The sequence below is a fragment of the Tasmannia lanceolata genome, unplaced genomic scaffold (assembly GCF_043159265.1).
Source record: "Tasmannia lanceolata isolate RefF3 unplaced genomic scaffold, GAP_Taslan_0.1 ptg000016l, whole genome shotgun sequence".
Taxonomy (NCBI): domain Eukaryota; kingdom Viridiplantae; phylum Streptophyta; class Magnoliopsida; order Canellales; family Winteraceae; genus Tasmannia; species Tasmannia lanceolata.
Genome location: NW_027518693.1, coordinates 15,212,977 through 15,281,016, shown reverse-complemented (window position 1 = coordinate 15,281,016; position 68,040 = coordinate 15,212,977). Strand labels below are relative to the sequence as shown.

The 68,040-nt window shown below is 38.5% G+C and overlaps 5 protein-coding genes and 1 pseudogene across 14 annotated transcripts in view; 1 reads left to right on the top strand and 5 right to left on the bottom strand.

Moving 5' to 3' along the window:
• Positions 1-9,833: 9,833 nt before the first annotated feature.
• LOC143848114 (uncharacterized) lies at positions 9,834-22,542 on the bottom strand. 9 transcript variants are annotated; one of them, XR_013235314.1, is made up of 7 exons: positions 22,389-22,542; positions 12,888-13,409; positions 12,639-12,777; positions 11,439-11,524; positions 10,581-10,707; positions 10,245-10,447; positions 9,834-10,162 (listed from the first exon to the last, which is right to left on the bottom strand). XR_013235314.1 is itself a non-coding variant. In XM_077356941.1 (6 exons), exons 2-5 carry the CDS (start codon positions 13,152-13,154, stop codon positions 10,588-10,590), a joined length of 612 nt encoding a protein of 203 aa, XP_077213056.1. In that variant the 5' UTR covers positions 13,155-13,409; positions 22,389-22,542; the 3' UTR covers positions 9,834-10,447; positions 10,546-10,587. The 9 variants fall into 9 exon arrangements, 4 of the variants coding, with proteins under 4 accessions (XP_077213056.1, XP_077213057.1, XP_077213053.1 ...); XR_013235316.1 differs by having other exon boundaries at positions 9,834-10,120; XR_013235313.1 differs by having other exon boundaries at positions 10,249-10,447.
• Positions 22,543-26,711: 4,169 nt separating this feature from the next.
• On the top strand, positions 26,712-30,404 carry LOC143848285 (uncharacterized). Its single transcript, XM_077357188.1, has 3 exons — positions 26,712-27,274; positions 27,737-28,820; positions 29,940-30,404. The coding sequence occupies exons 1-3, from the start codon at positions 26,898-26,900 to the stop codon at positions 30,222-30,224; spliced, it is 1,746 nt and encodes a 581-aa protein (XP_077213303.1). The 5' UTR covers positions 26,712-26,897; the 3' UTR covers positions 30,225-30,404.
• Positions 30,405-34,411: 4,007 nt separating this feature from the next.
• LOC143848244 (Peptide-N4-(N-acetyl-beta-glucosaminyl)asparagine amidase A protein) lies at positions 34,412-36,884 on the bottom strand. The gene is made up of 2 exons (XM_077357142.1): positions 35,460-36,884; positions 34,412-35,058 (listed from the first exon to the last, which is right to left on the bottom strand). Exons 1-2 carry the CDS (start codon positions 36,825-36,827, stop codon positions 34,522-34,524), a joined length of 1,905 nt encoding a protein of 634 aa, XP_077213257.1. The 5' UTR covers positions 36,828-36,884; the 3' UTR covers positions 34,412-34,521.
• A 14,981-nt stretch (positions 36,885-51,865) lies between these two features.
• On the bottom strand, positions 51,866-52,454 carry LOC143847918 (uncharacterized). Its single transcript, XM_077356703.1, has 2 exons — positions 52,060-52,454; positions 51,866-51,884 (listed from the first exon to the last, which is right to left on the bottom strand). Exons 1-2 carry the CDS (start codon positions 52,452-52,454, stop codon positions 51,866-51,868), a joined length of 414 nt encoding a protein of 137 aa, XP_077212818.1.
• An 8,628-nt stretch (positions 52,455-61,082) lies between these two features.
• Positions 61,083-61,915, bottom strand: LOC143848983 (zinc finger protein ZAT3-like). The gene has a single exon (XM_077358025.1). It carries the CDS (start codon positions 61,834-61,836, stop codon positions 61,216-61,218), a length of 621 nt encoding a protein of 206 aa, XP_077214140.1. The 5' UTR covers positions 61,837-61,915; the 3' UTR covers positions 61,083-61,215.
• A 2,282-nt stretch (positions 61,916-64,197) lies between these two features.
• The window catches only part of LOC143849062 (E3 ubiquitin-protein ligase CSU1-like), an 11,318-nt pseudogene continuing 7,475 nt past the window's right edge, over positions 64,198-68,040 (bottom strand). Inside the window, exon 2 of the transcript XR_013235533.1 lies at positions 64,198-64,909. The product of XR_013235533.1 is annotated as an E3 ubiquitin-protein ligase CSU1-like (transcript). The remainder of the gene's footprint in view (positions 64,910-68,040) is intronic.

The window sequence follows — 68,040 nt, the reverse complement described above, 5'->3', positions numbered from 1 at the left end:
TTGCACGCACAAAAATAATTAAATTCTAAGTACCAACCATCAAAATAAGAAAGCCCAGACGCACGACTCGACTCATATGTGTCTTATTTTTTCGAGTCGACTCCCAGCGACTCGTTCAAGTCACCGTATGACTCGGGTGAGTCTTCAACAGAGACGAGTCACTCATGCGACTCGCCTCGAAAGCCCAGCTACTCGACGCGACTCTGGAGTTGACTCTTATGTTGTCATTCCTTTTCATTCGTAGAAAAAATTAATTGGAAAACTTTTTCATAGAATTTTTTTGGGAATTTTTTCTAATGGAATTTTTTTACAACTCATGCGTAGCATAGGTAGATCTCACCATTTTACGCCTCATGCTTTGATGTGGCATGGCCCAGCATCTCTACGCAAAACCTTGCATATGGTGTGTCCACAATTTCACACCATATTTTGATAGGATGGGCCCACCAACTCCACTCAAACTCAACATTTGGAGCCCATCAATATACGCCATGTTTTGATAGGTGGGTTCCATGCACGATCTCCACCCAGGGTCCCAAGCCCATGTTTTGATGGGTGGAGCCCATTATTTTACACCCATGCATATCATGGGCCAAGAATGCTATATACATACATCTGCATCTCATAATGAAAAGTATTAAAAGGATGATTACATACCTCTCTTCATATAATTTTCCTTTAAAAGTTATAATTTGAAAACGGAATCCCGTTCTCAAAGTATTTTCCTAATTTGAAAGTTGTCAAACAAGAAGAGGACGATAGGATGTAATAAAAGAGGGACATGAATGTTAATTTTCCCTGTATTTTACTCTTCATTTCCCTTATTAGGCATGCATCACATGCTCTTTTACCAAATCCTTGAAAGAGATGCATTATTTATGGCAACATGCACTAATTGATGGCTGGAATCATCCGATCAAGAGTTCATGCACAGTAACGCTCGTCAAATGAACGATTTTGAGAGGGTCATTAATGTAGGGAGAATGATATATTTGCCCCCTTATCTTCCCCAGTCCACGCCTTGTAGTGTAAAAAAAGAGTAGTCACTAGACAGAGGTGACCCAAGGAAGAAAATGGGGCAAATATATATTGTTGGTTAAATGGCAAAATAGGAAGGCTATTAGGAAGGTCCCTGACACAGCCGTGTCTTCTTAGTATGACTCTATTTATTTATGCTGACTTCAATTGCTCGAATAAAAAGCTATGGAAAATGATATTCCCACCTTTTTTTTAACCATTTCCACCCCTTTTTGTTTGTCTTTCCTGTAAAATAACTGCATTTTCAATTTTTCATGAAAATATAGCCATTCCAAGTAAAGACAACAAAAGGGGGTGAATATTAAAAAAATAAAGAAAAACTATCTCATGGAAAAGGGAAATGATACATCCAACCCTTATTCCATTATTTCTTTTTCTTTTTTCTTTTTTGAAGTGACAAATATTATAAAAGAATCAGAAGGGACACCCGAAAGAGAGTTCCCAAAGTTACAGAACAAAAAATAAAAAACTAATTACACAATGAATAGGACATCAAATAGGAAATTGATCAGACCAATTCATCGAGTTACATATCACCCCTCTTCTAGCCAACGCATCCGCCTTCTCGTTAGCAGACCTTCTAACATGGATCAACTCAATATCTGAATCTGCCAATATATCTTCCATTTCGTCAAAAAGATCCAAAAACCTCCAAGGCGGAGCCACCCCACCCCTCAGCCACCGGATAACATTAAACGAGTCCCCTTCAACAATTACACTCTTCAGACAGTCTCTACTCGCCTTTTTTATGCCATTGAAAGCCATTTGGACTTCTGCCTCCGTAGCATCAGTCACACCTAAAGGGCCCCAAAAAATCCAAAGAACCTTGCCGACATCATCACGACATAAACCTCCCACCCCGGTTGGACCAGGGTTCCTTTATTTTTAACACTTCTTGAGGCGGTGGTTCTCATCTCTGCACAACTTTATTAGCCCACTCATTACTCAAACACACCACACCCCATCCTTCCCAAAGATCAAAAGCTGGGACAAACTGGAAAGATGGATGGCGTCTCGCCCAATTTATAACCAATGCAATTATCTGTATATAAAGATAATGAGGAGCCTTGGACATTCCCTCAAACACCCGCGCAATTCTCTCCTTCCAAACCACCCACCAAGTGGCAAGCAAGCATGCTTCCCACAAAATTTCCCCTTTCTTCTTCCGAGGCACGAAGCTCCATTGTTGCAACAACCACTCAATAGATCTAGGGAAAATCCAACTAATCCCAAATCTCAGAAATATGCGACCCCATATAGACCGGGTGAACGAACAATGCATAAATAGATGATCCGTAGATTCCCCATCCGCAAGATATAGGGGCAATAATAAACAAGCCACATACCACGGTTTCTCAGAAAATTAATGGTTTGTATCATGTCGCGACATGCGGCCCAACCAAAGATACTTACACACGACAGACAATGAAATTTCCACACCTTTGCTGAAAAAGAGGGAGTCGGACAGGGCATCAGGCTCGTATAGAAAGATCTGACAGAAAAAAATCCAGAAGAATCCCATATTCTCTTATCCATCACATTTCTTTTAATGTAGCCATTATCCAAAAGCCTTCTAAGTCTAGCCGCAGAATCTAACTCCCAAGCAAAGAACTTCTTCTATAAGTTGGGCACCATTCCCAAACACCATCCCTACTAACCATACACTCACTCACCAAAGCTTCTTTATTCACCGCAACCCGGAAAATTTCTGGGAACAACAACTTGAGCGGGCTATCACCACACCATAATTCACTCCAAAACTTAACTCTATCCCCTCCATAAACCCTAAATCTAATCTTCAGGTTGAACAGGAAGGACATTTTTAAAATATCTCTCCACACAGTTAGACCATTTTTCTTAAAATTATAGAAAGACTTCCCCCACCCTTCGGGTTGACAACCATACTTATTACAAATAACCCTAACCCACAAATGAGATCTTTCTTCGCGAAATCTCCATAACCACTTTCCTAGTAAAGTGTGGTTAAACTCCCTAAATCTTCTAATACCCAAACCACCCACCTTGATGGGCCCACAAACATCCTTCCAACTCACAAGAGAGATACCTTTTTTGTCCTCATTACCTCCCCACAAAAATCTACGGTGGATCATTGCAATCCTCAACGAGACACTGACAGGACACTTGAAAAGAGACATAAAATATACAGGAATATTTGCTAAGACTGCCTTGATTAAAACCAATCTTCCACCTCTAGATACTAAATTTCTTTTCCAAGTATCCAACCTACGCCCAATCCTTTCTAAAATCGGCTCACAAAATACCTTATTTGGTCTTCTAACCCCCAAGGGCAAACCCAAATACGAGGCCGGGAGATTATCCATCTCGCAACCTAATAACCTCGCCAACTCCAAAGCCTCATCCAAGGGGACATTCAGCGCAAACATTCTAGACTTACGGAAATTAGATCTTTGAACCGTTATCATTTCATAACATCTCAAAGCGGACTTCAAATTTAACACTTGGGATCTCTCCGGAACACAGAAGAAGAGCGTATCGTCCGCGAACTGGAGGTGAGAGACCTCCACACAATCTCTCCCAATACTGAAGCCTTTGAACAACCCTACATCGCATCCTTTAGCTAACAATCTACTCAGAGTTTCCGCCACGATGACAAACAAGAAGGGAGATAAGGGGTCCCCTTGCCAAAGCCCACGGGAAGACTTAAAAAAGCCTTTAGGAGACCCATTTAACATCACTGAAAACCACGCCGAGGACACATGACATAATCCATTTGCGCCATCTACTCCCAAAACCCATTTTAGCAAACATGAAATCTAAACAGTCCCACTCCACTATTTGTTTGTCTTTTCGGCTTTTCGTAAAATTCGCTGCATTTCCAACCTCTATTTGTTTGTCTTTCAGTAATTTCGAGACGAAAACAAACAAAAGAGCTTTAAAAAGTTAGAAAAGAAGGCAGAAATATCATGTCCCATGGAAAAATGTAGTCTCTAACTCTGTATTGCAATATATTATTGTTGCTTGTGTCAAAACAAATTTTTTTGCCATAAAATAGGAAAATGTTATCAGCACATCCCTATTTTGATATTTGCACAAACCCAATTGTCTTTTCTTCTTTAATTGGCTCGTGAGAAATTTTTGACAAATGTACCAACCTTTTAATAGCTCTTTAAATACTAAAAGACGGTATAGGTTAGCGAAAATATCAAAATATTGTTGTTCTGATATCATTTCCCTAAAAATACTTTTCTTATACATTCAACCCTGGCAATATTTTGAAGTAAAATGATTTCAGCACAACTATGTTTTGATACATGCGCCTCATGTATCTTGTCTTTTAGCATTTAATGGTCCCATAAGTACTTTCTGGGAATGGTAAAAACCCTTTTACATGTCTTTAAATACTAAAAGACAAGGAACATGAGCGTCATGTATCAAAACATGTTTGTGTGGAATATCATTTCCCTTCTCATATTACAAGGATTTCTCACCCACTCCAAATTAAGAAGCCTATTATTTCTCCGGAAAAATCATGTTTCCACAAAAGTTATTTATATATGAGAAATAGACAGAAATGATCCTTGACGTAATGAAAAGATCGCCAAATCCGTCTACTTTGAAATACTGCGGAAAGAGGGGGAGTAAAGGCACTCATATAAATAGTTTTTGCACTCAATTATTTTGTCGTATATGTGGAAAACTAAAGCAAATCAAAATAAAACCATCTGACATGGTACAAACTGCATAAATTGATGGTTTGCCTTTGCCATTTTACCTCCTCCCCCTTCCCTTTGTCTCTAAGTTTTGTCCTTTTCATTATTCTTCTACCACCGCTCTTTCACAATCATTTAATGCAATGTATGTTGGTAAAATGGTATTTTCACTCCTTTTGTTTGTCTTTTCCTGAGAATGACTTTATTGTTAACAAAGGACATAGAAAAGAGGAGCAAATGCTCCCATTTTTAGAAAAAGAGGGTGCAAATACCATTTCCCTATATGTGGTAAGAATTTTTGGGTTCTTACCATTGAAAAAATAATTCAAGACTTTTAGTTGTTTAGAGTCTTTAGACTATGTAATTTGTTTGATAGTGAAGTATATAATATACAAGTAGCTCCAATCAAAGGGTTAGTTGAGTTCATCTTCTCAATTAGTTTTTCAAGCCATAGGCTAATCTGTTAAATCCTTACGAAAATGTAAGCTGAAAACCAGAGAAATCAGCAATAAATGGGTAATTTCCACTCTCTTTTTTTATGGTGTAGGGTATGCCACGCCAATTTTTAGGGTGGGACTATTGCCTACGGATGCACGCTACCAGCCGTAAACCATGCGCATCATGCTTATCCGGGGGGTGGGACCTGAACTCACGTCAATGGTAGCATACCCATGACTTTAAGCCAAAGAGCCACACCCGTACGGGTTAAATGGGTAATTTCCTTCGCGGTTGGTAATTTATTCAATGTTGGTAATCATCGTCAATGTATGAATTTATCACATCTGTCAGATCATATTGTTAAAGTATAAAAGATTAAATAACTGCTCCTCCAACTGCTTAAGCTTTGGTTGTTTCACATGGTATCAGAGCAAAGGTCATGGGTTCAAAACTCTTTAATGTTAAAAATCCATATCTAATGACCAACAAAAAGAGGGGGCCATGTGCCACGTGTAGGCCAAGCCTAAAAAGAGGGGCCACACGTGGAAAATCAAATAACGCCTTCTCAAAAGGCTTAAGCTTTTGGAGTAATTAAGAGGGCCCACACGTGACCGGGAGTGTTAAGTATGAAAGATTAAATAACGCTTTCTCCAACAGCTTAAGCTTTTGGAGTAATTGATTGTTTCACAATAATCATTCCCAAGGATACGAGCGCTCTTGTTTGAGCTGTGTTTAGTCATTGGATTGCAACGATCTCGGATAAGGGATGATATGCAAGCAAATTTGTTTCTCTCAAGAGAAAAGATCAGATAAACGAAACACGCAAGCTCCTACCACTGTAGTCCAATAGAGCCATTACTGGAATAATTTCCGAGTCCTATCCTGACTTTCATCTAATACCCACATAAATTCAAAATAAGCATCAGCCTACTGTCATATAAAAAATATAACTCAATTTCTTCGTAAATTACCCAGTAATAATTAGTTGGGTTAGGAGTTTAGCACACTGTTAGCAAGATACCCAGTGAAAATGTTTGACACTCAAAATATCCAAAGAAAATGGTTTGTACCCGCGAGTGCTCTCTCTCTCTCTCTCTCTCTCTCTCTCTCTCTCAAATGACGAGTACTACTTAAGGGTCGCAAAGAGGTTTGTGGGGCCCAACCCCTCACCTCCCTTTGAAGGGTTCTGATCTCAAGGTACGGTTAAGTTGAATGGTCAAAGTTTCATGCGGCCACCGATTCAAAAGGAAAAAGAAAAAGCGTACTAGAAGGACGGCACTTTATGGGCGCCAAACGTGCCAAGAGACTTTGATCTGACCAAGGTTTTAAATTTTATTTTCGATTATAAAAATTTCTATAGAAACTGGGGAATGAATACATACTCGGATTAAATAAAAGATTAAATAAAGCATTCTCCAGGAGCTTAAGCTTTTGGTATCAGAGCAAAGGTCCTAAGTTCAAACCTCCTTATACAAAAAGTCCACATGCAATGGCCAAACCCAAAAGAGCAGCCACATGTGCCTACACGAACACATGAGGGGGTATGTTAAGCATAAAAGATTAAATAACGCCTTCTCAAACAGCTTAAGCTTTTGGAGTTACTGGTTGTTTCACACTAATCACACAAGCAAGATAATCATGCACAGTTGGATGATCAATCCCAGCTTAACTAATAAAAAAACCATCCATAATTGTCTAGCAACATTGAACACTCAGTAACATGTATTGTCCCGCATGTCTAATAATTTAGATAATTAGTTCGTACCACATTTCACATGTAATTTAGATAAGGGCGATGATATCACCCCCTCCTGCCCTCGTTAATGTGATTTGATGTCAAAAGACGTTAAACTTGCCCACTGTTCACGTTATAAGGGGTCGAATGCGTACTGCAGAGGGGGTGAAAATAATCATCTCCATTCAGATAAGATAAATATGTATATATAATACTTGCACCAAGTTTCACATGCAATTCATATAAATATAATTATACAATATATACTTACAACAACTATACTTATGGTTTAGGTTTCGGTATGCATTTTGGTGAGGATGAAAACAGAAACATTTCAAACATTTCGTATTGATATTTCATAGAAAATTTAAAACAACGACTCTGATCATTAGGTATAAGTTCCGCCCACTGTTTGATCGAATGAACCTAATCCCTGATCTATAAAAGCCTCCTTCATTGATATGCCAAAAAAGACCTATGCAAATGATTTTAGAAGCCATTCAACATGGGATCAAAACCGCTCAAGCCAAGTGGGCCTCTCTACAGCTACTAATCAGATGTCTATTTTTTTTGGAAATTGATATTTCCGCCCCCTTTTAGACCAATCCACTACAAGTTGGAGTGGATTAGTCTAAAAGTGGAGCGGAAATATCAGCTCCCTTTTTTTTTCTCATTTCATAAATCCACTCCTTTTTCAACATTTCCACCTCTCTTGTTCCTCAGTAGCACTCTTTTTCCTTAGAATAGCTCAACATTTCACCTCCTTTTGTTTGCCTTTTTCTTCACTCAGTAAAAGACTAACAAAATGAAATGTTGAGAAAAAGGAAGGTGGAAATATCATTTACTTTTATAGCATGCAATTTCTACAAGCTTAAAATAAAGGGGAGTGATAAATCGACTCTCATGTGTCTTTCTCTCTCCTCTAGATTAGAGAGAGAAAGAGGAGAGAGATAGACACATGGGGAGTCGATTTATCCATTTGGGGAGTCGATTTATCCATTTGGGGAGTCGATTTATCACTGCCCAAAATAAATAATAAAAATTGTACATTAAAAAAAAAAGAAAAAAGAAAGATGTCCATCTCATAGTGGCGGAAAGCCTTTTTATCTTAGAAGATTAAAGAAAGAAAAAAAAAATACAAAATTCAGCTTCAAAATGATAAGTTGATAACCCCACTAAAAAAGAAGAGTAGGGTAAGGGGAGATGGTGGTTTCATCATAACTCGTAAGGTTCATGCAAACTTATTTTAATATAAAAGGTAGAGAATCCAATGCTACCTTAGAAATTTGGAAACAAAAAAAAATTGTAATTTTTCACACACTATAGGGCCAATAGTCCCACTCGTCCCTACCATAATATGATTCCTTCAATCATTCAAAGGGCCAGGGAATCGAGACTAGCTAGCTAGGAAATTCTAATCCATTAAATAAAATATATAGTTTCTAATATTTTAGAGAAAAGATACATATGTAGACCATGCCCCCTGCTATAATTAATAAAATCCCCCTACTTTATTATTTACTTAATTTATTATTGTTACATTTTTATGATGATATTTTATTTGGGTGTGTGGTTGGGCCTTTGTGAAACCAATGGCTAGGATTGAACCTATGAGCTCAAGATTAATTTGAGGTCACGAGATCGAGTCGTCCCCAATCTTTAGGTCATGGGTTTTTCTCAAATTATTATGATAGATTAAACTATAGAACGAATGTTGATACGCCGAAGCTTCGGTGTATAAACCCATAACAATTATCCATCGGTGCGTCGCCTATCAATCTAGACCATCTAATGGTTAAGCCATGTCATGGATTGCCACATTTAAAATGATCCAACCCATCGAAAGCAAGCAACTTTCATGATATTTCATCTCAATCAGGAGATCCAGATGGATGGGGAGTGTGGAATTATTAGGCGATCGAGATGGGTTTTACACCAAGATCCTGAATATATTATCATGCTTCCTATATTAAAACTACGGTTGAATGTTAGTACCAATAGAAAATATTTACTTGGGAGAAATGCACCATATTAATTTAGAGGGTGAAGTGACTCATGAACTATTGAGCTTTTCTCTTTGTGATGTTTGAATATGTGTGGAATTGGTGGTGCTTAAAAAAGCATTGATGTTGAATGCTGATCTTCTATTCCTTTCTTTATTTATCACTGTCTCTCACCATTCATTTTTCGTGTTCCCACATGGATGTATACTCTACATTCGTGAGGAAATTTGTCACACAAAAAAAGATTATTTGAAATCGATCATCACCATGTTATAATATCGCTTAAATTGTTGGGGAATGATATTACCACGCCCTTTGTTTTGATTTTTTCCTAAAATTGCCAACATTTACACTAAAAAACCATGAAAGTATGTTTATAAATCATGAGACGTAGGTGACATGATAGATAAGAAAGTAAAGGCTAAACCCTTGATGAAAAGTTCCTTATTTAGAGGTATATTATCAGAAATTGAAAGTTCCTCTAAATAAAACTCGAACCTTTGGTTGAGTTTCTATTCATGTGTAATTAAACAATGGAAGAGTAAGAAATTTTGGCAAAGTTTTTTCGGCTGAAACTTTTTTAGAGAATTCAACCAATCCTAAGAAGACTTAGGAGAAGAATCACGTATTTATCATTAAGGACACTTTGCACATTGGTCACATGGGAGGGGAGCAACCTTCAAATATTCAAGAGTGAGTCTACCCAAGACAAAAAGGTCATCCTCAACGTCCTGGTCAAGTTGGCATGTGCTACAGGACTAATCTCCGTTCTCAAGTTGGCATGTGCTACAATTATTCCACCCAAGAAGTCAAGAACAACGTTTTTTTAGTTTGTTCAATCCCCATTTCCTTGTCAAGAGATTCAAAGATGGCATGGATGGATGAGTTAATCCCCCTAGTCTATGAGGTCCATGTGCTACAATTCAATTTTCTTACATGGTTAGCAACCATGAATTTTTTTTTTTTTCAAGTAATACTATCTCTAATTTTCCCCCCATGGATTCACAGAGATTACATTATCCATCTGGAATGCAAAGTTGCATGTGCTCTCCTTAATGGACTGAGACTTTCATTTTGGAACACATAGGGGACCAGAAATTACAGACAATGTTCTGAGAATTATTTGTGAGAACTATTATGTAAAAATCTTGTAGCAATAGCAATTCCAGAGGGTTGTGTTCCACCGTTGGTTACCTGAGACTTCCACCGGCGATCTCCAATGGGTTAGAAAAGCATGTGGTTGTTAGATCAAAAGCCTTCAAATGAAAAGCCAAAAATTACATGGAAGAAACAGTCCAAATTCAACTAAAGATGTTATATTTAATCAGATTATAATACCGACTGGTGTGATTTTTGGGCCATTGTAGATCGATGTAGGGCTCACCAACCAAAGCTGGGGCCCACTATGTTATTAGAGATCCAAGTGATGGGCCTAGGATTCCTTTGCTGTCGGATCATTTTGCAAACCAATAGTTTTAAACATACCAAAAAGCTGAACAATCTTCGCTCTTCAGCTCCCAAACTAAGGAGCTTCTAAGAATCTGTACAGGAAAAAAAAAAGTGGAAAGAATAAATAATTCAGCTCATTTCTGCATTAGATAAAACCAATACAAAGTGTGCTTAAAATTTGCGATATTACAAATAAGATGTGGGAAGAACCCTTTTGAGAGAGACCATGTTGCTATTGTTGCTTCTTTTGTTTTAAAGTGGAGAGACCATCTTGATTCGAAGCTCTAATTATAAACAGAACAGTCTCAAGAAGCATTGCACAGACCAATCCAAAGGTGCCCCCAGCAATATTCTGCAATAACAAATCCCTAATTTTTCAGTAAGAGCTTGAAGATGAAAGATAATACTTGAAGAGAAAGCCGCGTAAGTGCGTTGCCCTGAAATCAGCCTTCCACTCTTCCGTGAAGGGTTGTGATTAAAAAACATGCTTTTTAGTGAGATTAATCTCAGCCCTTTAGAAAAGAGTGAGAGGCTAATTTCTAGGCGATGCACTTAGGACATGTTTGGCCCCCCATGAAACATTATTTCATGGAATCTTAGCTTCACAAGTGCTGAGAGAAGGGCAACGGGGGTGAGAGAGGTAGAGAATTGAGAAGGTATGAGTGAGGAGAGGATGAGAAATGGCCGAAAAAACAGGGAAAACAAAATAGAGTTTTTGTTTTCCTTATTTCCTAGCCACTTGGCACCATCTCCTCACTCATGCACTCTTATTCCCTGTTCATTTGAGATTATGGCCAGCCCCTAAACCGATTACTGGTCTCAAAATTAATGTAATTTGAGTCCAATAATCGGTTTTTAGGCTCACCATCGGTTTTCATAAACTCAAACGAACAGGGCCTTATTCCATGAAATAAAATTTCATAGTTACCAAACATGGCCTGTTACCAAACATGGCCTTAGCTGCGACGGAGGTGAAACTTTTCTATATTTGGAACAGTTCATTTCTTCCAAAGATAGTTAGAAGACACTACAGGAATATCATAAAACCTATAGATGAAAGAAGAACAGAAGTGTCGAACATACCATAGCAGCACTGTGATCAAATAGAGCTCTGAATGTAGCATATCCAACCAAATAGCCAGTGAACATTGTCACCAAAACATGCAGACCTGTAAATGGACATATTTGGCAACCATGAACATTGTCACCAAAACAAAAGATAGAGTAATAAATGGACAAGATAAAACTTAGGAAATGTTTTGCAACCATGAATTTTTTTTTTCATGGAATATTAGCTTACAAAGTGTTGAGAGAGGGGTAGGGAAAGTGGGAGAGGGGGAGAATCGAGAGTGCATCAGTGAGGATATGATGCTAAGTGGCTGAAAAATAAACTCTATTTTGAGGGGACTTTTTCTTTCCCAGTATTTCAGCCACTTCTCACGCTCTCCTTGCTCATGTCCTCTTAATTCTCTACCTCTCGCACCCTCTTTGTCCCTCTCCCACCACTTGACAAACTGATATTCCATGGAAAAAACTTTCATGGCTGCCAAACATGGCCTCTGATCACCTTTGTCACAAAAAGTGGTGGAATATAGAATTTAGGATCCAAAATTTACAGTTACAGTTACTAAACATTATGGTAGTTGTAAACTGCAAGTGTTAAGGTCCTGTTTGTTTTGGATTTTGAGAATCGATTGTGAGTCCGAAACTGATTAAAACAAACACAGCGTAAGGGAACAGTACTCGTGAAGCAGATGTACGTGCTCATAGCACACTGACAATAAAACCAAAGGGATTGCATTGGCCCGAGCCTGTGATAGTATCATAAATACTGATCTTTTTTCATTTTGGGCTCCCAATTCATAAAAATTCTTGAACTTTTTATATCAAAAATAAAAAAATTCAGATTCAATCTGTGATCAACCATTATACTTGGATTCAAAATCATAACAGTTAAAAAAAATAAAGCACTACACTATTCAATAGGTGTTCAAATCATTCATTTGAATAAATTGAAGCCCTTCTTATTGTATGATCAATGATATGGGTTCTTTTTTTTCGTCAGTAATTTGGGGTTTGGCAGACCCCAACCTGTGTTGATATAGAAATTCTTGATGAATGGAGGAACAATATCACCAAAAAAAAAGAAAAATAATAATTAGGCATATAGAATAGAGAGGAGAGTGACTTTTCAATTCACGAAAAACTAATCAAAAGCAGCTTGATTTAAAAAAGAAAAGAAAAGAAAGAAAACATTTCCAGTTGAACAAAATAAATCCTTACCAAACCCTATCTGATCTTTGTACAATGAGAAAGGTTCCACTGTCTGCTTCCTCGGTTTGATGTCTTTCACAAGTTCCTTGTACTCATTCCTCTCCACCAATTCTGTGAGCTTTATTAACCTCTTCTTCAGCTCTTCGCTCTAAAATTTAGATCGAAACCACAAAACATCAAATCAGCCATGTCAAACAGAAACAGAAAACACATAAATTAAAAACAAGACAAATATTTCCTTTATTTCTGCACGTTTACCTTCTCTCTAGGTTTAGGACTAGAGAAAACGAAATCAGAGCCAGAGAATAGATGGAGAAGCTTAGGTCTGACAGAAGTAGGAGATTCAAACCAGAGACTCCTTAGGGATTTGTAGGGAAGCAAGTCTTGGGATAAGAGATCCGAAGCAATTCTTCGGAGCTCGTCCTTGAGATCTTGATTTTCTGCCACAGAGCGGAGAAAGAAACGAATGGTTTCGTTGTTTGCAACTACCAGACCGTTCAACTGTGAAGGCTCGTCCTTGCTCATGTTTTTTTCTTGGTGCTCTCCTGTTTTTTCTTTTCTTTTCTTTTTTGTGGGGTATTTTAGTTTTGCTTCGAGCAATATTAACACGCGCTGGTTTTCAATTCAATTACTTAATCAAATAATGGATTTGGGTCCAAATTAGTTCATAAGACAGGAAATCTCATCTAGAACAAACTTAAGGGAGGGCATATTAAATGAATCTGATAAGTTTCTTGTCCCATTAGAAGCCGATTTGATCCAATCTCCAAAACAATAATCCTGCAATGATAGTGTAACAAGTAAATGAGATTATGAAATACCCTGCAAGTATATATTAAAAGAAATTTGGTTAGTTACACAAATTCAACAAGCAAAAGTCCAACATATCATAATGAAAAAAAAAAAGTCGAAAATCCTTTATGTAATGGTTAGGATTATTCAATATCAGTGATTTTTGTATTATGGTTTTAAATTTCCACCGAAACCGATAAGAAATGACCGGAATGTTTCTGTTTCCATCCCCGTCGAAACCAAAACCGAAACGACCAAAGTGCATAAACCAAAATCGTAAGAGTAATAGTAGTATACTATATCTGTATGTATTACATAATTACACATGGGAGATGATTTTTTCGCGCCCCCACCCACGAAGGATAATGCGCCCCCTTTTAACGTGAATTGTGGGCAGATTTTAACGTTTTTTTATGTCGCATCACATTAAAAGGAGGCGCATTATCCTACAGGGGGGGTGAAAAAATCATCGCCCTTATATATTTATATTTATACGAATTGCATGCAAAATGTGGTGCATGTATAAAATATATAAATATTTACATCAATTACATGTAAAATTTGGTGTTTTTAAAGCGTTATGGATGGTTCCCTTGCTTATGTGATGGTTGTGTATTTGTGCTTATTCTAGCATTTTCTGAAGTTTCATCTTTAAATTCTATCATTTGCATATATTTCCGTGATTTTAAAATATTTCTTCTGAAATTTCCAACTGAAACCAAAAGTGTTCCGCTTTTGTGGCAACCAAAACCGAAATAGAAACCATCATTTAAAACCGTTTTCATAGTACATATGGCTGTAAAGATTGGAATTTCACTACTCCATAATTCACTGTATTATAGATGGGCCATAGTTGGGGGTACAGAGGCAGCCTAAATTCTTAAACAACTCTGGAACATCTTGGCCAAGCAGAATTCATAATAGCCATCAAAGTGGGGCCAAAGCCTGTTAAGCTTACAGTGCAGCCCAACAGGCCGAACCCATTTGCAGGCATACACTTAGAGCTACCCTAATGAAGCCCATTTGCACCTTTAGACACCATTAAAAAATACACATTGATCAAAGGATCAACGTTGTCAAATCACTGTCCTTCAAATGCATTGTTAAAAGAAAAATGCGACAAGTAATATGACAAATGGAAGCTGTTTCTTGACGAGACTTCACGTGGAATTAGGAATTCTATGTGTAATCAATAATAATAGCACATCAACTTGGGCCCGATCCTCTAGCTCAATGGTTAAGGCTTTGTTCCTAAACCTAGAGGTAAGTGGTTCGATCCCAGCTTACCTACCAAAAAAAACTTGGGCCCGAGCCTGGCTCCAACCAAACAGGTCCAACCCATTTGCATGCATACAATTCGCTACCCAAACTAAGCCCATTTACAGCTTTAGCAACAGCTCAGCTCAACTCAACTCAACTCAATAAAGCCTTTGTCCCAAACTAGTTGGGGCCGGCTAAATGAATCCTTTAGAAAAACTTCATGAAGAAGGTAAAAGGAATCTACTCGGCTCTAATCCTGGTTCTAGTTGGGTTCTTCTATGTGGGTCATTTTCTTCCATTCTATCCTATCCAAGGTCATGTTCTCTGTTATGGTCCTAGCTATCAAGTCTTTCCTCACTGTTTACCCAAGTTTTTGTCGGTCTGCCCCTACCTCTTTTTACTCCATCAATTTGGCACGAGTTGCCTCTTCTCACCGGAGCATCCAAAGGCCTACGTTGGATATGTTCCAAACCATCTTAAGCGATGCTCTCTCATCTTCTCCTCAATTGGTGCCACCCCCACCTTTTTACAAATGTCTTCATTTTTAATTCTATCTAACCTTGTGTGGCCGCACATCCATCTAAGCATTCGCATCTCCGCTACACTCATCTTACGCACATGCTGCTTCTTAGTGGCCAACATTCTGAGCCGTATAGCATGGCTGGCCTCACAGCTGTCTTGTAAAACTTTCCCTTCAACTTGGAAGGGATTTTATGGTCGCACAGAACTCCTGAGGCAAGCTTCCGCTTCAACCAACCTGCTCTCATTATATGGTTAACATCCTCTTCAATCTCTCATTCCTTATGTAGAATTGAACCAAGAGAGCGAAAGATAGCCCTCTTAGTTACCTCCTTTCCAGTCATATTTACCACATCCTCATCCCGCCTCCTTATATTACTAAAGTTGCATTCCATATATTCAGTCTTAGTCCTACTCAGTCTAAAACCTTTAGATTCCAACGTAGTTCTCCATAACTCTAATTTAGCATTTACTCGTGCTTTGGTTTCATCAATTAATACTATGCCATCTGCAAATAACATACACCACGGCACCTCATCTTGGATACCCTCTGTAAGCTCATCCATAACTAGCGTAAAAGTAAAAAGAAAGGGCTTAGAGCTAATCCTTGGAGCAGTCCTATTGTAATTGGAAACTCAATAGACGTGCCATCCGTGGTTTTGAGTCTTCTGACACTAGTTACTGCTCCATCGTACATATCCTTAATCACATCAACATATTTAGTAGGCACTTTTTTCCTTTCAAGTAGCCACCACATAATACTCCTGGGAACCCTATCATACGCTTTCTCCAAATCAATGAAAACCATATGAAGGTCCTTTTTATTTTCTCTAAATCTCTCCATTAACTGCCTAATCAAGAAGATAGCTTCCATAGTCGATCGTCCGGGCATGAAGCCAAACTAATTCTCTAACACCTTAGTCTCTTTTCTTAGTCTATGCTCAATTACCCTCTCCCAAAGCTTCATGATGTGACTCAGTAGCTTAATTCCCCAGTAATTGGTGCAACTCTGAATATCCCCTTTATTCTTATAAGTAGGTACTACTAACGTACTCTTCCTCCATTCATCAGGCATCTTCTTAGTCTTCAAAATATTGTTAAATAATCTAGTTAACCAAACCAAACCCACATCACCCAAGCATCTCCAAGTCTCAATAGGAATATCATCAGGCCCCCTAGCCTTACCTAATTTCATATTTTTCATAAGTACTCTTACCTCTGATATTCAAATTCTACGAACAAACCTCCGATTTGTATCATCAAAAGCGTTATCGAGTTCTCCCAAATTCGCTACAGGTTCTCCATTGAACAACTAATCGAAGTAACTTCTCCACCTCTCTTTAACCTCGTTTTCTTTTACTAGCAATCTTTAATTCTCGTCTTTGATGCATTTTATATGATTAAGTCCCTGCTCTTCCTTTCTCTCATCTTAGCAAGCTTGTAGACATCTTTTCACCCTCTTTCGTCCCTAACCAGTGGTACAAATCCTCATATGCCTTGCCTCTAGCTCCCCTTACTGCCTTCTTAGCTTATTTTCTAGCCAATTTATACTTCTCAATGTTCTCCTCATTTCTACACTTATGCAAACATTTATAACACTCTCTTTTAGACCTAATCGCCTTTTGGACCTCCTCATTCCACCACCGTGTGTCTCTAGACGGCGGCCCACTTCCTCTAGATTCTCCAAGTACCTCCCTAGCCACTTTCCTGATATAACTAGACATCCCATTCCACATAATATTAGTCCCCTCGTCAAGACTTCAAGATCCTTCTTTAAGCAGTCTATCCATAAACATCTTTAGTTTTTCCCCTTTGAGATCCCACCACGTAGTCCTCGGATGTCTAACATCTCTATCTTTTCTCCTCCAACGTTTGATGCATATATCCAACACCACCAGCCTATGTTGTGTGACTAAACACTCCCCGAGTATGACTTTACAATCTTTACATGCAGTTCTGTCCTCTCTCCTAGTGAGGATAAAATCTATCTGGCTACAGTTGTTGCCGCTGCTAAAAGTTATCAAGTGTGAATCTCTTTTCTTAAAATTGATCAAAGGAAAGAAAACAAAAGGGAATTCTCTTTGATTGGACTGGTAATACAATTGGACACACAAACTCTTGGAACAATTCAATGGATGATTCAAGTGATCCTCACGTTGACGTGGTATTTGCAACAAGAATGGAGCAGGGTCTGATCCTGCACTTATTCGGATAAACCAATGACGAAGGATGGATGTTGTGAAGAATTGTAGTTCAAGTAAATCACAAAATTTCTGGTAATGTTTTGCTAGTGTCTTTCTGTAACTGGAAGGGGTGCCTCAATTAAATGTGGGATGGGCTATTTATATATGAAATCTGTATTTTCAGCCGTATCTTGGAATTGATTAAAGGTCATTGGTCATCCTTTGATTGATGTATTTCACATGTAAAATTGCCATCCGATAAGCGCAGGTCTGGATTGCTCAATCAAACAGATCAAAGGCCTAGATCAAGTTGTCATTTTAAAGATTGAAATGCAGTAAAGCTAAAAATCAGCTTTGCATCAACCATATATGGGAAAACAGTTTATGAGCTCGAGCTCAGATAGCGTAAAAGCTCATGTGGGCCCACATTTTTGGGGTGATCCAAAGCATTCATTTGAACATGGTTTTAAATTCTGGCCAAAATACCGAAATTTCGAATTTCGGTTGGGACCAAAACCGAAACCACCAAAATCCGTAATTTCGACCAGTTCTGAAATTTCGGGAAAATGTGATTTTTTAAGTTTTTTTCCCCAAAATTTGGCCGAAATTACCAAAATTTCGGTACATTAATGAAATTTTCTTCTTCTTCTTTTGTTTTATAACCAAATTTTGGCCGAAATTTCGGTTTCGGTCATGTCTGAAAGCAAAACCAAAAGAGAAATGAGACTACAAAGAAAGACATGAATAAGAAAGAGGGTAATGGGAGGAAAGAATGGAAGAGGATGGTGAAATAGATGGTGGAAGGTGAAGAAGGGGCAAAAAGAGAAAGAGGGGGAAGATGTGACGAGGAGGGAAGGAGATATAAGAAAGAAGAGGGAAAAGATTAAAGAGAGATGGAGGAAAAGGGAGGGAGATAGATTGAGTGAGAAGGGAGAGAGGGGGATTGGAAGAAAGATGGAGGTCAATCAATGAGAGGTCGATTGGGAGAGAGAAGAGAGGGGAGAGAAGATCAACCAAGGGGGAGGCCGTTTTCTCTTTCACATTTTCTCAAGTATCTACTACTTTTGGTGGGGGTTCATGGATATTTATATTGAGGGGTGTTTTTAGATTAAGTCGTGGGCCCTACGATGACCAATAGAATGGGAGGAAAACAAGTATAAGGAGTTTAGGTGTTTCAGGCAATAGGATAAAGGGTAAGTGGGACATGGGTAGAAGGTTATAAATTGTGGTTTTTTTAAAGGGTAAGTGGACCATGGGTAAAAGGTTATAAATTATGGTTTTTTTAAAGGGTAAGTTGGTGATGTGGACATTCCTCAAATCTAGGTTAAAAAAAATGTTAATAAATCAAATAAAACAATACATAAAAGGAAAATGACACATGTTGAATAGTCCAATAGAAAAAAACTAAATCTAATGGCAAAAAGGATGAGAGGGGCTTTAGGAGTACTTCTGGAAAGGACGAGGACGGTCTTGGTAATTAACAAGATTGGGCTCAACAAGGCACATTCATCGAATATTGCATTTGATCGATTGAACGTAAATTTCATACCTACAGTTTGGGGTATTTCTTAATGCAATGGTTGATATGGATCCATCTATAGGTTTATAAGAGTTAACTTCATCTTTAGCTTCTCGATCATGTACGTGATTGTTTCTTTCTTTCTTTCTTTCTTTTTTGGTGGTGGTAGTGTGGGTGTGTAAGCTGGGATAGAACCTCTGGCCTCCAGGTTGAAGAACAAAGCCTTGGCCATTGAGCTAGAGGCTCACTCCCTACGTGATTGTTGTTATGATGGCCAGTAGGACAGATAAGAACATTTAATCAAAATGTAGAGATTGATAATGCATGTGTATTGTTGAACCAACAAGATTTGAAGTACTTTGACGTGATTTCACGTCTTTGTTCTCTCATAATATTTGTGTGGCCCCACAATAGCCCCACTCCCGCCAGCCTTCGCATTAGGCTTCTTTTATGTCCTTGATTTTTGTCCTTTAGAGTGCCTTTGATGTTCGACATGAACCTTTTTTCCCATCCTAAAGGGCTTCATGGTGAGCGCCACCAACCATGAGTGACTCAAACAACATTTAGTAATTTAATTTTTTAAACTTTCTTTCTTAAAAATTGGTGTTACTAAAAAGTTTAGGACTTAAGATTGGACATGGACTCACCCAGTAATCTAGATGAGGTGGAATGATCAAGTCAATGTGTCAACTTGCCAAGAACAAATTTTTCCATTAACTTCGCTTGTTTTTTCATGTTAATGATTTGAATTGGCAGGGTCAAGAATAGTTTGAGCTTTAGTGTATGGGACTGACAGTGCAAGCTTTTAAGCATTGGTTCTAAAGATATACATGACTCAATTCTTCATCATTCCATTATTTACTCCAACTTAAGATACTACATCACTTCACTTTGTCTGCTCTCAAAATACTCATCATTCAACTGTGCTCATGCATGACAGGGCATTACCGCATTAGCTCAAAAGATCTGACATGGCGGGGCCAAGAGGCCGAAGACTAGTTCGAGTGGTAGTGCATATGACTGACAGTCCGAATTTTTAAGCATCGGTTCTAAAGATCCAAGTAGCTAACTCAATTCTTCATCATTCAATTATTTGAATTGGTAGGGCCAAGACTAGTTCGAGTGATAGTGTATACGACTGACAATGCGAGTTTTTAAACGCTGATTCTAAAGATCTAAGAAGCTAACTCAATTCGTCATCTTTCAATTATTGTATACGACTGACAGTTATAAGACTAACAGTGAGAGTTGTCAAACATTGGTCCTTGAGATCTAAGTAGCCAACTCAGTTCTTTATCCTTCAATTATTTGATTTGGTAGGTCCAACTCAAAGAGTAGTTGGGTCTGCTTGCACCAATCCTCGAAACCTCAACATCTGAGGTTTAAGAAACAATCTAATACATCACAACAAAGAAGAGAATTGGTAATAAGTCTAGGACTAGTTCAAGTAGCAGTGCATAAGACTGCTGCATTCTTTCTGTCTGTCATGGCCAGATCACAGCAAAAGGATAGCATTCTGTAGACTTTTGCCACAAGATCCCAGACCTTTTAAAAATCATCCTTATCTTTAAGTGTACCTGGAAAACCCCAAGACAGCCCAAACCATTTCAGAATCATGTTCCATATACTCCTTGCTAATATGCAATGGACGAAAATGTGACCGACAGACTGAATTGATGGCAAGGATTTCTATTTAAAATTTTCTTTTTGAAAAGCATTTCTATGTAAAATATTAAACATAATAATATTTAATTTTTACAACCACCTCCACAGAAGAAAGAGGCCTTAATGCCAATGCTACTCTAGCTAGGGGGTACAGCTTGAGTAGGGTTAGGTTCTTGTTTTGCGAAACGATGAATTGATTCGACATGAACTCTGCCCCATTTATAGGTAAAATCTCAACATGAATTTCCAAGAAAATGAGCTAAATTTCCCCTTACTCTAACCCCACAAATTCCAAACATTCCCGAGAATTTGTTATTGGGTCTCTCATAAAGGGATTGGCACAAGCAAGAATACAATTGAGAGATTGATATACGCAACTCGTGTAGGAGGATGCCATAAGAAAAAAACGGATTAGAAATTAGAAACAAAGACATGTTGTCACAAAACAACTGATTTCGAAGAGCCTCCATGTGCTGCCCACCTCATACATGGCTTCTCAAACTTATAAGGGGAAAGAGTGAACAGGGTTCTTGCATAGGGATCTAGCCTCTAAATACATAACAATAATGGTTTTGCAACCTCAATTCACCTGACTTTGAACAACAATTAGCAAGATACCACTTGAGAAAATGAAATTCAACTTTAGCGAAAACTTATAAAGGAGGGGAGCTTCAATGCAATCAAGCGGGGAAGAAGAGAGAAGGTTTTAGAGAAAAGAGAAAGTTGACAAAATATCCAGCTGCTTTTATTTTTTTATTAAATAAAGGTATTCTGGTAATTTAGTTGTAATTCGGTAATTAATGGATAGTTTTTGGGAATTATTCGTGGATAACTCGCAAAGTATTCAAAATATCAACCCAAAAATCTCGACAAGGGTCCAATCATGCATGTATCACATACCAAGATCTTAGACCGAAAATGGCATAAAATTACAGCAAAAATCCAGCAAGAAAAAGGTGGATACACTCACGCTCAAGTTTGTCAACTGTGTAAAAACAGCCTAGAAATTCAATATTTCTCAGCCAGAAGATATCCATGGAATGGATTAAATACAGAACTTTTAAAACCTTCAATCATTCAATTCCATACACATGCATAATCTAACTCTTCCTGACATAATATAGTTCCTTCGTATTGCACCACATCTTAACAATAAAAAAAAATCACCTTTGTTCATCACATAATCTCCCAAAACACATCTGATCAAACCCAAAATAACCATATACAAAACAAATCAAACTCCTCAGAAATCTCAGAACACAATCAGAAAAATAGATATGGCAAGCAAACATGAATGGTGTTTTGTTAACTACATACTCAATTGTAAAGACAGTGTCTTAAAATCACAAACGAAACACACCAATAGTTCTTTGCTCACGACAAAATCTCCCAACTCACATTCAAAACACAATGAAACATAACCTCTCAAATCCAAACAAGTGGATCTAAATAAGAGAAAAGAAATAGCATTAAATACGAGTTCTTAGGTAACCCTAGTTCTTTCAATAAATCCAAACAACTAAAAACATATAAAAACGGCATCAAGAACACCACAATTCATAGATCTAGAGAGACAAAAACAAAAGAGAACACTAGATCAGATAAAAAAATGCATGCCCTAAAAGGCCATGAATGCAAAAGGAAAGAAGAAAATGAAGATTCCTTGTGCGTAAGATCTTCAAAAACAAGAGAATAAGAGGCATCAATCCAATCTATAAAACTCAAACGAGCAGAAAAATGAAACCCTAAGAACCTAAAATCAACCAAAACTACAAAAATAAAACGAGATTTATCCGATAAAACGAGAAAAATGAGACATACCGTGAAGCATCTGAAGATGAAGATGAAAAGAGAAATTCTTACAAGATTTCCTCGTGTTCTTAGTCTACCCGATGACGCGCGAGTAACGGGAGAATATATTTGACCACCGTTTTCACATTTCCACCCCTTTTGTTTGTCTTTTCTAAAAAGGGAATATTACACTTACACCCCTTGTAGTTTCTGACACATACACTTCTAACCTTGCATTTCAGAACGTGACAAGTACACCCCTGAAGTTACAATGGGTTTTTTTAACGTGACGGAGTAAACGGCAAGGTGAAAATGACTAAAATGCCCTCGTCTTCCCCCAACTGAAAATGAGATGGATATCGTGGGTATTGAATCTTGGATCTGTTGAGCCTTAATATGTGAACTGAAATCAAAATACTTTAATAAAAGTAATAAAAGAATAAAAAGAAACAAAACAGTAACTTGGATCTAAATCCAACGTAACTTGAATCACCAAAACACTTCAACGAATTGTTGAAAACCCCTATCTCAAAACCATGAAACGCATCTCATCTTCAACCTGGATACCTAAAAATATGCTCCAAATGTGCAGGCCTAAAATCCACTTTGAATCAGCTCCAAGCCCACTTCACTCATTTTCAAAACCATTTAAATCCAGATTCAATACCATATCCATCTCATTTCAATACCCATTCCAACCCAGATTCAATACCAAACCCATCTCATTTCCAAATCTATTCATGCCTAGATTCAGTGCCAAACCCATTCAAATTCAGATTCAATACCATATCCATATCATTTCTATACCCTTCCAACCCGGATTCAATACCAAACCCATCTCATTTCCAATTCTATTCATGCCTAGATTCAGTCAAACCCATTTAAACGCAGGTTCAATATCCCATCCCTCTTTGAAATACATCTCTCGGAGCCCAATTCACCCATCCAGATCGATAGCTGCTAGAACCCACCTTCGCAGCCACCCAACTTCGAAACCCATTTTGATTCCTTCACACTATCACATATCTTATTTCAGGTATATAAAAAAGCTCATTCATTTGCCTTTATCCTTGTTTCTTATTTCCTGGTTTTTTTAAAGGTTCATGACCTTTTGCTTTCAGGGTTTCTCAAAAAGTACGGTAGGCCCATTCCACACGATGATCCAAACCGTCCATTTGTTCAGCCATGCCACAACGTAAATGGGTTGTGCCGGAGATTGCGACGGCGGCCGTGATGAAGGAAAGGGCATAACCCTAATCCCTCTGCAAATGTCTTAAAACCAGTGAGGGTATTTCTGTCCTCAAAATCTTAACCCAGGTTAGTTTGGGCCATTCCGTCGGGTTAAACTAACGGACAGTTCATGGAGGGGGTATACTTATAACAAAATACAATCTCAGGGGATGTAGTTGTCACGTTTTGAAAGTCAGGGTTAGAAGTGTATGTGTCAGAAACTAGAGGGGGTGTAAATGTATTCTTCCCTTCCAAAAATTATAACATTTCACCTCCTTTTTCATATTTCCACCCCTTTTGCTTGTCTTTTCCCAAAAAAATACAGCATTTTCAAGTCTCAACCCCTTACTTTTGTCTTTTCCAGCATTTTGAGGAAAAGACAAACCAAAGGGGTTGGGAATGCTAGAAACTTGGGTGAAAATATCAATTCCTTTAGGCCCTGTTTGGATTATAAGAAAAAAATTTCTGATGGAAATTTTTTTCTTTTCATTATTTAGAGGGAAATAATATGATATTGGTTAATTTAGAAGGTTATTATCATATGTAGAAGGTCATGTCCCTCTAGGTAAAAATTGAATAAGGTTGGTTCAAGCTGTAAGTTTTTACTATTTAGTGTGTTAAAAACGTAGAAAATTTTAAAAATATTTTTCCTCTCCAAACTTTTCCAAAAATTTCATGCAATCCAAATAGGGCCCGGTGTGGATGGCAAGAGAAACATTTCCAATGGAAAACTTTTTTTCATGAGAATTTCTTTTCTTTCCAAAATGTAGAGGGAAAATGGTATGATTGTGGTTAATTTAGAGGGATATCATCATAAACTGAAGGTCCCTCTAGATAAAAATTAAATAAGGTTGGTTCAAGTTATATTTTTCCTTGTATAATAAAGCAATAAATTTAAGTAAAGTTTTTCCATTCCAAACTTTTTCATAAAATTCCTTCAATCCAATCTGGGCCTAAGGAGCTTTTTGGAAAAGTTTGGAAAGGAAAGATATCTCTAAAATTTCTAGCCTTTTTTAGAACCAATCCTATTCAAGTTTTAAGTGGAGGGACCTTCAATTTATGATGATATACCTCTAGATTAGCTATAATCATATCATTTTCCTCTAAAATCCGGAAAGAAAGAATGAAAAGTCCAGGAGAGCTTTTTTCTACAACAAAAGGTTTTTCATGCAATTCAAATAGGGGCATTAGGGCATGGTTTGTTAGCAAGAAAGTGGTGAAAATTGTGGAAAGGAAACCCTTTTCCATGTTTACACCACTTTCTTTTGTTTGGTTGCAGGAGGAAGTATTTTTCCAATATGTGAAGACATTTTCATCTAAAGAGGAAAACAGTGGCTGTATGACTAAAAGAGAAAGGTCCACACATTTATGCTAATCATTGATCTACTCGCGAAACTATTAAACTAATGAGACTTGCGTAGTCACATGGTATTTGCAAGTGTCCATCGCATCAGGCATTTCGCAGATGGTCTGCATCAGGCATTTCGCAGATGGTCTGTTGCATATGACAGCAGCCACCTCGTGAATGAAGACAGAGTCTGCTGAAAAGTGAGCCTCTGCGGCTGTTGTCACATGCACAGACCAGCCGTGAAATGCCTTTTAGGATGGACGCTAGCAAATCCCATTATAATAAGCTATATACTAATAATTTTTTATAAAAAAAGTGGGCCCTCCATGTCCGGATGGTGGTCAACATTTCTTTTCATATGGAAAGGGAAGACACATCCGAGGTTGTGACAAGCCATCTTTGCATTGCCTCACTAGTGCATAATTCATTACTCTTTATGGTTCTCATATGTTTTGGTTTTTTGTTGTTGGCCCCAACATAAGGTACTAGTAGATCAGTGATCACTATCTATGTGAGGTCCATTATTTTCTGGCCCTTATACCTCTATTTGGGGAATCACTAGTGTGTAACTCATTACCATTCACAAGCCCCAAATTAGGGAAAATAATAGATTAGGTCCTTCTACACATCGGAGAGTTAGGATCATCATATGCAGATGATTTATGGGGTACAACCTATTTATGTTGTGGCCTGACAAATGAAAATGAACGGTTCGGATCATCCTACGAAATGGGCCCCACAATACTTTTTGAAAAATAATGGGCTTCACGCGCGCAACATAAAAATCTCCTTGGACTTAAACTCATTACTTTATATGTGGGCCTAATTGATTTTCAGTTGTAAGCCTTCCATCTTAGCTACATTCTCGTAGACCATATGTATGGTTAATTACTTTTTTTTACTAATGCATAGCTCATTAACATATATGTGGGCCCTGCTAACTATACTATATTGCTGAAGTGAAATGTAGATTTTCCCTTTCTATGTAACAAGTATCAAAGAAATATTTTTGTAGGAAAATGTTTTCCTTTTCATATTTGTTGAACCAAACACCTGAAATAATTTTCTACCAAAATAATGGAGAGCGCATGAGTTTTGGGTCATAATCATTGGAGATCCAGCATAATTTCTATCACATGCAACAAAAAATAATGTCTTTTTATGTAACAGGGGAGTGAATCATGGTACTACAATGATGTTGCATCCTAGGCTTAGAAGTTTTAATCTCTTTTCTATGGACCCATCTCCTAACATGATCCAAAATGAACGTATTCAACGGCAGAGATGATGGGTACACCAGAGAGCAGTGTATAAGCTTTCCATCTTCTTGTTTCATCTCATTTGAGGAGTAAAAAATATGGATGCTGATATTGGCACTACTAAGTTTTAATAACTGCACAAACTCAGCTATAGGCTGGATTGAACCTTTGACCTCAGGGTTGAATAACACAAAGCCTTAACCAACTGAGCTATAGACACAATCCATCTGTAATTACACTTTGACAAGTGTTTAAATAATAAAAGACAACATCACTTAGTACAATTATCATAAAATGGTAGTGCTAATATCAAAATCTCAAAAAAAGAAAAGAAAGGTCTTATATATCTCCCCCCTACCTCTCTGTTGTCCTTTCCTCTCCCCTAGACTAGTAACAGACTTTCTTACAACAGTGACCTCACAAAGCACATAATCACATGTTCATAACTCCCCATCACAATCCTCCACCATCAATCAATCTTCTTTTCACTCCGCACTTTCCCCCCCCGCCCCACCCTTAAAAATCACTCCTTTCTCTCACCCATATCCCATTTCCCATTTCATCACAAATCTCACCACCAGTCCACTTCCCCCAAGCTCTCCCTGATTTTCATTCGTGAATATGAGAAAAACCCAAATAACAAAAACCCAAAACTAGTCCTCTTCTTAACCCATCTTCTTTTAAGTCCACATCTTTGGAATCATGGCAGCAGCTCTAGAGTGCTGGTCTAGCCGAGCCAGCACTGATGAGGACATGGTTGAACAAGTTCTGATGAAAACCCAGTCCAGATCGGAAGTTTCTCCAGCGATATCACCGGCGGTAGCCTCTGCTCCGGCACCGGCAACTATAATGCAGAAGAAGTGGCAGTGGCTTGGGCGTAACTTCACCGGAGCTCTTACCACTCTGAAGAACTCACTCAATCTCGATTCAGTGCGAGATCCAACGGCCAGGATTGAAATCTGCCACAATCTGGCTTGGGGTGACATTGTTCATAATCTCACCCAGCTATATCCCGGTAGCCAACTCCCGGAAAAACTCATCTCCAATATTCGCAGACATTTCGAATCCTTACCCCTCAGGTTTGTGAGAACAAAAATCTAATGAATTGGGTTTTTTTTTTGCAGAACATGAAAATTTGCTGGGTTCTTTTTTATAGTATGAAAAAAGGTTCAAGAGAAACAAAATCACATGAAATTGGGTGTTTTTGCTGACCATGAGAAATTTCTGGGTTGGTGGGTTAGTTTCCTAATTTTTCTTGCTGGGAATGAAATGAGTTTGAGAGGAACAAAATCATGTGAATTGGTTTTTTTTTTTGGTTTCTGGGTTTTTCGGTTCCACACTATGACAATTTTCTGGGTTCTTTTCCATAGTATGGAAAATTTAAAGAAGAACAAAATTAGATTAATTGGGATTTTTCTGTTTATGGATTTTTTCGCTGACCGTGAGAATTTTCTGGGTTCTTTTGCGTAGTATGAATCGAGTTTAGTTTCCTGATTTTTCTTGCTGAAAATGAAAGTTATCTGTTTTTTTTTCTATGATAGTTATGCTAGGGCGGGTTTTGACATGAAAGAGGTTTTTCATCACATGAAATTGATTGAACAATTGGCGATTGACGACCACCCTGCAATTCTCATCCAAGAGATCTCCGAAAACATCGACATGGAAGGATCTGTTTTTAGGCTTACATTCGCTTGCAACTCATCTGTTTCGTGGCCAGCAATGTCCAGCGCTTTCGATAATGCTTCAATCTGTTGCAAGAAGATCCAGATCTTCGAGAAGAAGGGTCTCACTGTGGGGATCATTCATGTTCGGGTTCAATCTGGACAAGAAAAATCCTTCAAAACCCGTATCGAGAATGTGCTGAAATTAGCCCTAAAGAAGCCAAAAAATACTTCCATGAAGCTTCCCTTTGGCCTTTGTGGGTGTCAAGAAGAGAATGCGAGAGGCCGAGAAGGAGACTGCGAGGCAGATGAATGGAACAATGAGAAAGCTACTGCCATTGACACTTCGAACCGCCCCACATTTAATCTCCCAGTCCCTCTCCCTGTGTCATCCTTTGTTGTCTCTGTTGATGAATGGCAAACAATCTGTTCGAATGGGGATGAGATCGGAAAATGGATATTGAACTCTGATCAGCTTGAGTTCACTGATCAGATCGGACCCAATTCGTTCAAGGGCGTTTATGTGGGTAAAAGGGTGGCAATTGAGAAGCTCCGAGGTTGTGAGAGGGGGAGCGCTTATGAGATTGAGCTAAGGCAGGATCTTTTGGAGCTGATGAGTTGTGGGCATAGGAACATTTTGCAATTCCATGGCATTTGCATAGATGAGAATCATGGATTGTGTGCAGTGACAAAGATGATGGAAGGTGGATCTGTTCACGACATTATACAGAGGAACAAGAAGCTTTCAGTGAAGGAAGTAATAAGGATTGCCACCGATGTTGCAGAAGGGCTCATGTTCATGAACAATCATGGAGTTGCTTATAGAGATCTCAACACACACAGGATTTTGCTAGATAGGCAAGGGAATGCTTCTCTTGGCGACATGAGTGTTGTTACTACTTGCAAGAATTCCGGCGAGGTTACTGAGTATGAAACTGCCGGCTACCGGTGGTTAGCTCCTGAGGTTAGCCCTACACTTAACCACTCTTATCTAAGCATGCTTAGCTACATATACAGTACAATGTTGTGAATTATGCATTGTTGTTCAGTGTATAATCTATCAAAGCACATCTAATTACATATAGAACACAATCAAGTCTATATGAGTTTTATTCAACGTATTGCAGATCAAAACATGCTTAATTACATACAGAACACAGGCATGCCTAGGAATTAAATGTTGATACTGTGTTAATAGTTGCTCAAAGAATGCTTAGTTACATATGCAGTGCAATCATGTGTATAAACTATAAATGATCATGTCTTGTTATAAGATACCACATACTTGGACATTTGATATCCATCCAATCTTTGCCAAGGCAATGGATAGACATCTGCATACTTTAGTAAGACAATCTGTATACTGCTACTACTATTACCAAGGTTTTAAATTTTTGATTTGGTTTCGGTTCAGTTCCAGTAGCCACAGAAGCGGAAACATATGGAAACATAGGCAAAAGGTAGAATTTTAAGATGGAGCGTTTGAAAATGCTGGAATAAGCACAAATAAACACTTAAAACCATCACATAAGCAAGACAACCATCCATAATGGTTTAACATCATCAAACACCTAGTGACATGACATGTGTCGTCACCATGTGTAATAATTTAGTATATCCCACATTTCACATGTAATTCATATCAATATTTATACATAATTTGTACACCGTATTTTATATGCAATTCGTATAAATATAATTATGTAACACATACCGATATAGTATGCCACTAATACACGTATAATTTTAGTTTCAGTATGTGTTTCGGTGGGGATAGAAACGGAAACATTTCAATTGTTTCGTGTTGGTTTAGGTGGAAACATTACTATTACTACTTGAAGATCAATGGTCTTGATTGCATATAAATCTCCCTACCTGGGAACCCAAAAGTTGATGATTATCATTGATCACAATGGTGACTATCGGGCTACACGTTCTCTAGTGATATATAGTCATACATAGTTCTATACACTTGATCATTTCTATATTGGGTTCTGTCATTTTGAATGATTGGAGGTGTTTTCAGTGAATAATGGGATTAATGAATTGGGATTTCTTTTCTTGTTTCTTCTTGTCAATGCAGATCATAGCAGGGGATCCAGAGAGCGTAACGGAGACATGGATGAGCAATGTGTACAGTTTTGGTATGGTGGTTTGGGAAATGGTGACAGCAGAGGAAGCATATGGTGCTTATTCGCCAGTTCAGGCGGCCGTTGAGATTGCCGCATGTGGGCTGAGGCCAGATATACCCAAGGATTGTCCGCCAATTCTGCGGTCTTTGATGATCAAGTGCTGGAACAGCTGCCCATCCAAGCGCCCTCAGTTCTCCGAAATCCTTTCGTTCTTGCTCCGCCCGAGCACTAAGTAAACCAACTGTTCTTGGCTTACTAAAGTAGGCTCAGTAAACCAACTAGCAAATCAAATGTTCTTGGCTTACTAAAGTAGGCTCTATCAGTGTAAAAGCATTTCATTAGTTACTGTTGCCATGCCCAAATGTAGATTTTGAGATTTGGATGTTTTTGCAAAGATCAAGCTATTTTTTACCTTCTCTTTTGGCTGTTTCTCTCTGATGGTAGCGGTAACAAGAAATGTATATGTGAGGGTATCTTTAGGCAGTAATCTTTTCTTTGAAAACGACTTGAAAAAGGGAAAGAGAAATGGAGAGTTTCATTATAAAAAAGTGGTCCTGTAATCCGGAAAGAAGGCTTTGGTCACCCTTTTTGGAGGTTAAGGGCAGGCAGCCAAAGGTGGCCTTTTATTTTTCTGTTTCGTCTAAAGATTACATGTTCCTTTGAAAGTGGGTTACTTTAAAAATTACACATCTTCTACTTATATATAGCATGAGCATAGGGAAATGATATTTCCACCCCTTTCTCAGCATCTTTTTTCTTTTGTTTGTCTTTCTTAGAGAATGAAGTCATCTAGAAAAGACAAACAAAAGGGAGTGGAGATGTCATTTTCCTATAGCATATTGTGGTGTGCCCCACAGCTATCAGGCTATCTATGCACTGTTCTAAGGTGGGGTTGGATGGGTCGGACAATCTGAACCGTCTACGATTAAAGCAAAAAATGGGCAATGGTGATAAATTCACCTAAATCCTAGAAATCCGATGGTTAGGTTCATTTCGTATGTGCATTATTTTAGTCACAGCCTACTGGCGTTTTGGCCTATTAAATGAAGAGTTCACATTATGTACACATGGCAAGGCTGAGAGCGGAGAGGGCCCACAAATCATTATTATTCCCATAGCAAATCATGTGTGTTTTCATCTTATTATTAAAGCTAACCATTAGTCAATGTTTGTATTATTCTATTCTTAAGATTCTGCTTATCTGGTTGAGAGGGCTTTGTTTTTGTTTGCTGACAGGTACGGAGACCATGAGATACCATGTTATTTGGCCTCTTTAAGTGGAAGCAATGCTACCTGCCCTTCATGGAGGGTATCCCAAACTGAACATGAGAGATCACATGGAAGCTCAGAGGCTATTAAACCCATTGTTTAAAAACTCCCCGAGTCAATCGTAGGCTTGCCCAAGTTGACTCCTATTTACCTTGGCCTGGGCCCTTGTCTTCATCCGAGTATTTCCCTTTCTAAGTACTCAACTTGCCTAGTTGACTCTCTTTTACCTTGGCCGAGTCCTTGTCTCTGAGTTTTTACCAGTTGAGTAGTTGACAAGCCCAAGTCCACACTTTTTGTCAAAGTTTTTCCCTATCAAGTTGTTAACTTGCCCAAGTTGACTGCATTTTACCTTGACCGAGTCCTCATCGTTGTCCGAATTTTTCCTATCAAGTCAATCAAAACTCCTTCGACTCTCTAGTTAATGAAAATCTGACGGTGTCAGCTCGTTAATTGAAGTTTTGTTTGAATTTTTCGGTCCGTAAGATATTGAATTTTGATAAATCTCGATTTGTTTTCAACAATTTATGATAGAGAAGAAAGTATACAAGTAATCATATAATATGTCCAGTGATTTTGATCTCTTTTACTAGATTCATGATTAGTATCTGATTCAATCAAATCTATGAAGTTCCAAAAGTCACGCCTCACTTCTTTTGAAGTTTCTTTCAATTTCCTAGTGACAATAAACAGTGGTTCCAAGTTTTGAAACACTGATTAAGCTAGATCCCATATTTGTTGGGAAATGATATCAGCACTGCAATGTTTTAATAAGATGCGCGAAGCATCTTGTCGTTTAGTATTTAAAGGCCTTGTAAGAGCTTTTTGAGAACTGTAATATCCTTTTAACAGCCCTTTAAATACAAAACAACAAGATGCTTTCGCGAATCTTATTAAAATGTTGCAGTGTTGATATCATTTCCCATTTTTTGTTGTATGGGAATTTATTGTGCTTATTTGGTTGCAAGACAAATCCGAGACAGTCTTATCTTGCATCTGATATGATTCAATCAATCTATGAAGTTCCAAAAGTCACTCCTCAGTTTCTCCCTTTCTTCTTTTGAAGTTTCTTTCAAATTCTTAGTGACAGTAAGCAATGGTTCCAAGTTTTGAAACACTGATAAAACTAGATCCCATTTTTGTTGTATAGGAATTAACTGTGCTTATTTGGTTGCAAGACAAATCGGAGGCAGTCTTATCTTGCATCTGATTCAATCAATCTATGAAGTTCCAAAACTTATTTCTCATTTCCCCCTTCTTTTGAAGTTTCTTATCTTGCATTTGTCTGACATTTTATTCGTGAATTGATCTATTTCAGACTTAATCTCATTCTCTATTTTTGAGGATAAGTATAACCCACCCAAAAGTTGTAATACCACTCAACAGCCTTCTCTTTATAGTTTCTTCATTTTCAAAATAGAAATAATATTTCCACTCCGTTTTCCAACATGTTCACCCCCTTTGATCTTTTCTTGATATTTCCTTCCATCATGTTCACCTCCTTTTGCTTATCTTCTCCTGAAAATGTCATTATTTTCATGACAAATCAAACAAAGGGGTGGAGATGTATTCATTTTTTAGAAAAGACAAACCAAAGGTGGTGGAAAGGATTGAAATATCATTTTCCTTGCAAAATACAAAAAAGGTCTTTACAAGAATACCAATTTATTTTTAAAATAATACCCACGTTTCATCCTTTGTTAACTAACACATTTTTTCACTTCAAAAATAAAATACACAAAAACTTTAAATTCACAAAAGAGTGTCTTGACCTTTTTCAAAACTTAATTTAGTAGCATTCTTCTGTAAAATACCTTTTAACAAAAAGAAAACAGTCTTGTTTCCATCAATCAAAGCAAAATCTTCATATGAAAAACAAAATTTAATCTATAAATCAAACTATTAATTATTTTTTAAGAAAATTTCTTGTTACAAACCATTTGGAAATCTAGCTTTGATTGTCTTAATTTATAATTAGAACCACTGTGTTTGCTGGATTCTACTTAGTCTTAACTTTGGGTTTGACTCCATGTGCATTAGATTGAAATGGGGATACATATATTTGATTGTCTAATTCAATTTTATTTCAATCTATCTTTGCCAGATTTCTTTCAATTAATCCATGCCTATCAATTACATTGACTAGTTTGATTTAGATCGAAAATCCAGGCTAGTCTAATCCGTTTAACAAACCACAAATAAGGATTGCACTATTTGACCTTCTCTTTGGGCATATAACTTTAAAAAGGGCGGCCCATTGCACGAGGCTCCTGCCATTGTGGGGTCTGGGGAGGGCTAGATGTACGTGCAGAGAGGCTGTTTCCATGACGAACCTGTGACCACTATGTGACAATGGAACAACCTCACCTTTGCGCCAAGGCTCACCTCTTGGGCTGATAATTACAACTAATATCATTATGTACGCAATTCTCTTAAAATTTGCCAATTAAATCGAATTTACTAGACCCATCTTGAATTGAGTAATAATAGATTTTTTTTCTTAGAAACATTTGTTTATTTTTAAATCTTCTCAATCAAAATGTTCCTTGATTTTTAATCTACCAAAGTAATATAATTGATATATCACAAACTTCCTTGACATAATTATTTAATATTTGAACAAAATAGATTATAATATATTAATTTTTAAAAATTGCATCACTAATTTTTGCAAAAATTAAACTAAACTAAAATAATATTTTGGCAGTGTCAAAAGTAATTATATTCAATTATTGGGCATCTATTAAGCACTTTAAAGAGACTTAGATTAAATATAAATATAATTAAATATAAAGATATTTGAAAATAGCTGACCCCGACTGGTATGGGGCAAAGGCTTAGTTGAGTTGAGTCGAGTATAAAAATATTTGAAATTCCACATGGAATTCTTCAACACGAATTACCACGTCACAATGAGTTTCATTGTGGGTATTTGTCACTGTTCTGTTAAGTGTTCTGTGTCTCACACCAAAGAATTCAACAGGGTGGTCAATTAAATATGTATAGACATTAGTGGTCCCATTATATTTAGCATAGATTTACATTTACAAGGTATTTAAAAGTTGACAAGACTTTACATTCATAAAGTTTAAAGTAGGCAAAGATTTCCCATATCTGTTTACTATAGATAAATAGGAATTGAATGACACAACACATAGAGAAGAACAAAATTATTGAAGGAGAGAGGAAAGGTCAGTTTAATAACTTATTTGAATACAGAATTACAGATGAGAAAAGAGAAAACAAAACTTATTTGACGAAAATAAATTACAAATTCAAGGCACAAACACTTGTGGAATTGTTTTCCACAAGTTCACCATCACTTGCCACCACAGTTCGAGAGTAGCAGCCATAATTGCTTTCATACCTGTAAGTCTGAGCCGTGGTCGCCGCACCCGAAAGAACAGAGTGATCTTGGAACAGCATCCAGCCATCAGAATCCTGGTTGTTAGAAATTGAGCTGAAGAACACCCCACTAGGCAAAACCAGAGAAGATTTTTCATTCATCGCATGGGTCAAATTCGTCGTAGATAAATGGGTACCATTATCCTTGGGTAGAGTTTCAGTAATTAAATGCAGAGGAAAATTCTTCTTGTAGATTGCTCTAGCAAGTAACAAAACCGAATACGCCTCCAGCTTCACCTCAGTCTTTGCCTTGATCTTTTGTTTAACCTCCTTATAAGTACCATTGTTCTTGAATTTGATCGAATTCTTGAGCTTCAATTCATGCAAGACATGGGTGGTAATGTTCCCGATCGACGAATTCACCCACCCAGAAAACTCAAACTTTCTCTTACCATCTACCTGTTGAAGTATAAATGATTAAATAGCACAAACTCTACCAGCTTAAGCTTTCAGAGTAATTGGTTGTTTCACATGGTATTAGAGCAATTATCAGGTTCTGGGTTCAAAACCCAACAACTCCTTCATATTAAAAATCCATATGCATGGCCAACCAACTATTTAATATCGTTGAAGTATAAATGATTAAATAACACAAACTCTAACAGCTTAAGCTTTTGGAGTAATTGGTTGTTTCACATGGTATCCCCCACGGCAGGTCCTAGGTTCGAAACCCAACTCCTCCTTGATATTAAAAATCCACGGTCAACCAAAAAGAGAGGGGCCACACATGAGGTTTGAAGTATAAATGATTAAAATGCCAACTCTAACAGCATTTGGTCTGATTGATTGTTTCACATTACCTTGAATGATCCTTCCAAGAATCTGAACTTCGAATGGCGTTTAACCGATAACGCAGGGGCTTCGTATCGAACGAGCTTTGCCTCGACACAACCAGAGCTCTGGTCTATCCAAAGGTGCAAGTTGGCATCCACAAGCCAATAAGAAATACCATCACTAACTCCAAGACTGAAAGAATGGAGCTTCCCATCTAAAAGACTACCCAAAAATGGCGTCAATTCAATGTCATAAGAAGGAAGATCAAAGGCCCCAATTCCCACCACAGGTTCCCAAAACAAAGGATTGATCCCACCAGTAAAAACAACTGGAAATGGAATTACTGATCCTACAAATTTCCCATCAATCATCGCGAAAACTTGCCTGAAAGCTCCATTACCACGACCTGTTGTGAGATTGTTTTGTTCAATGTATGAATCTGGCGGGTTAGAGTACCAGAACTCGTCGTTCCAGTGAGAAGAAATGTAAATCTCCAAAACTGCCCTGTGGGTATTGATCGGAATCTGAATTCTCTTCGAACCCAGATCAGATTCATTCTGAATCCTGAACCAGAAACCCTCACTTCCATCAGATGAAATAGGGATAATCAAATCTGCAGGCTCATACAAAACCCTAGACGGTCTCATCGAGCCATCACTCAAAAACCCTAATTTCTTCTCCCTTTTCGCAATCTGTCCTAACAAAAACCCTAATTTTCCAAGCCCTAATTTTCCAAACCCTAATTTCCTCGCCCAAATCTGCCTCAACAAAAATCCTAATTTCCTATTCTTCAATTGCAGAGCATTTTGCTCCAATCCCGAAACCCTAATTTCGTCTCCTCGGTAGAAAAAAACAGAGACATTAACGTGGTAAATCCCAGTTAGGGTTTCATCAACGATATTTTCGAGCATTACTGAGAGAGTGAGATTGGGTTTTTGGAAAAGTGAAGTGTACTTTGTGACATCTTTGCGGACGGTCCAGATGACGCCGGAATCGGTGGGCTCGGCAGTGCTGGTGCGTAGGATCTCGACGGAGTCGAGCCAGACGGCTGAGATGCGATCGTACTGATCGCCACGTGAGGAGACGCGAAATTCGAGGATGATGGTGGTCCATGGCGAGGGGCAATCGGAGGGTGGAGAGTAGTTGGTGGAGATCGGGGGAGATCCGACGGTGTTGGCGAAGTCGTGTTGGAGGAGGAGGAGGGTGCATGAGGGGGGAAGGGGGGCGGCTGGGAGAGGTTGGGTGAGTTCGAGATATTCAGTGGGAGTATTTTGGAGGAGAGAAGAATTAGCTTTGGGGTGGAGGAAAGAAAAAGGGGAGGAAGAAGCGAGGGGGGTGGCGAAGAGGAGAAGGAGGTGGGAGAAAATTAGAGAGAGGAATGGAAAATGAGGCATTTTTGGACTGCAATTTCAGAGTTTTTTCAAAGTTGGGTACGGGAGAGTGGCGAGTAGGGGTTTTGACTGTTTGGATCGTACCATTGCAGGATTTTTCTGGGGAAAGTTTGGAAAGGAAAAACATTTCTAGAATTTCTTGTTTCCCCACAAAGATGAGTTTTTATAAGGTGTAAGTCCGTATAGTCCAATATTATTATTTTTTAAATAATTGCACACCATATGATGATCCTACCGTAGAAAAGTTTATAAAAGTTTGAAAAGAAAAAACTTTTCTAAAGTTTCTTATTTCCCCACTATGCTAATCAGTGATTACACAGAAAAGGGTTTGGCTTTCTGCGAAGTTGCCTAGCCAATCCCCCTATTAGTATACACGGGTTATGAACTTATTGAGGGTTTATTGGGGACCCTTGTACAAAGTCATTTTGCGGCGTGTCTGTCGCATGTGAGGGCAGCCACCTCATATGAATTAAATGAATAAAACAAATTCCGCTTAAAACTGAGCTTGTGTGGCTGCTTCAGATGCAACAGCCACCCGCGATTGTTCCTAGCAAATCCCAACTTATGGATGGAGTTTCATATGGATGATTTTCTATCAGGATTGAGAGGCTATGAATTAACTTAAGGATGACTTACTAAACGATGCCGTCGAGATCTATGCTGATAAATAATTCTAGGGTCCTAGTCGAACATATATGTGCAATCAAGACCGTTGATCTTGTAGAACATTACGAGGCAACTCACATGGACTTGGTCCCATGGTTCACCCAAATCTCATGTATAAGGTAAAGAACTACAAAAATATACACTTTAGCTTTTGTTTGCATAAGCCTAAAAAAGGTGTGATGGATCAATGGCCTAGGATCATCCGATCAGGCCCATCGACTTTGTAGTTGCTGGTCGGACCAATGGATCCGATCACAGAAATATAGCACGAGCAGTGCCCAAAGAGTGTTCGTTAAGGAACGACCCTAACAGCCACCATCTTTTCAGCATTTTCCTATTAGCTCATCTAGTAACAACTCATAAGGTTCTAATCAATCAGTACCGAATACTATTCCACTACCAAGATCCTCTTTGGATTGCAGGAATTTTCTGGAAAAGCTTGGATAAGAAAAACTTCTCCAAAACATCGAGAAATTCAGCAGCTAAAGAAAAAACATATGTGGGAACAAAGCTAACATTCAAGTTCTCCAAGCGAATCATTAGCAATATTCAGTTGTGGGACCAAACTATCATAGATGAGTAGCTTCTCAAGCACATCTACGGTTAGGATTGGTGGAACAGAAGTTGATCGACGGTTAGGATTGGTGAATCAGAGTGACTTTCAAGCTAGAACATCTGATCGGTGAATATAAATATGTTTCTAAGATGTGTCCATGGAGACTGATAATGCGTTTGTTTCTCCTCCGTTTATTTGAATTACCACCGGAGCCGGAGCTGAAGCTCTGATTCCAACACTTGTATCCCATTAATTCCAAGTCAAATTCAAAGGAAATGAACTTGGTTTTAATGGGACTTGATACCGTATGGAGCCACTAGGGGTGCAACTTAGGCAGGCGGGAAAAAGCCGTGTTGGGTTGAGTTCGTGTCGGGTTCAGGTTGAGGGCTTGGGCAACCCGACCCGAGTGAACCCGACATTTTAAAGCTAAAAATCTCGGGTTGGGTCGGGTTCGGGTCGGCAAAAAGGGTTACTTGGGTCGGGATTGGGTTCGGGTTGGCCTCAACCCGACCCGAGTTGCACCCCTAGGAGCCACTGTCACAACGTATGGCAAATAGGCAGCAGTCGGAAGGCAAGTACCAAGTCGCTAGTTGGAAGCAGGAGTCCGGAGCCTTTGATTAGTAGGGGGTCCCAAGTTCATGTTAGAGGAAATTAGGTCAAGCAAGGTTGCTTGAAGCATTACACCCAAGGTATCTAGTTTGGAATACCAAGTTTGTTGCCTCCAGCCCCTATATATAGAGATACACTAGGGTTATAAGAGGTTAATGGGCTCCAGCCCAAATGGGCCCACTACACCTGGTCCATTACCTATTGGGCTTATATTAGAACATACATGGGTTATATTATATACCCAACAATCTCCTCCTATGTTCTACATATAGCACAATCCAATAGATAGATAATGTGATGTCCAAACAAAATTATTGAATCATCCATATCACCATATGGTCTATATCATAAAAGATCTGTAATCCAAATGAAAACATAAATCCTTTTATGAGAAACCAAGAGTTTTAGATATACAACAAGCTAAACTCAACCAAAAGGTAATTTCACATATAAGTGAACCCCACTGATCTTAGATGAATTCATTCATGAGGTATGATTCTCATCAAGATCCAAAATAAAGTTCCACAAAAAAGTGAACTCTATGCATACTGAAATGTAAGCATAGTCTTTATGACTTTAGAAGATTTACTCATCAAGTAAGTCATCTTCATCAAAGTCCAAATCAAGACAAGCTCCTCCTTTTCGCCAATCCCTGTGAATTACCAAATATGGATTTCATGAAAATGAATCCAATCATTTGTGTAAAACACTAAAGTATCTAGTTCTACCTGAAGAAGAACTTAGTACAATTCCATAATTCACGAAAGTATCTAGTTCTACCTGAAGAAGAACTTAGTACAATTCAAAATGGCTGAAAAAGTATCAGTATCACTCTCACCATAAGCATCATTGTCAAGTTTCAATAAAGAACAAGACCTTAACAGCTTCTTTTGCAAATAATCATTCCTAATTGTCAAGTTTCATTAAAGAACAAGACCAAATAGTTTCTTTTGCAAAGAACCATTTCATGTTTCTTTTTGGAATGTTACAGTCATCTTATCCATATTTGAGTTAAGCTGTATCATCAAGTTTGGAATGTACAACCTTTCCCAAAAAGGACATGTCATCAAATGTGGAATGACACACAACAACTGTAAACATCGTCGAAACATATCAAGTGCTTATCTTGGCCAAAAGGGAGATTCGAAGATTCAAAATAACATGGATGTAGGCTAAGTCCAGTCTATATAGACTTTAACCCCATCTCCCCCACAGTTTTGAATATTCGATCTTTGGTCAACCCCTATAAGAGAGCATCGGCTATATTATCCTTCGATTTCGTATCAATCAAAGTAATAATCTCGTGTTCTTGAGATAATTCAGCATGGCATGTTTCAGCCTAAGATGTCTCCTCTTACCATTAAAGAGTGAGTTCTTCACAATCGTAATTGTAGCTTGATTATCACAGAACACACTTAAGGAACTGATCCTTAACTGGGTCAGTGGAATGTCCATAACCATAATCAAAATCTTTATCTCCCCTGCTTTCATTTGCAACTGAAGCTAGAGCATAAAGTTCCAATTCGACTTCCACACGGCAGCAGTAGATTTGCTGTTCCCTGATTCTGATCCCCATGATTCATCAGAATATTCTTCCATGAGAAGTGGATGGCCACCATAGTTTTGAGCATACTCTTGAGTACACGAAAGGTATCTCATCAGCTTCATAAGGGCATCTCTATGCTCATGGCCAGGATTGCTAGTAAAAACGACTCAGCATGCCAACTATAAAGGCTATGTCTGGCCTAGTGCAACACAAACATGAGGCTACCAATTAGTTTAGAATAATCTAACTGACTCACACTGTCTCTTCCTTAGAGATCAGCTTCTTGGTATAATTAAAATGGTGTCTCAATCGGTTTGCACTCACTGTATCCTCAAAAGGAAAGAAGTTTTTCGTATAATGGGCTAGGCCAAGGGTGATTCCTTGCCTTTCAAAAACTTACTTTCATACCAAGAGTGGTGTTAACAACACCCAGGTCTTTTCATGTCGAAGTCTTTACCCAATGGTAGTTTCACATTTCTTATCACAGAAAGAGATTGGAAAGAAGAATCAACATCTACACACAAACAAATAATCACGACCTTATTCGACACAAAACGATAGTAAAGGCATTTATCCGAGTTATATGTCAGAAACCCAAAGCTCTTTACTACTTTGCCAAATTTCTGATGTCACAATTTAGATGCTTGATTAAGACCATAATAAACTTTGTATAATCGCATACAAATATCTACTTACAGCCTATAGTCTTAGCCCATTTTGGCAAATCGACTAGCTGCCAAGTTAGAGTTTCTAACAGAGAGCTCATTTCCTCATGAATGGCTTCTGCCCACAATATAGAGTCCCTAGATCTCATCACGTCCTGATAGGATGATGGATCATTCTCCAATTGGTAGGTCACAAAGTCCTCACCAAATTCTTGGGTACTCTATTACATTGAGGAGCATATAGAGATTTAGGATGTGATTTACAGTCAAAGCTGCCTCTCCCCAAATGCAACTAGGCATGCCAGCTAACATTAATATGGAGTTTAACACTGAAGTTAACGTCATGTTCTTACACTCAGCTATGCCAATTGATTGAGGCGAGAGAGAAGCAGTAGTTTCAAGGATTACGCCCTAAGAGGCACAGAATTCCTTGAACCCTGTAAATGTGTATCTTCTCCTTCTCTATCACCCCTAACTCTCACACTTGTCAAATGTAATTGACATAGATAATGGTATCTTATGAGTATTAGTAAGTTAGACCATTTTTTGATAGTGCACATGTCCTAATCGGTTGTGTAACAACTTAGGAGCAATAAACGGTGAACTAGCCTAACTAACAGTCTCATTATCTAAACTCAAATCAAACATACCATCTATCAAATATGCACAATCAAAATAGTATGAGTTAACAATCAAAGTTTCTCTACCACACATAAATGAAGTACATATGCCAGCATAGTCTAAAAGCATAGTCTAAAAGACTAATAGAAATTAAATTCTTTTGAAGAGCAAGAACTACTTTAACAATTTTTAAAGTTAGTATTTGTCCTGAAGAAATGACCAAGTTCGCAGTACCAGCGTGAGTCACCTCTACCTGTGCTCGACTGGCCACTGTAACGGTCTCTTTCGCGGCAACAACATCAATTAGTAGTTTCGTGGAGTTGCAAACATGACAAGTGGCTCATGTATCTAACCACCAGTTTGAAGAAGTACTGGCTTTACCGTTGCCCAACATAGCAACAAAACTCTTAGGCTCAGTCTTACCCACCATCATATGAGTTTCCTTCTGTGGTGTGTCAGATTTAGACTTATTAGGTAGACTACAATCTGCCGCAAAGTGATCACATTTTTCACAGTTGTGGCACTTGCCCTCCAACTTGGGAGTGTCACTTTTAGGTGACTTGGATTTTCAAGGAAATTTCTTGGAATTTGTTACCGCGTTAGCAGCAGATTGTTGCTGTCTAACCATCTCCAAATTATTCCTGGCTCGATTCTCATAATCGATTCAAATGAATCTTTTGAGATCATCCAGTCCCACTTGCACTTTTTCGATACATTTCAGTTTTAAAAGAGTGCCATGCAGATGGTAACGTATATATGATTGCACCCACAAGAAATGAGTCACAGACTACTTTTTTTTTTTTTTTTTTTTTTTCATTATACAACTTAGATCTCAAATTCTCAGTTACTTGAGGAGTGATTTCCTTGTCCTCTTGAAACTTGAAATTCATGAATTTGTCCACAAGATGGGTCTTGGACAATTCCTCCTCCTTCTTGAATTGAGCATCTAAGTTGTCACATATGTCTTTAGCAGTGTTATATTTACTATAGGTTTCTGCAAGACGGTCGGAAAGACAATTCAACAAGTAGTCTTTGCAGAAATCCTCATTTTTAAGCCATTGAGATTCATCAACTTCTTCATCCGTCTCAGCAAAGGTACTCAAAACGGGGTAAAAACAGTTCATATATTTTAGACCGAATTGAGTCTTTCGCTTCCATGAGTTAAAAGATCCTCCAAACGATTGAAGTTTGACCATCTCAAACGGCATAGCATTCTTATCCATCATAGAATTTAGATGAAATAAAAGTTGGAAAGAGTGCACCTGATTGGCGAAGCGCGAGAACCCAATCCAAGTTAAAAGCAAGATCTGAATCCAAAAATCAAGCTCCAAGAGTACGATATGGGTTTTGTACCCAAAAGAAGATTTCGTCAATGGAAGTTCCTTCCACAGAAAATCCAACTACGGGTCTTGTACCCAACAGGGGGTTCGGCCACCACCTAATTTCTACAACTCCATTGTTGGGGGTTCGGCCAAATTATAATCGGCAATTGAAATTACAAATTGCACTGATCAAAGGAGTCTGATAATCACGCCCAAAAAATTCCTCCAAAAAATTGAATTTCAGTTGAGGGGTCTGCAAATTAAAAGGCTGAAGAAGAAGGTGAAGCCACCAAGGCACCAAATATTTGGACTTCACAATTCGTCAAAGCTACAAAATTCGGCAAAATTCGTGTCAATAGTAGCCTTGAAGAGATGGACAAACAAGGGTTGCCACAACCAAGAGCCAATCACAAGCACTTGGGCAAACAAAAGAGGAAAGGGCTGCTCTGTGTGGTGTTCTCAACAAGCACATAAAAGCAGGTTGTTCGAAACCCTTTTAAGAGAGAATTTTGGTCGTGGGTTTTCATCTCGAAATTGCAATTCCAACAACCCCTGTTACTTCAACCACCAAGAATCGGATGGTGTTGTCAAAAGAAGGTGCTGCTCATATCAAAGGATAAGAGGAAGTCTGAAATAGAACCACAAGATTTCAGAACTATGAGAGAGGGCTGCCCATATCAATTGGATGAGGGGGCTACCAACGTCCTTATTCAACTCAAAACAAACCCTATGGTTTTTGGCCAGAGAAAATCGAGCTTTGTTGGTGGTCTTGCTCGGGCAAGGTAAAGAATAACTACCAAGAATAGCCCCAAAAATTGGTCTTCGCGAGAGAGAGGGCCATCCACCGATGGGATTAAACCCACTAGAGAGAAAGGGGCAGAAGTCTTCTTCTGTTGAAAGAGGCACACGTCTCCTTTTTTTCTTTCTTGGTCCACCCTCACGTCTGTAAATTAGAGGAAGACGCCAATAAAAATTGGCCTTTCCCTTTCCGCCCTCCAAGTAGTGAAGATGCAAATCAAGGGGTTGTAAATATCAACTCCCTTTCTTCAGCTTCAGATTTTAACAGTGGAAATATCTCTCCCTTCACCATGTTGAGCGTGGGAAACCAAGAGGCAGACGTGATCTTTGGTTGCGAGAGAAAGCCGATCCTAAAAAAGGTGAAACCCTAAAAATCATAATGCTTCAAGATTGTTAGAGGAAATTAGGTCAAGCAAGGTTGCTTGAAGCATTACACCCAAGGTATCTAGTTTGGAATACCAAGTTTGTTGCCTCCAGCCCCTATATATAGAGATACACTAGGGTTATAAGAGGTTAATGGGCTCCAGCCCAAATGGGCCCACTACACCTGGTCCATTACCTATTGGGCTTATATTAGAACATACATGGGTTATATTATATACCCAACAGTTCAATCATTCCATTTGCCTTAACGCACCTACTAGGTATTTTGCACTGATGAATCAGTCAGCGGTGCGTTCAGTGATCATATACGTAATATCGAGTGCAGTGAGGTCCTCGATCAGACCATGCGATGGAGGACCGGAGGGAGTAGGAAACAAACCTATCCCAATGTTCAGTAGTATGTCCGGTTCACCCTATTCTACCACTGCAGAGCTCAATCATACTCAAAAGAAGATTTTGATCCTGGCTCATAACGAACGCTAGCAATAACTTATTCTTTAGCAGCTTGAGTTATTGCTTTGTTTTGGTTATTTCCTTTAGAGTTTTCGTGGGAAATTGTATCGTCTGAGAAGAAAATCTAAAACACCAATTTAGGGTTTAGGGTTTAGGAGTTGTGTGAGAGATGGAAAGAGTGATAAAAAAATTTCGCAGGAGGAGACGCAGAATTCGAGTACGATGGTGGACCATGGGGCAGGGCAATCGGACAGTGGAGAGTAGTTGGTGGAGGTTGGGGGAGATCAGATGGTATTGGCGAAGTCGTGTTGAGGAAGCGAGGGGGTGGTGTAGGGGAGAAGGAGGGGGGAGAAAATTAGGGAGTGGAATTGAAAGTGGGACATTTTTGGAGGACTGCAATTTCAGGTGCTTTTCGAACTTTGAAGTAGGGTGCGGGAGAGTGAGACTATTTGGATTGCAAAATTTTTCTTGAAAAGTTTGGAGAGGAAAAACTTTTCTGGAATTTCTTGTTTCTACACTGTTGATTGGTTACACAAGAGACCAAAAAAAAAACTCTTGAACTAGCAGAGTTGAATTTCTATTTTAGATTGACTTATGTGGGCAGTTTGGATACATGGTATTATAATCAAGGATTTTACAAGCTAAAACCTGGATTTTATAAGGCAAAAGCCCTATTCATTTCGGATTGTGACAACCGATAGTGAGGCCCTCAACCAATTATTGGCTCAAATTTAAACAAGGCCTAAACCTGGATGTTATAAGCTAAGATCTTCCAGAAAATGTATAATCCAAATTTTAGCTTATAAAATCTAGGTTTCTTGTAAAATCCGGGATTTTTACAATCTTGAATTATAATATCTAGGCTTTTATGGTTCTGGATTATAAAATCAATGCATTCAAATGGTGTGACGATGATATGCCTCTAAATAAATCATAAACATATCATTTCCTTTCAAATAGTAGAATGGAAAAAAAAATTCTAAAGATTCTTTGCCAGAAATATTTTTCCTGCTTTCCAAATAAAGCCTAATGGTGATGTTTGTATCCCCATATCATCCAAATATACCATGAGAGAGTGAGACTTGAAAATCCTTTTGCCAAATTGCCTAGACATTGTAAATGGAAATGTTTATGTAGAGATTTTATATGCATGGGTCCGTGTTAAGTCGAGCCCATTTCATAGGATGATCCAAACTGTTAATTTTTGGGCCGCGAAGTAGATAGTCTTTATCACGTAAATAATCCCCATATGATGGACCCTAACCATCCGAGATAGAGGTTGCTAGGTTGTGGATCATACAGGTCAGAGGATTAGGATCATCCTATGGATCATCCAATGCAAGTGAGCGTCACTATGCTTTAGCCAAAAATTACGATATAAGTAGGAGAATTTATGCAGCAGAGTAAAGGGTGAAGGAATTTAATAGGGTTAAGCGAGGAAACACTCGTACACTATAATAAATTGTCAAAGTTAATACCAGGGCAGCAAGGGAATGATATTAATATGGGATTTGCTAGGGAATTTTGTAAAAAAGCTCTCTCTCTCTCTCTGAGAAATCTCTCTTTCTAATCCCATTCTCCTTTGTTTTTTGTCGATTCTTTTCTATGGCTTCTAACAATAGAGTTTTTCCTCCCCTAATCGTTCAAGAAGCTCTCCTTCAAGAACCTCTCCTTAGTTTCTTGCTCTCGTTCTCTCTCTCTCTCTCTCTCTCTCTCTCTCTCTCTCTCTCTCTTTCTCTCTCTCTCAGAAATCTCACTTTCCAATCCCATCTCTCTCTCTGAAATCTGTATCTGAGAAATCTCTCTTTCCAATCCCATCCTCGTTTGTTTTTTGTCGATTCTTTTCCATGGTCTCTAACAAGAATTCTAGAGTTGTAAGCTGGATATTCGTATTAGGAGTTGGGCTTTTTCTCCTAGCCCTCTCCCATGGCAATAAGTGGGTAATCATGTTAGCCATATCTCTAAAGATGGTGGCAGTTTATAACTTGTACCAAGAAAGAGGGAATCAGAACGGTGCAAATGGGCCTTCTGGCATCAATGGCTATCAACAAAGAGGGAATCAGAACGGAGCAAATGGGCCTTCAGGGTCCGGCAGCGCCCCAAATGGGCCCGCCTCTGGGAATCGCATCACAAATGGCACCCTAAATGGGCCCGCCTCGAATGCCATTGGATTAGGTTTAGTTTTCAGCGTTGGATTATCTTATATGTAGATTTGGCAAGTAGGTTAGATCATAGTTACCAGAAACTTCCTACTTTGATGGGAAGCCTGCTCGTGAGAGACTTGCTTCGGAGGCTAAGTTCTTTCCACTTCCTAAATTTAAGGAAAGCGAGCTTCCTGCATGTTTCCTCTAAATAAATAGTACGCTTCCTGTAAGGTGATTGCTCCTTCCTAAAAGAATATTTTCTCCTTTTGATATTGTTAACTGTGCTTATTTTCAAATATGCGCATTTAAAACTTGAAAACTCATCTTAAGTTTCAAATTAAAATTATGTTGAAAACTTAACATTAAAAATAGCTGAATAAATAGGTGAATAAATAGTGTGAAACGGTAAGTAACTAAAACTAGTATTTCTAATTAGAGATGGAGTCGGATCACGATAAAAATCCTGAATAAGCAAGAGCCTATGTATTTATTGCGGATTGGGCCTTTATCGGTCATCGATCAGAATTAAAATGGAAACTCGATGGCAGTTGAAGAAGAGTTTGAAGAGGAAATGAAGCTAGCAGAAGAAAACACCGGGCAGGAGCGCCCATGTCCTCCATTCATCCCTGGTGCTATGGGACTTGTATACAGTAGAAGGCAAGGACAAATCATTAGACGGTCAGATAGATCAAAAGGTTGAAACAGAGAACATCATACCCATCCATTCAATATTCAAATTTCCCCCAAAAAGCAAGGCCATCACAATCTGGCTAATGGGCCATTATAGCCTCATAGCGTTCGGCATGTATGAAAACCAAATTTTCCCTACAAAAGCTGCATCAAAGCCTTTTTGGTTTTTCTTACTTCTACTTCCATATGAACATTTTGTAAATTTTAACATTACTTTAATGATCCCAATGGATCTTTGGCAATGAAATCAAAGAGAAACTAAAATCTAAGTTAGATGGGTTTGTAGTACCTTGTGCCATTGATTATTCTTGAAGGCGTGAAAACCAGTCGATCCTCGTACCTTCTCCGAGCACTGAGATGGCCCAGAAACCCCCCCTTTGATGCTTCTCCTTCTTACCACACTAGTTGGTCTATGGGAAACCTTCCTTTGACCGAATTCTCTACCTTACTAATTGCTCTCAAGTTTTTGTCGTGTGTAGAAGGAGGGACCAAGGGTCTATAAATAGGCAAAGTTCCCATAGAACTTCTTTTCTTAGGCCCAATTCGTTTTGGCTCCTTACCCATGAATTAGAAAGTGTATATTGAGTTACTTTCTTCTTCAAACATTGCCAAATATAAAGGATTGCCAAAATATATTGAAAGGTTGCTTGAATGCAAAGCCACAAGCTATCTTTAGCAACTATGGAACATTCTACAATGCTCCACGATTCTATTCCAAAATAAAAGATTTCCTTAATTTTGGAAACATGCTAAAGAGGGAAAATGTCTAACAGTCTCCCACTTGGCTTGCATGGGCTTTACACCTTTCATATTAATAGCTTTATATTCTGTTCAATAAGTTATACTAACAACGGATCATGTAATCACTGGAAGTTTTAATTATCCAATGACCTGCCCATGGTCATAAAGCCAGCAAACTTATCAACATGAATATGGTCCACTTTATGTCATTTATGACATTTTGCTTTTCAAAACATCCATTTAATGTGCACTATACAAATAATGGAAAAGCATAAGACTTTATTTATCAGGATCAAAATATCAAAAGTGATCACAATACAATGTCTATAACTTAATGCAGACTCCCACTAGACAACATATTCGTGCTTACTCACCAACCCCATGCGCGCTACATGGTCATTAAAGGCCTTAGGTGGTAAGCCTTTTGTCATTGGATCTGCCAACATAAGTGCGGTATTTATGTATTCAATAGACACTAATTGATCCCTAATCCTTTCCTTAACAACAAGATACTTTAATCTAATAGGCTTCGAACCATTTGATAACTTGTTGTTCTTAGAAAAGAAAACCGCAGCGGAACTATCACAATACATCTTCAAAGGCTTCTCAATGGTATCAACTACCTGAAGCCCATAGATAAAGTTCCGCAACCATAATGCATGTGCCGAAGCTTCCCAACATGCTATAAACTCCGCTTACATTGTAGATGAAGCTCTCATTTCTTGCTTTACGCTTCTCCAGGATATTGGTCCTCTTGAAAGAATAAAGATGTAACCTGATGTGGATCTCATGGTGTCCCGACAACCAGCAAAGTCGGAGTCAGAATAGCCAATCACTTCAAGGTTATTTGTCTTTCTAAATGTGAGCATATAGTCCTTTGTTCTTTGAAGATAACGCATAACCTTCTTAATAGCTTTCCAATGATCCATTCCTGGATCACTTTGGTACCTTCCGAGCATGCCCACCACGTAGGCCAAATCTGGACGGGTACAAACTTGAGCATACATGAGACTTCCTACTGTCGATGCATAAGGAATTCTCTTCATTTCTTCCCATTCCAAATCATTCCTAAGACCCTGTGAATCACTAAATATCTCTCTCCTAACCACAGGAGCAATGCCAGCTGCGCATTTATCCATGTTGAACCTTTTCAGGACTTTCTCAACATAGGCCTTCTGAGATAATCCCAGCAATCCTTGAGTCCTATCTCGGTAAATCTCTATTCCTATAACATAGGAAGCTTCACCGAGATCCTTCATATCAAAATTCCTAGAAAGGAATTTCTTGGTTTCCATCAACATGCCCAAATTGCTACTGCAAGTAAGATGTCATCAACATACAACACTAGAATGATGAACTTGCTCCCACTGATCTTGAGATATATACATTGGTCCACATCATTTTCCTTGAATCCTAATTCTGTGATAATTGTGTGAAACTTTAAGTACCACTGCCGAGAGGCTTGTTTCAAACCATAGATGGATCGATCAAGCTTGCACACTAAATGTTCCTTGCCTTCAACCTGAAAACCTTCAGGTTGTGTCATATAGACAATCTCATGCAAATCTCCATTTAGAAAAGCAGTCTTGACATCCATCTGATGTAGCTCTAAACCATAATGGGCTACTAAAGCCATGACTATCCTCAAAGAATCTTTCTTGGAAACAGGAGAGAAAGTCTCTTTGTAGTCTATTCCTTCCTTTTGAGTGTAACAGTTTACAACCAGTCTTGCTTTATGTCTCTCAATGCCACCCTTGGAGTCACGTTTGGTCTTAAAGACCCATTTGCAGCCAACTGGCTTGACTCCATTGGGTAACTCAGTGAGTTTCCAAACTTGGTTCTTCTCCATTGAGAGTAGCTCTTCCTCCATGGTTTGAAGCCATTTAGCCAACTGATCACTTTCCATAGCGTGAGGGAAAGAGACGGGATCATCGTCCATCTCTCCTTCATATTCACACTCATTAAGATAGACCTCATAGTCATTTGGAATGGCCGATCTCTTTTCTCTCTGCGACCTGCGCAAAGGCTGATCAGTAGGAACTTCTATTGTGCCCTCATCCGTAGGGGGTGTTATGTCTGGAATGCCTTCAGGTTCGACTATGTCCTCATGAATGGGGACAGGCACCAATTTTTCTTGAAAAACTGGCAATGGAATTGTAACACGGTTTTCCTCAAAAGTGATCTTCCTAGGCACAACACTCCCACTGGAGTCGTCGTCTTCCAAAAACTCGGCGTATCTAGTCTCTATGATACTGGTATTATGACTAGGACAATGAAATCTAAAACCCTTAGACCTATCAGGATAACTAATGAAATGACAAGTAACAGTTTTAGGGTCCAATTTCCTTATTTGGGGATTGTAAATTTTAGCCTCGGCCAAGCATCCCCATATGTGCAAGTATCCTAAACTTGGTTTCCTACCAACCCATAGTTCATAAGGAGTTTTTGAAACTGCCTTTGTAGGAACCCGATTTAGTATGTGCACCGCCGTCTTTAAGGCTTCTCCTCAAAGAAACTGAGGCAAGGAAGAATTACACAACATGCTTCTTACCATATCCATAAGAGTACGGTTTCACCTCTCAGCCACGCCATTCTGCTCAGGTGTTCCTGGCATCGTGTATTGAGCAACGACACCGCTCTCTTGTAGATACACAGCAAAAGCCCCTGGATTGCGGCCCGTTTCGGAGTATTTACCATAGTATTCTCCGCCTCTATCGGACCTCACAACTTTTATTTTTAAATCAAGTTGATTTTCAACTTCGGTTTTATAAATCTTAAACATATCCAGGGCTTCTGATTTTTCATTGATAAGATATATATAGCCATAGCGAGAAAAATCATCAATAAAGGTAATAAAGTATCTTTGTCCACCAACTGTCGGAGTTGGAAAAGGTCCACAGATATCAGTGTGAATGATTTTTAGTAGACTCGTACTCCTGGTGGTCCCTTTCTTACTAGTTTTAGTGTATTTTTCTTTTATGCAATCCGTACATACAACAAAATCGGAAAAGTCAAGTGGTTCAAGAACTCCTTCCTTCACAAGTCGTTTCATTCTATCTTTCGATATATGACCCAACCGTTTATGCCATAGAAGTGAGGAGTTGTTGTCCATTCGACTTCGTTTATCACCAACATATCCAATTTTATCATTCATATGCAGAGAAAATAAATTTTGAGCATGAGAGGAATCTAATTTAATCTTATATAGATTCTCTATCAAAACACCAGATCCAACCATATGGGATTCACAGAATAGAGTAAATTGTCCATTACTAAACTTAAATTCAAAACCATAGGAATCAAGTCTTGCAACAGAAATTAAATTCCTAGTAATACTCGGAACATAAAGAGTATCTACTAAATCTAAGCAGAAGCCCGTATCCAAAATGAGACGAAATGTCCCTACGGCTTCTTCATCAATCTTTATTCCGTTCCCTACTTTAATGGTCAGTTGTCCTTTGCTCAGTTTCCGACTTTGCACGTAACCCTGTATAGAATTTGTAATGTGAACAGAAGCACCAGTATCAACCCACCAAGTATCTTTAGGTGCGACAATCAAATTGGATTCAAAATACATAAAAACTAAATTATTACCTTTGTTTTCAAGCCATGACTTGTACTTGGCACATTCAATCTTTATGTGTCATCTTTTCCTGCAAAAGTGGCATTTGATACCCAATTTGCCCTGAGGGGTAGTGCCATCTGCAGGTTTACCTTTCTTGCCTTTGTTTCCACTCTTCTTGCCCTTCTTCTTAAAATTGGTCTTTGTGGGACCCAATGCAATATAGTGAGCACTATCTTACCTTTCTGCTTTCAACCTTTCCTCTTCTTGGACACACATGGTAATTAACTCGCCCATGGTCCACTTCTCTTTTTGCGTATTATAGTTAATTTTAAAATGTCCAAATTGTATAGGAAGAGAAGTCATTATGAAGTGGACAAGGAAACTTTCAGAAATTTCCATTTCCATCTTTTTAAGCCTAGAGGCCATGTCGCTCATTTTCATTATGTGTTCACGCACACCACTCTGTCCATCATACCTGAGAGTCAGCATCCACATCATAAGGGTGCTAGCAAGTGCTTTGGAAGTCCCCTTGAATTGCTCCTCAATTGCTGCTAAGTATTCCTTGGCGGCCAATTCCTTTTTGTCTTTAGTGTCAGGAATTGCACACCTAATGGATGTACTTATGGTACTTTTCATTATCATAAGACTCATGCGATTTGATCGCTCCCACTTGGCACGAAATGCCTTAGCCTCGGATGTACTTGTAGTCGAGTCCTTAGGTGGTTCATCAATCAAAAGCGCACAATCAAGTTCCATGCAACCGAGGGCAATATACAAGTGTTCCTTCCACTTTCCATAGTTTGTCCCAGTTAAGTGTTCAATGCAAGACAAATATCCAGCAACAGCTCCAGGTGAAATAACTGTAATCATAACATCGTTATCAATTTGCTCGTTCCATAATTGAGTTTAATTAGCATTTAATCTAATTGTTTTAGATTTTGTAGCATCACTAGCAATTTCTTTAATGTGATACTTCAAGACACCTTTCGTGTCATCGTGGCCCTTCCGTTGGGCCGAGCCACAACACACAGTGGACTCTAAACATGAGACAAGCCAAAATTGAACAACTTAGCACTAGGGATTCCATCACCGTTGGGCAGAAAAGAATCCCAAGCCCGGTCATTCAATTCCAACTTTCTCACTTCGCCCAATCAAACGAGACAATGATTTTCCGTTGGGCTAATCACTTCCATGTTCAAGTGGGCGCCATTCAATTGTAATCTTATTTTTAAACAATCTATATTATTACGAGAGAGATTACAATCAATACAGAACATTCTCACTTGGTTACATAAGAGAAGATACCATCCATACCATAAACCATAACAATTGAGTCTCATACTAGAAACTCACAAACCTGCAATCAAACCATATATTCACATAAACCAATTTGGGAAAGTCACCAAACTTGAGATCTTTGTTTGTTTTTCTAATGGTAAGGATATGATTTTATAAGACTGTTTTACTCCTATTCTCCTAATACGTAAACTATTAAAATTTAAGGGCGCGCTGCAAGTTTTGCTTGGCCTTATTTCCAGTGTAACCATATGTATATGCTTGCCTTCATCGATTAATTTGCTCCTTTGTTTTCAGTAGGGCTGGCAACGGGGCGGGTTGGGGCCGGATGTTGGGGTCCCCTACCCCTTCCCCTCTGCGGGGAATTTCCCCCCTCCCCTTCCCCTCCCCTCCCCTCTGCGGGGATGGTGGCGAATCCCCCTCCCCTCCCCGCGGGGAATATCTAACCCCCTTCCCCTCTCCGAATCCTTCAGGGACAAAATCCCCGCCCCAACATCACCCCCTCTTTAGTCATTGATACACTAATGCTGGGTGTCCCTAATCAACTTGATGCAATTTCAATATATAAAAATGTTATAAACTAACAATCGATAGGCTAGCTGTTAATTAAATTAGCAAGAGATTGGTATAAGGAGTTTGTCTTCTCTTCTTTATATATTGATTGAAATGCTGGGCAGCAACGAACGTCCAGATTTCACTTGTTTGCAGTGTTTTTTTACTTGAAGATTTAATAAGAGAGGGCAAATCCATATTCGGTATTTGTGTGTGGACGATGGATGGATGGACCCATTGGACTGACAGTAGCTGTTGTTGGATGATGGGATTTCCGCACATTGCTAATTGGATTCGATCCAACTTCAATTTTAGATCAAGTGGTATCATAGCCTGCCACTTAGAGTACCCAACATCCAAACCCCATTTTGGATCATTAATTTTGGAAAATGTTATGAGCACTACTGTATTCTGATGATCACACTCCCGACTTTATTAAAAGTAAGGTATGGCCCACACCATAGGATGATCCAAACCGTCCATTAGATGGTGCACACCCTAAATAGTTTGCGCCCAAAAAATCATTTCCTTAGGTTGATCCTAACCCTCCGATCTGTAGAGGTACTGAATGATCCTATTCCTCGATAGATCGGAGGGTTAGGATCAACCTATGTAAATGATTTTTGGGGCACAACCTATTTAGGGTGTGCCCCATCTAATGGATGGTTTGGATCATCGTATGGTGCGGGCCATACCATACTTTTAATAATAAAATGCAATTTATTTTGGCTACCGATGTTGGCACTACGATTTTTTGATAATTGCATACACTCACTCACTCAGCTTGTCTTTATTATTTCAACATCTGTCAAAAGGTTATTATAGTTCCCAAAATGCTCTCAGAAGCTAATTAAAAGGAAAAGACAAGCTAAGTCTATGTTTGGGGGAATCTTGTAGCCGATCCACAGAGTTTCTAGTAGTTTTCCTAAAAAAAAACACTTAAAAAATATACAAAAAAAATGGCATTGATTAACGGGGCGGGGACAAGTCCATCCCCTTCCCCTTCCCCTCCTCGCACCGGGGAATTTTTAAAATCCCCTTCCCCTCTCAAATTGGGGAATCCCCGCCCCAAACGGGGAGGGGCGGGGTGGATCCCCGCTTTTTCGGGTGAAATTGCCCTAGTTTTCAGTTCAACTATGATAGTGCATATGGGCTCAGTGAGATCTTCAAGCGGCATTGGTTTCCTTCATCAGTCAAAGTGAAGGGATTGTCAGAAATTACATTCATAGTCTGAGATATCCTCATAGCACATTCTTATGCTACATTGTGTTCACATTGGCAAGAAAGACCATATTTGGATTGCAGGAATTTTTCTGAATAGGTTTGGAGAAGAAAAACTTTTCCAAAATTTTCTACTTTTCCATTGTTTGATTACATATGAAAAACGTGACTTGAACCATAGCAGTTCCATTTTTATTTACATATATCCCCTAAAATTTATTATTTCCCTTTTAATTGTGGAAACAAAAAGAATCCTAGGAATTTTTTTTTCTTAAGAAATGTTTTCCTTGAAATCCAAACAACTGACTTAGGGTATTAATACATTATTAATACCCTAAGTGAAATCAAGACCGTTGATCTTGTAGAAAAATTTGTTCCAATCCACATGGTCTTGGTCCCATCCACAGCGGACATCCCTTGTATAAGATAAAGGACTCCACAAATCAATGGTTTAGCTCTTCTTGGCTTGATCCTAAAAGAATCCTTATGGATCTAAGGCCTATAATCATCTGATCAAGGTGGTCTCAATGGTATTTGGCCAGACTTATAATTTCCATTCGGATGAGTAGATCTTTAGTCAAACAATGCAGAAGAGCTCCCCAAGGTCCTTTAGTAAGGAGTATAAAAGTAACTTCTTGTTTGCATTTTTTTAAATATTACTTGTTCTAATAATGTGTATGCACGGGCTGCAAAAAAAATTATAGTGGGACCCACATTATTGGACAATCTAAACCATTCGTTTATCTAGCTTGATATAGATAAGCTGTGCCATTACCTTGTCCTAGCACAGATTGGAGCGTTAGAATCGTCCTATAAAAAGTAGTTTTTGCGATATCTAAAATGAATTGTTTAGATCTAAGTGTAATGTGAGCCCAATAATATATATATTAGGGATGCAACTCGGGTCGGGTTGAGGCCAACCCTAACCCAACCCGAGATAGCATTCCCTCAACCATAACCCAACCCAACATGTACCTCGGGCTGAGGATGGTCAACCCTAACCCAACCCGCCTCTAAATCTTTCAACCCGAACCCAACCCATCTAACCCAAATCCGGGTTGGGCTGGTTCGGGCTCACCTTGCGCCAAACGAAAAAAATACAACAACCCAAAGAAAAAGAAGATAATTTATAGGACGGAGGTCAGGTTGGGTTGGCAAGGCCTCAACCCTAACCCAACCTGAAATTAAATCGAGTTGGCTTTTCCCAACCCAACCCAACCTGAGCCAAAATCAGGTTGAACCCGACCCAAGTTGCACCCCTAATATAAGCCACCCGCGGATTTGAATGGACCGTGGATATGACATAGGTGGATCCGGTCCAAAGAGGATCCGTTGACACCTCCTAAGGGAATGGTATAGTGAATTGACTCCTAAGGTCCATCTCATTTTATTTTTCGGAGAAGGAAGAAACAAACAAATAAAGGAAGGAATGAAAAGAGAAAAACGGTATGTGAAAATGTGAAATCCCAAGTGCACGCAAATTCCGTATATCTGAAAAAGCTCATACCTCCGTCTCTGCTCATGACTACTACTCCTGCCTTTTTCCCTGCCTGAAAACAGAGACGGTTACAAAGTTCCCCAAACTCAAAATCATGACAGAAAGCAACCCACTTCTCTCTACACCTTCCAAAAAGCAAAAAAAGAAAGCAATGCAATGATCTTCCAAACCAAAAACTGAAACTAAAGCATGAAATACCCTTTTCTTCTTCTCTGACATTGACTCATTCATCTAACCTTTTTATAGTCATCAGTTCCCACAATTCCCTTTGATACTGACACTACTTTGTTTTGCTCTTCTTCTTTTTTCTAGTTGGATGTTGATAGCATCTTGGTTATTGTAACATTTTTTGATGAACTAATAGGAAATGTGCAACACAAACTAGTAGTGTCATTATCAAAATATGGTGACATTAGTCCCCCAAGGGCAATAGGTTAGAGTTCGTATGAGGTCTTAGGGAAATGATATATTCGCCCCCTTTTCTTCCTTGGGCCACCCACTGGTAGCGTAAAAGCCAAAAGGGTACCCTCTTTTCTTCCTAGGGCCACCCCCTTGTAGTGTAAAAGGGTAGTCATAGATACACTAGAAGGGGCCGGCCCAGGGAAGAAATGCGGGCTAATATATCACTTCCCTTTACTTAACCTTTTTGAAGAATTTTCTTTATATAAATAAAAAATGTATGCTAACTTCAGTTTGTTCCAAGGGAAAAAATCATGACCTTTTTCAAGTAAAACATTTTGAAGAATTTTCTTTAGATGAACAGAAAAAGTTTGTTAACCACATAAAAAAATTTCAAAAAAATTCAAGATTGCCAAACTTGGGTCTGAACATTGGACTTAAGATTAACTCAATAGCCTCTATAAGTTATATTATTTAATCATATTTGCCTAGTCTCAATGTTTTTATAATCCCATTAATAAATTAAAATTTACTTAAAAGACATAGGAGGATTACTAATTAAAGAAGCTCTCTAAGGATTAAAAAAAAAGAAGAACTGTTGGTAGAGTGTCTCATTCAATTGAAACACATGTTATACTTTTAATTGAAAGAATGCTAACCCATTAATAGGGGTGGCCGTTAACCCTTAGGAGATCCTCCCTCGATAATTTAATAACCTACCGGTCCCTAGGTTATTAAATTAAGACAAGTTCTACTGTAATGGAACTCTGTATTTTAATGGAACTTCTCAGGATGGTTACCAAGTGAAAAGGCACAGAGTTAATCAAACAAGAAGCCCACAAAGAAATCCAAATCTTTCTTTGCACCAAACAATTACCTTTCCGAGGTGGGTGGTAATCAAATAATACCACAGGCAAGGTAGTCTGTGTTTGAGACTTTGAGTTGGTGGAACATCAAACGTGATGGATCGTCGCATCGTGATCCTCATTGATGTCGAGAATGTCTTCAATAACATCCTCGAATCACTAAGGATAACATGCTTTGTCTCCAACCAATCTTACTACATTGAGGAAATCTTCCTCAATGACTAAATGATCTAACTGGGTATGATCAACAAGTTATATCCCACAAAGAAGTGCTTGAGCCTCCATCGTGCTAAGGTCATCACCAATAGGCCCCGAGAAATCCCCAAACACCTCTTATTTGAACTCCTGAGGAGGCTCCCGGAACTAGCTGGACTAAGATTGCCAAAACTTGAGCCATTAAAGTTCAACATCAAGTTCCCAATAGGACAAGGTCCCTCCTTGATATATTTTCTCAACCTTATTTCCTTCTATAACCTATGGAGAGAAGGCGCCAAGATTCCTTTGAAAAAAGGAAGATCAGTAATCTATTGGACAACTACTGAGAAAATTTGCCTTCAAATGCAATGCACACCTTTGGAGACTCAAACTCTTTGAGAAAACCCAACTAACTCAAAATGGCCGGTGATAAGGCTTTGAGAAAACCCAACTAACTCCAAAAAGACCCAAAATAAAGTCTCAAATTTTGCAGGTGAAACTACAGTGAACCATGAGATGATCGATAGACTCAGCAAAGCAAAACACAATGGTTAACTAACATTGACTCTAAGTGTGTTTTAAAACACCACGCACTTTGAAGGGCGAGATGACTATAGAATGAGTGACCAGAAAAAAGTGTCAACGTCAGAACCATCAACGGTAATGACAGGTCCACCAAAGAATCAATAGTGACTATTTGCCTTAAACCAAGTTAATTAGGGATAGGAAGGATGCTACAAAATTTAGCTCCCAATCAAAGAAGTTTCTAACTCAAAATTCCAATCTAACTCTTCATTTTATCCGTGAAAGAGTTAGCCAAACATATTTTTGTGCTAGGTCATATTAAAAAGTAGAGGAAAATCCTCCAAGATAATTTTATATCACCATTTATCCATCCAAAATACTATTTTTCTCCCAATCACCCGCGCTGAAACATGAATTCTTTTCTAAAAGAAGATTGTAAACTTCAGTGTCCCATCGAATAGAGCTCCTAGAGATATGTATTCATCCTGCGGGGCTCACCTTCTAAGAGCCATATTTAGCGTCTATCGGAGTTCTCTAGAGATGCATCTATCTTTTCTATATTTCCATAATTATTTCCCTTGTAAGGCTCTGAATTAATTTCAGTTTTCTAATACCATGTTTTTAAGAGGTTAATTTCAGTTTTCTAATACCATGTGTTTTAGAGGGTATGCATATGGGTGATCTCGTAGTTCTTGGTCTGTGATGCATTGTTAGGTGCTCCATATATTGTCTCAAATCATTAAAGAGGAATTCTAGAGTGAAGGGAGCCCTTGCAAAAAAGAGGTGAAAGGGCTCTCCTATTGGTTACACATCACCATCATGCATTAATAACGGCTGAAAAATCAAACATGATAGTGATGTGCAGCCAATAGGGAGCCCTTTCACGTCTTTTTTGCAAGGGATCCCTTTAGTTTAGACTTGGATTGCGCTCTTCGACGCCAATTGACTCCGTGCTCTTCGACGCCGATCGGTTGACCCGGACCGTGCTCTTCAATATATGCCAGTGTAGACACCCCATTTTGACCGAATCCTAAATAAACCCGTTTGAATAAAAAAACCTTCCAAATAGGTGAATTACGGGCCTAAGCTTTGCCTTAGGATATATTAGGATTCCATGTAGGTCCCTTTAAAATTTCGTCAAAATTCGTTGAAATTTGCCTAATAAGATGAGCATAGTTCATAATGTAGTGTGTGTATAGTGTAAAGAAGAGGAGAGTGTATTATCCTGACTAGGGGGTGACCTAGAGAGCGAAAAAATGAATTGGTTGCAGGAAGGAGGTTGTTGGTAGACAATTAAAGGGGGTACGAATTTATTTTTATTTTTCATTGAAAATTTTTCTTGAGGACCACCTTACTCATCCAAAACAAGTGGAAAATACATTAAAAAAGGGTTGCCCAGTAAACTAATGGGGCCCAAAATTATGCAAAATAATCTATAAATAGCCACTTAGGGCTCATTTGAGAGTCTTCTCTTACAAGCTAAGTTTTTTTTTTTCCAAAATCAGAAACGAGAAATCGTGAGTCCGTCCGAGTTCCGGCAAAGCTCCGGCCAACACTTTTCTTTACTTTCTTAGAAAGAGGAAGGAAAAAAAGATCAGTTCACCTATGCAAGATTTTAATTCTGTTGAAGCCTCAGTATCATTCTAAAAGAAATTTCTTTAAAGTTGCTATGAATGATGACATGAAATAAATTGGGATGTTAGCAAGAACTATATTGATTGCGTGATTCTGTCCACGAGAGAAAGCATACATGTTTTTCAGGGAGACAGTCTCCCTTCCACACTCTATAACAGGGTCCTAGAGACTTTTAGTGGGCATGTAAGTGTATATAACAAAAGAGAAATGTAAGAAATTAGGGAGAGACCCATCCAACTATGTTAGCGAACTCTTCAATGGCTTGAGCTTCCAACCTAACCTCATAGTTATGGATTTAGCAAAGTCCACCCTTTGAAATAACAAATAAAATCAAACGACTAAGTTGGCGACCTATTGATGGAAATTTCTCTTATTTTTTGTATCTTTCTAAAGTAACTGAGAATTTTATGGATGCATTGATTTTGATGAGGTTGTCTATCAAAAGAGTGAGGATTTTTATTTGTTTATTGTAAATGGGGTCCATTGTTTGATCTATATAATGATGAATTGAAAGAAACCGTAACTCAGTTGCAAATAATATTTAAATAAAAATAGGGAAATGATATCACCACAACCATATTTTGATATTTTTACAAACCATCTTGTCTCTTAGAATTTAAAGAGCTGTGAAAAGGTTATTACATTTCCCAAAGGCTCTGTTCACTTGTTTTCCTGGGAAAGGAAAAGAAAATGTTTCCCGACGTGCCATTAGGAAAAGAAATCCAAGGAATCTGTGCAGGAAAAGGTTTCCCTAGACTGTTTTTGAACTGTTCACGCAGGGAAACTGCTTGCCCTTCCTTTTACACTATTTTTCTTGGGAAACGAAATCCGAGTGTTTTTGGTCGGAAATGAAATCCCTAAAGGGTGGGGGGGGTGGGGGGGGATGGGCTTTTCCATGTCATTTTTTGACTTATTGTAGAAATTCCACATGTGTAATTCTATTTTCCTTGGAAAGCTAGTGAACACCAGAATTCTGTCTCGTCAAGGAAAAAAGAGGTTGTTTTCCAGGGATTTGCTTTCCCAGGAACACAAGTGAACAGAGCCTCACTCACAAGCCACCTAAAGAAGAAAAGACAGCTGGATTTGTGCAAATATCAATTACGATTGTGCTGATAACATTTCCCTAAAAATAATGTTATTTGCAAGAAAAATGATATTCCCATCCCCATTTCCAGCATTTCCACCTCATTTTGTTTGTCTGTTCCTGTAGATAACTTTTTTTCTTCAAGAAAGGACAAACCAAAGAGGGGTAGAAATATCACTTCCAAAATTGAAAATAAGGCCAATTTTGGATACCAATTAAGAAAGAGATATCAGTAATTCAGTATATCATTATTAGAGAAGCTAAAAATAAAGGGTAACCCTCCCCCCCCCAAAAAAAAAAAAAAAACTCAGAGCTGTAAACAACAGAGAGTACTAATGGCTATGGAGGTGGAGAAGGAAATTACATGAGCACATGGTTGTCCTCTCCCTCTTCTTCTTCTTCTTCTTCTTTTGGTGGGGGCAAGTTGAGATCAAAACTAAAAAGAGAGCTAAGCTTTTTCTCCTTTTGCTTCTTTTTCTTCTTGTTAGGAACATTCCCATCACCCCCTTTTTTGTCCCAATGCAATCTCTTATGCCCTCCAAGAGCCTGGCCAGAAGCGAATACCTTATTGCAAATTGAACACTCATGCTTTTTCCAGTTTGAATCGAAAATCATATCTTTCATCTCTTCCTCCTCCTCTTCTTCCTCTTCATCTTCTTCTTTAGAGATGGATTGTTTTGCTAAGTGGGTCTTGAACTTGATGTGGCTTGAACGGTGGCCACCAAGGGCTTGATAAGAGTTGAAGGATTTTCCACAGGTTTTGCATGTGTGGGGATTGAGGTTTTGGGTGTGGAAGGATTTGGAAAGCATAAGGAGGAAGTGAGCAGTGTCATGATCTTGGGCAGAGGAGGAGGTGATGCTGCTATTGTCAGAGATGGTGATGGTGGTGTTTTTGTTGGTTGTGGCTTTTCTTCCTCTCTTTCCTGTCAGAGACCAAGTGAGGAGGAGAGATGGGATTTTGCTGGTTTTTGTTGTTGGCATTGGGAAAAGATATAAAAGGTGAGTGATGGTGGTGAGAAAGGGAGTGTAGGGTTTGCTCAGAGAAAAAGAGAGAGATTGGTTCATGTCAAAGTCATTGTAAGGATTGGAGAAAAAGCAATATATATCTCACATCCCGGCCCTCTCTCTCTCTCTCTCTTAAACACGTGCCTTTTTGTGAAACGTTATATATCTCTCAAATCCTTCAAAATCTCTCTCTCTCTTGCCTTGTAAAGTTAAAGATGCCCACTTCCCACATGGACTAAATTAATCACCTCTTTAACAACTTATTACTTCTAATAGCACTGTTATCACATGGCACTCTTGGTGGACTATGGTCACTTACATCTCATTTGTTGCAATGCTTACCTTGTTTTGCCATTGGCAGTCTTAATATTATAAATGAAAAAGAGATGGAATCTTTTGTGGATGTATTTTTGGCCATCCAGTTCAGAAATAGACTCTCTCTTTAGCTGAGGTCTGCCCTCAACCACTTTTTCTATTTGTCTCAGTGTCAACCTGCAATCTTCTTAAAATCCCAAGTTATTCTCTCTCTCTCTCTCTCTCTCTCTCTCTCTCTCTCTCTCTCTCTCTCTCTCTCTCTTATTTGGCTTCTTCTCTTATCTCAAATCTCGCACTAATTAAAAGTTCCTTAGATAATAGCTTTTTCAATAAAAACAGGAAAACGTTTACGTTACAAATCAAACTGGGTCCTCTTAATTTTCCAATTAAACTTCTAAACAATTACTTTTTAAATCTCTCTCTACCTCTCAATATTTGGTCTCCTACTAAATGCTCTGGAAAATCTCTTTAGAGGATATAGTTTATATTTAGAGAGGAGATGTAATATGTAGAGAGAGGTAGTAAGGGATTTTTAAGGGTATTTAGTAAGAGACTAAGTGTCAAGTGTGTGTTTTTGTGTGTGAGAGAGAGAAAGATTTGGAAATTTTTTTAAGGACAGAAATAGAAATGTCTATGAGTGGGAAAGATATGTGAGAGATTTCAGGAGAGTCTACTGGGAGAAACACGCCGAGCGTGTTTGAGAAGCGACAGTCGGAAAGATCTCGGGAGCGATCAGGAAAGATCTCGGTAGTGATTACTGTCAATTGCATGCAGACGCACGCGCAAGGGAGAGCGAAAAAATTTCCTAAAGATCGTTCTTGAAACTCATGTGCCACGCGAATGTGATTAGGTTTGTTGACACTATAAGAAATATAACTTCTAGTAAAAATCCGTCGCCTTTTAGGAGTGCATATCATCCCCCCTTTTAGGAGTGAATATCATCCCCAGACAGATGGGCAGACTGAAGTTGTCAACCGCTGCCTTGGCAATCTCTTATGTAGTTTGATTGATGACAACCCAAAACAGTGGGCTTTTCCAGGCCAAATTCGTTGTACCTTTTGGTCCATCGAATTAGTAACAAAAAAAAAAAAAATAGTCGTCCCAATATAAAGCGTCGCTAAAGGCCTTATTTGAATAGTAGGAATTTTTTGGAAATGTTTGAAAATGAAAAACTTTAAAACAATTTCTTATTTTTTTATTATTTAATTACAAATATACAAGTGAAAAAAGTAACTTAAACCACTTGCTGTTCAAGTATTATTTCCAGGAACCTTCAATTTATAATGATATCCTTCTATATAAGCTATCCGCCCTTTCGATTACTTGGGAAACCCAGGGCCTAGTGTTCGTGGCAATCAGCCCCATTGAATCCTTCTGATGTGAAGTACATCAGCCCCTCTGCAGTCATTGATACACTGCTGCTGGGTGTCCCAAGTAATCCAAAGGGGCGATATATCACTTCCCTAAGCTACAACCACGTCATTTTGCTCTAAATTGTGGAGACAAAACATTTTCTAAGAAAAAAATTCTTAGATAAACGTTTTTCCTTCCATCCAAATTCCAAACAGAACCTAAGGCCCTATTTGAATTGCAAGATTTTTTTTGGAAAAGTTTAGAAGAATTATTTTTCCAAAATATTATTGGCTTAGCCTAACTCGGGTTAACCTAAGCCCCTGTTTCTATAAGCCTTGTGTGGCAAACATGAAATTATTCCATGGAATATGAGTGGGCCCAATTGTAAAAGTGGAGTTGAGGAGGAGGGTTGGGGAGAGACTTGAGAGGTACTCGTGGAGAGAGCATGGGCAGAGCAAGAGAAATCCCTAAAAACAGTGAGAAAAAATCCCCACTTCAAATTGGGTTTTTCCCCCTGTTTTCAGTGGGTTTTCTTGCTCCCCTCACTCTCAGTCTTTCACCCTCTCAAGTCTCTCTCTATCTCTCAGCCCATCTCTCATTACTGGTCCCACTAATATTCCATGGAAATTTTTTTCATGATTGTCAAACAAGCCCTTAGATTCACTTGAATTGTAGAAATCCATCTGTCTTATATTCATCATAAGAATGAATCAAAAGAAGACTGACGATGATTCAGACCACTTGTAAATAAAAGGTTTGCCAACAAAAACATGCATGAGAACACATTTACAGCAAATTTTATTGTACAAAAATCAATACAAAGAAGGTCTAACATCGTAAAGAAAGGAGAGCTCTTACGCAAATCAGATTTCAGATTCACGTCTTCACGGCGGGCCTAACGAGCCCCAACCCAGAACCGCTCCCCAAATGCTTAAAATCCCTTGCCTCCAGATGATCATCATGGCCAGAAAACCCAGTCCCACCTTTCTCCAAGCACACCAAATTCCTCTCCTTGCATTCCTTGTTGCACACTAAACAGACCTAATCAACAGCCACAAACTTGTCCGCGCACTTCTTTCTTTACCCTCTCGACATACTGTACTGGAAGATGGAGCCTCAACTTGATGGGAGCGTCGGGTGTAGCAGAGGGCAACCAAAAGGCTTTCATGTTATGAAGGGCTTCCTCTTCGTACAATGTCACCTTAACGCTGTTCGCCCCGTGGAAACCATTTTTGTCTGTGGTGTAGCTCCTGTCATTATAGTGAGGGACTGCCCCATGGTTTGATCAAAGGCATCCAGCTCTCTGGCCTTCTGCACCATCAGCTTCTCTTCTTCTTCATCTTTCTCTTGCTTTTGTTGGGCAGCATGGGCAGCTAACTTCCTGTCGGGTTAAATTAAACAAAGTAACCAATCAACGTCATGATACAAAATTTGAACTAGCAGGGTTTGTCATCATCCAGCAAGATAAAAAAAGACATGTAGCATGGTGTTTGTTGAGAAGTTAAAAGTAAAAGACAGAACAGCAAATCAATTTGACTAGTTCCAGAGAATAACAGCTAACAATTGTTAATCATTAGAAAGCGACCCCAAGGTATCGCATAAATAGTTTTATCCCGTAATGAAGGTCTGTACTCTCCACCACCAGACTTGCTGGTCTAGTAAACCCACCTCAAAGAAGCATTCAAACAAGCCCAAGAAATCAATAAAGGGAATGAAAAGAAGCTTAAGCAGGTTGTGTTTGTGTTAATCCTCAACTGAATATAGTGTCCATGTTTGAAAGAAGAAATATGGCATACGGAATTGTACCCTCTTGCAACACATCATGCCTTTAAAAAAAAAAAATAGTGCATCCGAGAGGGCCCTAAACCAAGTTTCTCAACATAAAAATAGCCATTCTTCTTGACTTTGCTATCTCTTTCAGCACTTAACACTCCATTAGTTAGATCACTCATGGTGTTCATGATGCTCCATTAGGCAATCAAATGGATGACCTTTTAGTCCCAATTACCTCAACTTCTGCTATTACCAGAGTTGGTGCATTTCCACTTTTTTTTTTTTTTTTTGAAAAATGACAAAGATTCATTAATATTAAGATAGCAATCGGGACCAGGAGTCCCATCCTGCTTTACAGTTACATATTAAAGAACAAGGGCACGGGCATCCCCGAGATCAAATCGAAGATCTAAAAAGGGTACCAATTGAGCTAGAGGCTCAACCCCTTGAGCTATCTGTCCACATCTCAACAAGAAGAATCTAGCACGTGCTCACTGGATGATGACACCTGATTGACAGAGGGTGGAGCCTTCGCCATGGAGAGTAATTTGTCTAGCTTCTTGCAAGAGAAGTTGCTGATGTTGTAGACTCCGTGAAGCTGGGCTTCTTAAACATTCCTCCATGGCGTCACATATAGAGTTGAATCCATAGGAAGGTCAACCTTACGAAGGGTCACTCTACGTTCCCCTGGTTTAATGCTCTAAAACCTTGGCCATGTAGAGTAATTTGTCTAGCTTCTTGCAAGAGAAGTTGCTGGTGCTGTGGACTTTGTGAACCTGAGCCTCTTAAAACACTCCTCCATGGCTTAACATATAGAGTTGGAATCCATGGGATTATGGGAAGGTCCACCTTACAAAGGGTCACCCTACATTCCCTAGGATTAATGCTCACGGTCCAATGGATGATGTAGATATGGACTCTAACCAAGATTCTCACATCAATGAAAAGATTTAAATGATTTGTAGGTGATGACAAGCTCAGCTCGAGAAAACAAGCAACATTGACAAATACACTTCCTCCTACTGAATTTTCAAGAATGGCATGGTTATGTTTGATGATAGAGAGGTCTAAGATATTGTCTATTTTTAAATTATTTTGCAGATATTCGATCCCAATTCGGTAGAAATATGTGGTTTACGTGCAAAGGAGTATTTGTCACAAGTTTCAAAGTTACTTTGGTTGCCATAGTATTTTCCATCAAAATTCTTGTGTTCATATTCACCAAAATAGAGTAGCAAAAGTAAAACATCATCATATTATTTTATTTTATTTTTGAATGGTAAAACAGCATCTTGTTATTGAAGTCAATCATGTTATTATTTAATGTGTTACAAAGTTGTATTGGTGAGGTGTCGAATTGACTGCACATTCCATTAATTTTCCTGACATCGCCTCATTTTATGTTCCTCCTTTGTATACTTGGTTGCGTCCATTTTGTTCACTCGTTGGGTCCAACTGTTGATAAGTTTGATTCTAATGTTTGATGGGGACATCAACAATAGGAGGTTTACAAGCGCAAACGTGGACGGGAATGATGGCGTAGGCATTGCATGGGCCACGTATATTGTTGTCTTTTTTTTATTATTTATTTTCTATTTTCGTAATTTTATTTGTAGCCTACCTTTTAGTCATCAAATCTCATCCGTTTGGCGTGTTTTCTGTATTATTATGAAGGTTTTCAATTACCTATCTAACGGGCCCAAGATCATATGATTTGGATGTGTTTTGAGCAAGTTATGAGTGTTTTTAAGAAGGGGTATAGGTCAATTACGAGATTACTATTTTTAGTAAGTTTTTGTCTTTATTTAGCTTTGCTTTAGATTAAATGAATAGTTGAGATTAGTTTTTAACTTTAGGTTATCTTCTAGGGTTTCTTTTCTTATAAATACATCTTATGAAAGCAATGTAAGAGACTTTTGGAATATTGAATAGAATTGAGAATTTTTTATGAGAGCTATTGTGGCTTGGACTTCTTCTTCTCTTCTCCTCTTGGTGGCTTGGAGCCATTCTTTTCTCATCTCCTCTCATCTATTATTTTCTATTTCTTCAATCAAATCAACACAAACAAGGTTAGTAAATTAGATTTTCTATTTTCTTTGTTCTTGAACCCTAAAACTAGAAAACCCAAAATCCATAGATCTCTCTTGTTCTTCAAGATCTTGTTATGAGATTTTGAGGGATTGTTTTATGATTAAACCTCAGGCTAAACACCCAAGAACCCTAACTTTAAACTCCTTTTGTAGCCAATTGAAAATTCGCACCATTTTCAAGCCCGGAAACCCTTTTAAAGATCCCTAGCCTAAACCTACCATCAAATCAGAGCCTAAACCCTAGATTAAACTTTCTTTTACCTTCTAAACCTTAACCTAAAATTTGGACAGTAGTATTAAACCAAAATCTCAGATCTGCCAAATTACCAAAATACCCCTACAACCCAAAACTGGACCGTTTTGAGCCTTTTATTGCTGCTGGACATTTTTTTGTTTTTCTTCATTGGATATTATTATTTACATGCTTGTATGACATCTATTTCATTGGTACTTACATTAGCTTTTAGTTCTTTTAATTGGTTGCATGCGTAGGCCTAGTTTCGGACTAATCTTTCTATTATCAATTCATCTAACGAATCCTTATCGCTTTGATTGAATTGTATAAGGTTTAGTTCATGCTTAACTACAATCTTTACAATTATTTATGCTATTTAAGTCTCATTATTGCTGCTGCCCATAGATTAATTAG

What these genes read in the sequence shown, in the direction of transcription:
- LOC143848114 (XM_077356941.1), bottom strand. Translation starts at nt 13,154, where the DNA reads ATGAGCAAGGACGAGCCTTCACAGTTGAACGGTCTGGTAGTTGCAAAC. An exon ending in GTCCTAAACCTAGAGAGAAG is followed by an intron (nt 12,778 to 12,887) that starts GTAAACGTGCAG and finishes TCTAAATTTTAG; the next exon opens with AGCGAAGAGCTGAAGAAGAG. An exon ending in TTGATCACAGTGCTGCTATG is followed by an intron (nt 10,708 to 11,438) that starts GTATGTTCGACA and finishes TTGTTATTGCAG; the next exon opens with AATATTGCTGGGGGCACCTT.
- LOC143848285 (XM_077357188.1), top strand. Translation starts at nt 26,898, where the DNA reads ATGGCAGCAGCTCTAGAGTGCTGGTCTAGCCGAGCCAGCACTGATGAG. An exon ending in TTCGAATCCTTACCCCTCAG is followed by an intron (nt 27,275 to 27,736) that starts GTTTGTGAGAAC and finishes TTTCTATGATAG; the next exon opens with TTATGCTAGGGCGGGTTTTG. An exon ending in ACCGGTGGTTAGCTCCTGAG is followed by an intron (nt 28,821 to 29,939) that starts GTTAGCCCTACA and finishes TTGTCAATGCAG; the next exon opens with ATCATAGCAGGGGATCCAGA.
- LOC143848244 (XM_077357142.1), bottom strand. Translation starts at nt 36,827, where the DNA reads ATGCCTCATTTTCCATTCCTCTCTCTAATTTTCTCCCACCTCCTTCTC. An exon ending in TCTTGGAAGGATCATTCAAG is followed by an intron (nt 35,059 to 35,459) that starts GTAATGTGAAAC and finishes ATACTTCAACAG; the next exon opens with GTAGATGGTAAGAGAAAGTT.
- LOC143847918 (XM_077356703.1), bottom strand. Translation starts at nt 52,454, where the DNA reads ATGATTACAGTTATTTCACCTGGAGCTGTTGCTGGATATTTGTCTTGC.
- LOC143848983 (XM_077358025.1), bottom strand. Translation starts at nt 61,836, where the DNA reads ATGCCAACAACAAAAACCAGCAAAATCCCATCTCTCCTCCTCACTTGG.